Genomic DNA, 72089 nt, shown 5'->3' on the forward strand with positions numbered 1-72089 from the left:
CTTCTTATGCATAATAAATGGATGACTTGTTACCAACATTATTATAATAGTTTATAGCATATGAGTTTCCATGTTACACAACAAACACAAAAGAGAAGACTCGATAGCTTGAACTAAGAGAGAAGAGGGTGGGGAGGGGAGGGGAGGGGAGGAGAGAGAGAGAGAGAGAGAGAGAGAGCATGGACAACTACGATAACAATTACGAGAAAATTGAACAAACAACAGTCCATTATGATCACTACATCTTGCACAAGCTTACCATATCTAGAAATCCACCACATTGTCTAACCCTTCAAAAAAATTCACGCGCGCGCGCGCACACACACACACACTTTGCCTTAGATCCACCCCAACCGCACATACATGCAGGTCAATCCTGTTCATTGACAAACTCGCTCTCCCCTACCTCAAAATACAACTCAAAATCTATGAAACTGCCGCTTGCGATAGAGACTTCTCACTCCAGTGTCAAGAGGCCAAAATCAACAGATTTTCAGCAATAAGGACAAAATCTTGATTTGTAAATATATATATGCACATTGCCCGAAGCCACAAGAATTATCATGGCTAAAACGTGCAGGGAATACTTTTTAAATACAGGAGGAAGATCATAAGGAAAGAATTAACTATCAATTCTAGAAAAGCCCAGATCCACGGTAGGCAAATAACCAACAAAGCCTTTTGGAGCAAGACTACCAGATAACAAGACTGCGTAGCATTTAAGCTGCCACAATCACTTCTGTCATTTCCCTGCTGCTGCACCAGACAGTAACTTTGTAGGTCGCCTCTTTTGCTGTTGCCTTCTGATAAAACCCTTCTGGATTCTCAATTTGATTGCACTTTCCTACATGACAAATAAGCCTCAATTCAGAACTTACATCTTCAAGGATGTGATATACACAGCAGCATAAACGATCAGATTCATCTAAAAGTATGATATTAATGATAAAACTCTGAGAACAGCTTCCAGGAGCTAATTCATACAAAAGGTGAATCTTCTGATTACCATCACTATGATCATCCACTTTTAAGTTTTGAATTTATACCCTTAGCACTACACAACATGCTGTTTAAATTACAACGTATTACTTTAGTCTCACGTGCCAACAGTAATATTTCCTTCATTTATGACCTAAAAGAAAAATCGGCCACTTCAATCCTCCAAGAATTTAACAAAAAACAGCCACTTCAATATTCCAAGAATCTAGCTTTTACTTCCAAAATGTTATTTTCATAATTGGGTCCTTTCATAGGTTGTATTCAATCCCCCCAAACCCACCAACCCAATTTCCTCTCTCAGCCACTTCCACCTACCAAGACACTAGCTTTTACTTCGAAATGTTATTTTGATGATTCACTCTTTCTCTCTCTTTTGACATCCAGAGACACTGATGCCACCATACAGCAAGGCTTCACTCAGGCCTCCACCACAAATTTCTTCAGCTCCCAACAGCAGATGGAGCCAGTGCCTACCCAGGCACTGACTAGCCACACAGCATATGGGACACACTCAGCGGACCTGTCCCCGTGATTGATCCCAGGAGGTCCTGGCTACTCACCCACGGAGTATTCGGAGATCCGACAGCCTCCTCCTAGAGCCCCAGATGCCCCCGCCTTCAAAGAGATTGCATTTAGAACGCGTTTTTTATTATTGAGGACGTTTTGTACTTGGGAACGTTTCATAACATTTGAAACTCCAAAACCTTTTGTGTTTGGTTGTTTTTTCAAAAGTGTAAGTACTGAATGTATAAAATGTTTTTTACGTTTTTAATATTGCTCCCATGTTTTTATGTTCTTAGTATTCCATGGTGAGTTTCCATGGACAGTTTTGTATCACCCCAGTGCGATAGCTATGTTTATGTTTTCTTTCTGTTTTATTTTCCATTCCATGATGAGATATGCCATGGACATCATTGTATCACTTTGGTCTCATAGGCCCATTGGGTCTTTAGTAGATGCTTAATATATCTTTCTTTCTGTCTTTCTTTCTTTTTTTCTATGTCATGAATCTCTCTCTCTCTCTCTCTCTCTCTCTCTCTCTCTCAATTAATTTTTGCACCAAATTCATTGCGAAATTCTGATCGATACCGTACCACGTGCCAAGCTTATGCATTTCCAGTATTTTCTACTCAGTATCATCTCAGAGTCTTACAATTCTGTTCTTATAACAGTAAGACAATCAGTTTATTGTACTTTTTAGTCTCATTTAGTTGTTCTCTTTGATGAGACACCAACTTCAGATGTACTCTCAGTTTTGGTCTCATAGGCCATTATGGCCTCTTAGAGACGTTAATATATCATTTCATTTCTCTCTCTCTCTCTCTCTCTCTCTCTCTCTCTCTCTCACACATTTTTAAGACAGTACTTGAAGCAAGAGAGATGGAGAATAACACTGAATTATTGTTGGAAACCAAAGTTACAAACTGGTGGCGTCTACCCACCCATGCGCTCTCGGCAAGGAGCTTTGATGGCAATCTAGGTAGACTCTAGACAGAGGATGTCACGCACATACAAGGGTACACTATTGCAATGAAGATAGATCTCAACATCTACAAGATAAGACAAGCAAGATAGGAGCCACCACAGGACTCTATGTAGTCTCCTAGTGGCGGCAATGTACCACTCCCCTATTAATCGACCAACAAATCATGGTTGGCCATACCCTGATCTACCCTACCCCAAGTGGGTATATGGGTGCATGACTACATGGATACATGAGTACATGAATACATGGGTATACGAACCAATCCCGCAATCTGAGGACAAGGTGTCCTAGGAAGATATCCTTCTATCCTAGAGTGCGGTCCATTGACCCGTACTTGCATGCATCCTACTTGGAATGGTGTCAAGTAGGATGGCATGGTCATTGACCCGCACTTGCATGCATCCTTCTTGGCATGGTGCCAAGTCTACATAAGCTATCTCCTAACAATCCGGCCACACATGGCCAACATCCAGTGTCTAAACTGGGGACTGGTAAATTCCCGGGTGCTCAACACAACGGCAGCTCCTCCTACAGGGGACCTTACAAAATAGAGCAACCCATCACCCACACAATGGCAGTGACGAGGGTGGAGCATTGATTTCCAACAACTACATACATACATGTATATGTAAGTGTGTGTGTGTGTGTGTGTGTGTGTGTGTGTGTGTGTGTTGGAGGTGCTCGAACGTCGCGACCTGCTCGCCTGGCTCGGCTGGCTCCTTCGACCTGCTCGCATCCTGGTCTGCTCGCCCCTTGTGTGTGAGCACGTCTGGTAAGGCGCACCTGCTTCCTGGTCTGTGTCGGGCCTGCAGCCCTCTTCGCCACAATCTGAGGGTCCCTTCTGAGCGCATAGAAACAGTGTATTTTCATCGTCTATCTGCCCTATCTTCCTCTCTTCTGCGACCTGTCTGCGTGTGTAGGAGTGTGTGTGTGTGTGTGTGTGCGTGTGCGTGTGTGTTTGTGCCTCGCTTCAGGTCTGTTTTTTCCCTTCTGTATAAGTCACTTCAGGTCTCTGTTTTTCCCCTCCTTGTAAGATTGCATTCCAATAGTGCTGTCCCCCCTTTTTTTCCTGATCTGTGTCTTCCTGCTGAATCGAATAGTCTCGATGGCAGAATCAAGCAAGTAATATGTCAAGAGAGCTCTTTCTCCTGAACCTAAAAGACAATCAAGGGAATCTCTGCCCCCCATAGCTCCTTCATCTGAAGATGCTTCCTATGTGTTTGACATGTTGAATGAGGATTTTCAACAAAGTAGAAGAGAATGGATACTACCTGCTCCGGAACTCACTTACAAGATGAAGTTGCCTTCTCTTGTGCATCCTCTGAAGAAGCTCTCTCAAACTTCAGTCATCATCTTTTTTCCAGGTAAAATACCCTCGGCTAATGATGTGGGACAATGGGTGAATTCTCTCCTAGGTGGATGTTATGTAGAAGGAGTCTATTTTGCCTCCAGAGGATTTTATGAAGTTCATCTCTTGGATGCATTGACAAAACAAAAGATGCTGGAAATGTCCCCTTTATTTTTTGGTCGTCAAATAGTGCACATCATGCCCTGGTCTCCTAATAAGGATTATCAGAATCTCATCAAACATCACTGCCCTGTATGGGTTGAAGTCGTTGATTTCCCAGATTACATGAGAACAGAGCTTCCAGGCTTAGCGATGACATTGGGACAAGTGATCTGTCCCCCTCGTCCCACAGGTAACAAAAATCGTTTTTGCATCTTATGGGATACTGATAGACCAACCCCCTCTTCTATTGCAGTTGAGATTGAGGGTGTTAATTTGGGAAAGAAATATTTCACTTTGAAATGGGGCATTTTTGCTGGAGCTTGTTTCTCTTGTCACAAGTTCGGGCATCTAGCTTCGGAGTGTCCCTCAATCCTTCATCCGCCTCCTCCAGCTGCCATTCCTCCGCCATCTAATAAAGGAGGTCAAAAGACTTATGTGGAAAAGATTGAAGCTAAAGGAGCAAAGCCTTCAGTTCCTATAGGGAACCAAGCCAATTTAGCCCAAAACAAGGATAAAGGAAAAAGCAAGCTAGTGGAAAATAATTCATCTCCTCACGAGGGTTGGCAGAATGCAAAGAAGACGGTGCCTCTCAAACAAAGACCTCTCCAATCTCGCAATTGGGATGCTTCTGCTCCATCTCCTGGTCAACCTTCTACCTCTTCGGACAGCCCCATCTCAAAAGCATGGGTCAATGCAGTTAAGAAGGGTATTCCACTTTGTGAAGAAGATGATTTAGTCAGGGAATTGGATTTTGAGGGTCAGCAAGACCCTGTGGCAATGGCAGAGGCTTGATGCCTCCCTTTCTCTTTGAGGACTACTCATCTCTTGTACATATTTTCATGCGTACTTCTCTTAAATGTTTTTCTTATAATATACAGGGCCTCTGCAATCAGCATAAATGGAGGCTCCTATGGCATTATATAAACAATACTCATCCTGATGTTGTGTGTCTGCAAGAGCATAATCAGCATTCTTTTGCTGGCCAGCATGGGTTCTTTTCAGGCTATGTTATATTTTATGCAGGATCTGGACAATTCTCTGGGCTGTGCATTTTAGCCAGACATGATCTGCAGCCCTGTGTAGCATTTAATGATCCTTGTGGTCGATGGATGATTATCCAATGCATGATCAATGGAGAGATTTTTGAAATAAGCTCCTTGTATGCCTCTCAAATTTCAGCTTCCAGAGCTCGAATGTGGGACTCCATTAACCAATATCCTTGGTCTTCAAATGCTCTACTTTGTGGTGATTTTAATAATTCCCCTCACTGGAAGGACAATACCACACATAAATCCCATATGATTCCCTCTGAAATCCAGCGATGGGAACATATGATTTCTTCTCTTCATACTGCAGATTTATGGACAGCAACTCACCCTTCGGTTTTGGGATTCACTTATCATCATAATGCTTTTACAGAATTCTTACCGGGTCTAGGTATTTTTGTCGAGAGACGGTTTGTCTCGCAATGGTTCCTCCATGTGACCCTGGCCGTTTCTACAATCTTTAATCTAGCGAGTGCCATCTTGCTTCTCTCATTATAGCCAGTTACATCAAAGTATTCTTCAATTGCCTCAATCCACTTTTCCACTACTTCTCCTAACTGCTCTCCTTCACCCTTGAAGGGACCAGTGGCATTATTAATTTTTCTTGCTTAGTTCAAAATACTTAATGTCATAGAGAGAGAGAGAGATAGAGAGTCTGATCTCATAATACATGATAATATCTCCAATACTCTCATTGCAATGGAATATGCAAAATACTCTGCTCAAGATGTCTTGGTCATGCAGGTGGATGTGGCAAAGGCATTTGATACGGTGCAGTGGGATTATGTTTCTCAAATCATGTCTAAACTTGGTTTTGGGCCAAAGCTAGTTAATGTCATATATTGGCTTTACTCAGATTCCACTGCTCAATGCTTTATAGGGAAACATTTGTCTGAGTCTTGGACTCTGGAACGATCAGTTCGACAGGGATGCCCTCTCAGTGCTCTGTTCTATGCTATTGCTTCGCATCCTTTGCTTCTTTACATGGATCATCTGGTTGATACTAGACAGTTAGAGGGGCTTCAGATTTCTGGTTCACGGCCTTTCATTGCACAGGCTTATGCAGATGATTCATTCTTCATGCCAAAGAACAGTCCTTTGGAGCTTCGTCTATTGATGGATACTCTTTCAGATTTTGGGTTGGCAGCTGGTTTAAAAATTAATTTTTAGAAATCGAAACTCTTACCTCTCAAGCATTGTGACTGGCATGCTATTATTTATCCGGAAAACATAGTAAGACACTTGGGCTATCCCATTGGCTGGAAAATCAGAAATAAGCAACAAATATCTTGGGTGCTAAACAAAATTAAGGACAAATTAGAATATTGGAAGATCTCCACTTGGCCATTACCTGTACGGCTTCGAATTGTTCAGTCCATTGTTTTGGCTTATGTCCAATTCTACCTTCCTCTCTTACATTGGTCATCTCAAGATCTTTCTTCTTTTATGTCTCAAGCCATGGAGATTTTTTGGAAAACTAAGCTTCATAAAAAAGCTTTAAGGTTGCTCAAAATGGACCTGCTTTGCTCGCCAAAAATGCATGGTGGTTTGAATATTATAAACATCAAATTTCATGTGCTCGCAAGAAAGATCACTATGCTCAAAACCTTTTTTCAACAAGAGCAGCCTTGGTCTATCATGTTGGCAATTCTGTGTGGTCGGATGCGCACAAATGCTTATGGTCGCTGGTTGGTTGATCCATCGGAAGTAGTGCTTGGCAAATTTCAAGGTAAAATCCCTGGTTGTTCATTTTCTACTTCCTTGATTCAGGATTGGAAGAAAGTGCTCTCTCGCATCAAATGGTCTCCCCATCCTGCTTCTATAGCTTCCTCGCTTCGAATGGAAAGCATACATTGGAGTGCTGTTTTTTACTCTCCCCTTGCTGTACAACAACCAATCAGAGCTTACAATCTTATGAAATTGGGCATCCGGTTCATTGACGACGTAGTGGATACTACGGGGCAAATTCTTTCTTTTCCGGCAGCATGCCAACAATACAATCTTGGGATGCATCATAGATCTATATGGAAAGCTATTGCAGATCTCTTACATCCTTTCATTCCAATTCCAACATTGGATGTAAGAGACAGGCTTCAAGATTGGCATCTTCAGTCTTCAGGTTCAAGATTATCCTCTCAATCTTTGCATCTATTGACTTCTATACAGGCTTATCGATTGATATTACCTCCTCCATGGATTGCTCAACATGCTAATTCTCTTTGGCATCTAGATAAGTCTTTAGCTTGGTGGAAAGCAAAACTGACATTGATATGGAAGTTGAAAATGCCATTGAAACAGAGACTCTTTCTCTGGAGATGCATTGTCGGTATTTTTCCAGTGGGAGTGAAATTGGCTCAAAGAAGGATTGCCTCTCCTATTTGTCCAAGATGTCATCATATTACTGAGAGTGTTCCGCATTTATTGTAGTCTTGTTCATATTCCAGAAACCTTCTGGACAAGATCTCCTATTTTTTATCTCTCAGATTTCCTGCACACAGGTTCTACAAGTCTTTCTGGATGTTTGGCACCTTATCAGCTTCTTTGTCACAGTATTCTCTTTTCTTCCATTGGATCAGATACTGGGCCTTATGGACCCTTTGGCTACAGCGAAATCATACATATCTGAATTCACCCCTTCAGCACCCTTATGAGTTCTTCCGAGCCTCGTTGCGGCAGTCCTTATATGATGCCGTGCATGAGGGAGATTTGGATGTTTCTTGTGTTCAGCTTTTCTTTTACTGTTTCTGATGGATAGGGCATAGGCTCTTTTCTTGAGCACTGCCCTGATCTTGCATAGAACTTTTTTACTGCTGTTTTTAAGTTCTAGGGTTTGGACATCCTCCTGATGTCAAACCCTTTTGTACATTTATGATATAATGCAATTTCAACTAGTTTTACAAAAAAAAAAAGTGTGTGTGTGTGTGTGTATATATATATATATATATATACACACACACACACACACACTTACATATATATAGATCACTTTACTAGTCTCTCAGAGATTCTTTTGATCTTGGAGAGCTCTCTTTTCCGCAGCTCGAGGTGTTGTCCCTGTTTCTGATCTGAGTCATAGCTGTCCCAGTTTGGGACAACAATAAATGTACATTACTTTTATTAATGAAGCAGTGGTTTCACTTAAAAAAGTGTGTATAGGTATGTATGTATTTATGTAGCATGAAATAATCCCATTGTATATTATGGGCCACAACATCCATAATCAAGTGTAGAGCACATAAATTCAACCATCCGGATACACAACAGTTGTTAGGTTATGATCAAAAGAATATCTAGTGAGGTATGTAGCATCCTACCAGAAAAAGTTGCATCAGGTTTTAATTATATAACCAGTACATTTATATATCTTTAATTTCAAAACAAAACCAAACATAGGTGTACAGAAAGGTGTAAAAGCAGTACCATCAAATGACATTTCTCTTCAAATTTTTCAAGGAAACCGCTCACCCAGCGATCTGCATTCTCCACCCACTCACTATGATGCATACCAGCAGTCTTTGCAACAGTATTGAGCTGTAAAATCAAAGCTCACTTCAGTAACACAGCTATCACAATAAATCACTTCATTTGCAAAGGCAGTGTCTTAATATAACGGCAACCTGCTATATTCTCTCAACCATGACATTTAGACATCACCAGCTAGCACAAAAATTTCAACAGCAATTACATAAGAAGATGCATGACATCAAAAGCCAAAATTAACAAAACAAAGAAAGCAGATGTGAACCCAATCCTGTACGTGGATGCACAACCAAGCATTCATTGGCACCTCGATGCAAAATAATAAACTCGTTTGCATGCTGTCAAAACAATGTTTGCATGCTCTAAAGGCATCATTTGCATGCTAAGTTGCTAAAACTTCGAAGGCACTGACTTTACAACCTATTGACATGGGTCGCATGATGTTACATATCATGTTTGATAGAATTCCCTTGGGGATGGGTGCATATTTAGGGAATCGAGAGAGCTTAGCCAATGCTTGAGGTGGCCAATGTGACACGGAAAGGCCTTACCGGATGCCCTAAGGCATAAATTGAAAGAACCAAGGTGGAAGGCACGAAAGGGGTTTACACCTTGAGAGGTAATTGGCCACATGGCAAGCACTGGCAAGGGTGTATGTGGCCTAGCATATTAAAGAAGCCACAAATTTTGAGAGTACGAACTGGGACTTCAAGGAGAGTGTCGTGCATGAAGAAAACAAGGAAGAAGCCCTCTACATATTGTAGGATTTTCGCCCGTCAAAGTAGACCTGTTGTTATCATTTAATTGTTGTAAATAGGGTTATATACAGATTACTTGTGATTGGTAGAAGCAATTTATTACTCACAGTAGCTCGAAGAAACACCTTCCTCAAACGCGTTTAAATGGCTTAAAAACGTTTCATGAAAATCCCAGATATCTCATGCGAGGAGGGAGGGGGAGACATGTATAACTTGACAACTATGGATCAGTGTAAAAAACATACATTCTATCACATTAATCATGAATTGCCTGCTTTCAAACAGTGACAAGAACATTGACATGTATACATAATAAACTTAACAACTATGGTTCAGTGTAAAAAACGTACATTCTATCACATGAATCGTGCATTGCCTGCTTTCAAACAGTGACAAGAACATTGATAAAAAGAAGCGCCAAGGCAAAGGGCAAAGTTCAAAGTTCAAACACATGCAAAATATGTAGACAAAAGTGGCAATATGCTCCATACTGATAGATACATTTTTTTACCATAAAAACAATTTGCAATGAAATGCATTTCAAACACCTTGCTACATTTGAAACTTGTTTGCTAAGGTATGAAATGTGTTTCATTGCTACTATGTTAGTTACATTGGTGAACCTGACCCTACCCAGGAGTGTTTACAGGAAGAAGCAACATGCGATTTTCTACCTTGAGGGCACCACAATCACATGGGAAGAAGCAATCTCAAGGACACATGAAGAACAACACGCACGACAAACAACCAACAAATCTACTCACACTCTTTTAAAAAAAACCAAGTAGTAGCCCAGTTTCAGCCATTTAATTTTTTTGTGTGTTTTTTTAACACAATAATGGCTTTGAGGGAAACTGGTTCACTATCTGCATATGTTAAGGCGTATATATTTTACCAGAAACAGCACTCTGGTTTGTCCTGCACAAACTGCTGTAGTTTCTCGTTTGTCCTGCACAAACTGCTGTAGTTTCTGCAGCGGTACTGTAGTACTCTCAAATGTCACAACCAGTGACTTCAATATGCATACATACACCCAATGGCAACTGTTGACCTCTTTGTAGCACCCACAGTGTCTGCACACCCAATCTGTCTTCCTGCAGTTCTTAAAACAGAGTTCTACAGAGAATCGATGACTTACCCGCAGTGCTCGAAATCGCCTACTTTCTGAAAAACGTAGACTCTGATGGAGGCTCCTCCCGCCCCACCTCAGAGGGACTCTTCCGCAGCCCCCTCGCCCGCCCCCTGAGGGGTAATACAACTGATGATACACATGTTAGTCAAAGGTCGACCCATCCTATTGGTGAGGTTTCTAGAAGTGCTGTTGGGAGTTGGGACAACTCTAAGAGCCATTGTTTGAAGAAGATTGAAAACCATCATGAGCAAATCGATCACAAGTGCCAGAATTGAAGGAGTTCACACGATCTTGTGATGAAGAACATTGTGTACTGAAACAAATATCAAATATGCACTCGGCATACCGAATTCCAGCAAACAAGTCGATCGGGTAGTAATTCAAGACCCCTACAAGCAACATGGGGTTCACTCTCTCGATAAAGGCATGTAGCCCATCTTCTAGGGACAACGTAGAAATCTCCACCATCAAACTTGTGAGCTAGGAGATGTAAGAGGCCAATGATCTAGTTTGAGTCAAGTGCCATAAACGAAACCATGCTTGGTAATCAATCCATGTTGGCACTTACAAATCACATGCTCAAACTTTTCACCAAGTTTCCATCATGCACTCACCATTGCTACCATAAGAAGGCAATGTCTTTGGGTAATGATGAAGATAAGTACCTTTTTAGGTTCACGGTGTCGAAGTACAATCGAAGTTTGTACGACCATTGTTCTAAAACGTGCTTATTGGGTTGGCCATTGTAAGATTCAAGAGGTTAATTCAACTTTTTTTGTATTATTGGCTTACAAAAGACGATAAATAACGTTCAAATCATCAACATCTACCTCGGGGAGTATGTTGTTGGTGTCCAGTGCTAGAACTTCGATTGAGAGTACCGAGCCAATACAAGATGCATGAGATATGGTTGCCACCATTCAATTGGTTGTGCATGACATGGTAATGCAAATGAATGCATATGATGCCTTTAATGGCAAAGAAGAGAAAGGTGCACAAATCCATAGAAGAATGCAGCCAAGATTCCATTTATGAGGTGGTCTGCAGCAAGCAAAGTCAAAGGAAGTCGTTCCCTAGGAGTTGTGTGCTGAAAGGAGCATACCGATGGCTCTCAGTTCAGTTCCAAAGGTGGAGAATCATGCATGATCATTCTCAGCAGCAGGAGATGATAGTTGTGTTAAGGGAAAGGGATTGTACACATAGGGACAAAGTGGAACAGATGCATGGTTCTCAAACAGACTAGGAGTGGAATCAGAGGAGTGACAAGGTTTTCGGTCACAATATCAAAAGTCGAGCAATCAAAGTACAAAGTCAATAGTCCAAAGAGGAAGGATGACAAGTTCCAACCCATCATCAAGTTTAGCAGGAGGGGATGTCACATGCACACAAGTAGACATGGCTAATTGCATCGCTAATCCATCAGCATGGTCTACAGCATCATCATCAGAATCAGAATCAGCATGGTCTACAGCATCTATATCATCAGCCGCACCATTCGGAAGGTATGGGGCCTGCCAGCACGTAGCAAGGATCCATACAGCAGTCAGCTAAGGTCTCAACAGGTCTCAGCACGTGTGCAGTCAGCAAGCGCGGTATTAAAGAAAAATATTCATGTTTATTTGTCCAAGACAAACAGGCCGACAGGCTATCTACTGGCCGACTGCAAAAGGAGCCTAGGTCACCCCTATGGGGCTGACCATAGCCCTACATCATGTACAAGCATCAAGTTACCTTTTTGTACCATCTCTCTCCTCTGTCTTAATCTTGTGTTAATTAGCATCAATGTTCTTAATCATGCTTAGGGCTGTGGATCAGTACAGCAAGGCTTCCGCTCATGCAACAGTCAATAGGCAGTCTTTTGGTCAAACTTCAGTCCATTTTGGAAGACCAAAGGCCACAGTCAAAGACATCTTTTTGTACCATATCAATATAATGAAAATACAGTTCATCTCTCTCTTCTCTCTCTAGATCTATTCATTGCGTTAAGCATCATCAATTCCCCAATCAGTAGGCTTAGGGCTGGATCAAGTACAGCAAGGCTTCCGCATGCAACATTCATGCATCGAGGCTGTGAACAATTAAGGATGACACGAATTTAAGGCTGAGTGACCTAATATGTTGCCACTTTAAAAACTGACTGCAAAATTAGTTGCTGGTGCCTAAAATTGACGTGGACACTTGCAATAAAATAAAACCTTATTTAAGGCTTTAAAATACACGTGCTCTTTGATACATCATATGTATGTAGCCCCAAATCCTAGTTAGTTAATTGATTGTGTGTTTTTCTTTGACGCACAAATCACAATTCACTGCTTTGCAGAGGGCTCTCTTCTCTATTCACCTCCCAACCATGAATTGTCCTTGTACGATTTCTTTTATCATGAAGCCCACTGTTGGTAATTCCCAATTGGGCTCTAATCTCACGCTAGACTGAGTCCCTCCTTGCTTAGTGGCTGCCATGTGGCCAATGTCTTTTTCTTCGGCTTAATGAATGCAATCCTCTTCACATAAACTACCTCACCCACTAGCCTAGCCTTAGGACCCCCTGTCGCCCCATCAATAGATAAAAGGTGATGCTTAAAATCTAAAAGTATCTTGGAAACCTTCCACCCAAACTAAAGTGAATTAAACCATAGCAAGCCAAGGCAAGCTCATACCAACAAATCTGAATCTAAGTAGCCTAAGAAGTACAAGGTTAAACTCTGGAAGACATTCGCAACAGACCAAGAGATAGTTAATGATCAAGCCCAAAAACCTTCCCTATCTGACAAAGTAAAGCATAATATAATCCGTGATTGAAAGGCTGAGCTTCGAGACATTTAGTTGGAGCACGAATCTGTCACTATACTCTATTCCTAATCACACATCCAATTTAAGCTTGGACCATAAACCAGTAATTTGTTTACTCAAAAAATTAGTTTCTGCTAAAAATTCAAGACATCATCATGGTAAGACCTACATTTTCATGATAATCTGCTTTCAACAACATTTTGAAAATAGTGCCATCTATTCTCATACCTATCCTTTCAAGTCTATCTAGCTATGTACCACAAGCTGTCTACTAACCAGGATCGTGCTAGAAAAACCCATGTTTGAAAAGAAAACCAAAAAAAAAAAAAGCACTCAGAAGTTATGGTGTTTAATAGTGGAAAATTTACTACATCAAATTACCGTAGCATTAAATAGAAAGCCATGCCACAAAGAGTGTCAAAGAAAAAGGTAAAAATTACTGCAGCATAAAGAGAAAACTGCGCCACAAAGAGTGTCGGATGTACCTTTTGTCCAACAAGCTCCTGCTGCTCTTTAACCTTTTGACGTAGTTTTGTAATGCCCATATTTACTCGCAATTGCTTCTCCTGCAAAACAATTAGTTCACTGATTAACTAGCTAACTAACTAAATCTCTCTCCCTCTCTCTCTCTCTCTCTCTCTCTCTCTCTCTCTCGCGCACACACACACACACACACACACACACTTTTTTTTTGTAGAAGCTTTATTCTATTACTTCACTTTACAAAAAAAGAAGCCCTCCAAAGCAAGGCAAACTTCTTGAAGATCAGAAACATTGAGCAAACAAGTCTAACTGCAGCTGGTCCAGCTCATGTAGTCTATGGCAATCATATAAAGATTGGCGCAAAGACTCGCAGAAGTACGAGTACTTATCAATCTGTGTAGAGTGAAAATCAGATGATTGCGGCTAGTCCAAAGTGCCCAAAAAGCAAGGAAACTTGCATAATCAGCCAGTCTTTGTGATATCTTCCAAAGATCCAGAATGCTTGGAGAAATTTGCCAGCCAAAGGTACAGATAATCTAAGCAAGAAATCTTTGGTATCCAAATAAGACCAAAGTAAATGAGACATATAAATACCTAGATGAATCCAAGAACATGCCCAAATTCACCTTATAAGAAAGTGCAATTTATAACCTCATGGTAGTCATCCACAAGACAATAAACCATCAACTCCATCATGCATAGAATGGACTAGATACTACGACATCCCCACTAACGTCATCAGTGCCCAATAGTGGGTGTAGAACTTGGTATCAATATATGCTCCCACACACACACACACCCCATGCACACACACAACATACATTCATACAAAGGTCTGTGTACTGAGTTTCTGTCAGAGCTCCGGAGATACAGGGCGACTCAGCCATAATGAAGCCTAGCACCAAGGATCATAACAAATAGAAAGAATTATTACAACAAAAAGGTAGTCGATAGGGCATATGCACCACTAAAGATAGAAAGAATTAACACAATATCAACTAGCTACAACTTGGACGAAAACTTCACAATGTGAAATTTGCATGTCCGCTAATACAACATAAAGATATACCTAGATGAATCGAGAAACATGCCCAAATTCACATTATAAGAAAGTGCAATTTATAACCTCATGGTAGTCATCCACAAGACAATAAACCATCAACTCCATCATGCATAGTATGGACTAGATACTACTACATCCCCACTACCGTCATCAGTGCCCAATAGTGGGTGTAGAACTTGGTATCAATATATGCTCCCACACACACACACACACCCCACACGCACACTCAACATACATTTATACAAAGGTTTGTGTACTGTGTTTCTGTCAGGGCTCCGGAGATACAAGGCAGACTCAGCCATAATGAAGCCTAGCACCAAGGATCATAACAAATAGAAAGAATTATTACAACAAAAAGGTAGTTGATAGGGCATATGCACCACTAAAGATAGAAAGAATTAACACAATTTCAACTGGCTGCAACTTGGGCGAAAACTTCACAATGTGAAATTTGCATGTCCGCTAATACAGCATAAAGATATAGCTAGATAGTCTCATTGCGATTTGAGCATCTAACACAAGAAGCACAATTTATCCTTCGTTTGGCTAGAGTTTCACCAACAAGTAGCACTCCAACCAAGCATCGCCAAAGAAAAACTCTCTGCTTTAATGGCAACTTATTAGTCCACACCTGTTGGAGATTTTGTTTCCACCATTTGGTTTTCTTAACCATATTGCAAAGCCTATGAATGAGCAGTAATCCACCGCTCAGGAATTATCAATCTGTACATGCAGCAGCAATGAGCTGCAACATGGGTACTATGGAAAAACCAAGCTCATTTCTCTGCAACATCCAATCTGACAATCTGTTCTCTTGTAAGAGAGGTGGAATCACTTCAAATTGTTGCAATAAAGCTCTAATTTTCTACCAAACAACGTAATGCATGCCCAAATTCCATTTTCTTTGTGCCTGCAGGAATGTACGAATTCTGCCATCTAGAGAGACCACATCCTGGGTTAGACGTATCTTTTTAGCGGAAAGAAAATATACTTTCCAGGTCACCTGAACTACCAGAGGTTCCAGAAAAACTCTGCTCTAGTGAATGCTCCCCAATCTCAGTACGTTACCTACCTCTGAAGATCTTCCAGACCAATGCAAATACTGGAGGAATTTTTTCCAATCAACAATCACTCTAACAGTGAAAGGACAATCCGGTATCTTCCCTTGCAACTTACCACAAAGCAAATCCCAATGCATACATTGCCATCTGCCAAAAGAATCTATTGTGAGTGTAGTAAGCATAGGTGCAATCAAGACGGTCCAAGGCTGCTCATGGGCAAAGAAGGTGGACAACATAGTTGCTTTTCTTGCCAAAACATGATAATAAATATTCAATCCTCCATGAATCTCTGACAAACAAATCCATACATATCTCGAGAGCCGAAGATAGCTTTCTTCTGATGTCTGATTTTACATAGTACTTCATGGTTTGAGACATGAAAGCAGTGATATATTTCTTTGTCCATACCAATAGAGGCAATAAAAACTGCACATAAGCATCAAGATGGATTGTACTATCCTTAGTCACACATGTAAAGGCCAGGTAGGCAATTGCCAGTAATCCAATTTTTCTTTCATCTTTTGAAAGACCCAATCTATGTACTATCCTTAGTCACACATGTAAATGCCAGGTAGGCGATTGCCAGTGATCCAATTTTGCTTTATCTTCTGAAAGACCCAATTTGTGGCCCACATGTCAACTTTTAGTGTATGAGTGGGGACTTTAACATGATAAAGTCAACAAAGGATAGACTCAGAGGAGGCATGGCTACGGTCTCTAGCTCAGAGTACTTTGCTTGGGAGGAGTGATCCTAGCTCTTAGGGGACAAGACCCTTGGCATCTCCCAGAGCTTGGATGCAGCCCCGGGAGTCTGTGCTTCTCAAGGTCTGATAGGAGGAGCACCGGCCCCAATCTTTCCAGACTTGATAGATTCTATGTGGATGAGTGGGCTTGCGGTCGTGGGAGCATGATCAGTATTTTGGCACGCACTAATTTCTCCGATCACGCTCCACTTACTTTGTCTCTCAAGGATCCCTGGAAGGCAGGATAGACACTTGAGCACTCGGATCCCTGACAACCTCATCCAGGACCTCGAGATATGCAGTAGGATAGAGCAGATATGGGAGGGGCTGGATTTTCTCTCGCATGCACCTTGGATATAGGCCTAGGTGAGATTAGCAATTTACTGCAGGAGGCAACACAGAGCAGATTGGCTGGATTCTGTGAGCAAGAGAGGAGCATTCGCCGAGGCCTTGCTTCTCATCAGCGACTTCAGGAGAACTCCCCACATGGCCCATGGATTGAGGATCACTTGGCTGCCGCCCGTGCAAAGCTCAAATTCATTGAGGAGCGGAGGGTGGAGTACAGATATTGTGCCAAAGCTTCCTTTTGGATGCAGGCAGGAGATAGGATTACTAGGGATTTCTTTGAGATTGCCTACCCCCCATAGGCAGAGAGATGGTATCCACCGCTGGTTGCGAGGCCAGGATGGATTGTTGCTTCTGGTCGTCGGAGGCAAGGGAAGTGGAGTTTGCAAAGTCTTCATCAGTTTTCAACTTTGCAAGCCTCTTCCGACACTCTTTGATGTAGTGCCCTGGCTTGTGGCAGTAGTGACACTTTCGTTTCTTCTTCTTGGTGTCACCCTGTGACGAGTCCACTTTACCTTTGTCCCTGGAGAAGTAGGCTTGGTCTCCTCTATTTGCATCGCCCCTAGATCTGTTATTCCTTGTCTGCTCCTCTTGGAGAAGTATTCCAACCAGCTCCTCGAAGGATATAGGATTGCCTCCTCATCTCATAGAGAGATTTACAGACGTATGGAAACTCTGATAGGATCAGGTAAGAAGTTAAGAACGATGGTGACCAATTTTTTGTTATCAAATATTCAGCAACTTTTCTTTTAGGTCTGTTACTTTGGTAAGATGATATGCAATGGAATCACCTTCATTCATGGTCAAGTCGTCCAGCTCCTGCATCAAGTACATGACTCGTCCTTCACTATGGGACTGGGACGTGGTCTCGAAGACCACCTAGGCAACCCTTGCAGAGCTGCAAGATCGGATATGAGGTACAATTAAGCGCTTGACTGAAAGAGCAATCATGGCCATTGCTTGAGCAATCATGGCCATTGCTTGAGCATCATGGGCATCCCACCGTCTTTGATCTTCAGTGAGTCCGAGAGGCGGTGCAGTAATGCCTGACACAACTTGTGCCACAGTTTGAGTCGCTCTTGATTCCGAGGGCGTGTCAGGAGTTGGTGCTATAGGATGAGGCTCTTGCCCTGTAACAATCTCCCATAGCCCCTTGGCAACTAACAGATTCTTCAACATGAAACTCCATAATCAGGAGTTGGGACCATCAAGCCGATCTTCAATTGTCATGAAGGCACCAAACCCGGAAAATTCACTGGAAGCAGCTCTTTGCGACATCCTCACAGTGGTGCAAAATTTCCCAAAGCTACAGAGAGAATTAGGAACTGGAAACCCCGCCTTGATGTGAGCTCTTGGGAAAATACGAGAAAAAGAGAGTTCCGAGAGTGTGCACACAAGGCACCGGGATATGACGGGATGAAGGTGCGATCGCTGAAGTATAACAAAAACAGGGTGATACTTGAATGAGCTAACATGACTGCCCTCTTGCACCATATCTCTTTCTATTTGTTGCCGAGGCCATGAGCAGTTTTCTCTCAGCTTAGGAGACTAGGCATCAAGGATTGTGTCTCCCCATCCATGCACAAGAGGAGTCGCAGAGTTCACAGATGACATAGCAACATACTTATCAAGAGACGTGGGGAATCTGTAAGCCCAGCGGGGCGTGCAGTGACAAACTCAACCACATGTCCAAGAGATAAAATATAAAGAGAGAGAGGGAAGAGAGAAAAGGGAATGGGGATCTTGCACAGTACACCACATTTAGCGGAGAACAGGCCTCGCCCCTTTTAAGAATTTATTCAGGAACAATCCACGAGCATGCTGGCCAGGATCAATACAATCAATGAATACAAAACAAACAAATATGTCGATGTAGGATATCCAAGTCGATGTCAATGACGCACAAGATCTCTGATGTCGAGCACACCACGGGGATGACCCACAAGTATCTCTCACCAGGCTAGTACCAGATCCAATATCCAAATCCAATGGATCCCAAGTCCAATGAATCCAAATCCAAGTCAAAATCCCAGTCCAAAATCCAAGCTCCATGTCTAAGCTATGTGTTCCCTGTTCATGTCCAAGTTCTTCATGTCTATGTTCAAGTTCAAGCTTCCATGTCCAAGCTCTATGCTGAAGTTCCATGTCCAAGCTCTAAATCCACTCGTTCATCCCATGAATAATCTCCACAATTCCTATAGCCTTATTGATGATGAAAACCCTAGAGAAGCTCTTTTTGGCAAGAAAACTGATATAAAACTTGTTTTAATGGTTTTTGGGCGATCAAAACCTCCAAAAAGCAATTTTTAGGATTTTTTGAGCAGTTTTCAGGTTTTTGGAATTTATAGGGTTTCTGAAAATTTCCGTCCATACAGTCTATACAGTTGTATGGATCCGTACAGTCGCACGAAAAGATGGTGACGTGGCATTGCAGTTGTTGGAGGCGCTCTGAAATCAACGGATAGCGATGAAAAACTCCATGATTTGGTTCATAGATGATGATGAAGAAGATAATCTCCATGCTTGAACGAAGATGGCAACGAGATGAATAGGTTCTTCTTCAACTTGATGCTCAAGAGAAGCTCATGCTTCTCTATACTTGGGGAAGCCTTGCTTTTTGCCAAAAAGTAATGCTTTTGCTTTGTTTTTGTCTTTTTATTAAATATTATTAATAATAGACAAAGTTCTGGATTTGTGCTTTTACAACTTCAGGGCCTTGCTTTTTGGCCCTAGAGCTGCTTTTTGAAAAAGCAGCTTTTAGCTTTTTGGTCCGGCTTAGTCTCCTCTTTCCAATTGGTGCCCTTGGCTCGTGGTCAACCCTGTTTGACTTTTTGCTTTCTCTTGCTTTTTGACCAAGAATGATGCTTTTTCTTAATCAAACCTTATGGACCCTATCTCCATGTCTTCTTCCACCTGTCTAATGTCCGGGCATGGATTTTATTATGTGAAATAGAGCTATGAGGGCCAAATAGTTACAAAATCTTCAGAGATTTGCAGAGGCGATAGAGATCTTCTGTTGCGCATCAGGAGTGCAGATCAACTAGCACAAGTCATGTGGACTTTGGGTTGGCTCTCCGCTCGCCCCCACTTGGCATCCAATTGAGGCTTTCCAGTGGATCCCGAGGGACACTCCAGTCCGTTATCTTGGATGCCAAGTGAGCATTGATATCTTCTCAGAGTAGCAGTTAACCCTCTTCTTCTTCTATATTGGAGTTCAGCGAGGCTTTCCTTAGCCGGCCATGTGGCGGTGGTGAGCCAGGTTCTTCTTGCCACCGTGTGGTATATTACTTCCTGATGGGCCTTCTCACGAGCCTCCATTGGTCAGGTTCAGGGCTTGATCCGCAGCTTTCTGTGGGCTGGGAGCAACAGGAGGCCTACTCGAGCCAAGGTGGCCTAGAGAGTGATCATACAGCCGTGCCACAGAGAGGGACTGGGCATCATCGACCCCGCCATTCAAAGCCATGCCCTTCTGGGCAAGTTGATTGTTAGAGGACTTCTTCTAGGCGACGAGCCATGGAAGAAATTTCTCCCGGCCAGGATATCTACCCGTACAACGAGTTTGAGGTGGCCCTGGCCACAGAGCACTAGATGGATCTTCATGGAGATGCGGGCCCATGACTTAAGCCCACCTTTTGAGGACAGATTTGCAACTAGTCTATTACGAGCTTGGGATCGCCTCAGGCCGGCCCTCCAACAATCTATTTCGGTTGCCACCGAGGAGCGTCCTCGACAACCTTTGATTTGGAACCCCCTAATCCATTTACCCATTGGTCACATGATAGGGGCTCGCTCTCATGTATCCTGGGGAGCTTTGAGCACGGGCCCTACTAGGTCTTTTAAGAGATTGGCTTACATTCAGACAGCTCCCCCAGTGGTTCAAGAGAGGGACCTGTTTGGGATCCAAGGCAGCGACAGACTCAGCCTCAACATCGACTTTGTCATTACTCCGGAGTGGCTGGCCCCGATCCCTAACCCTATTTCCCCGCAATGGCTGGAAGTGTTCACCAGGCATGCTATTTTCCTGGCAGTTCATGGCGCCAATGAGAGCACCACCTTGCTGTCTTTTTGATTGGACCTCATGGCAAGTTACTGCGATCATAATCCCCCTTGGAGGACTTCAGGGGATGCATATTACAAAGGGTGAGGGTGATCGGATTCCATGCCATGCACGAGTGGCACATTGACCCACCTCCGACCAAGGTGGCCGGGAAGAGACTCTAGCATTTATGGATTTGGGAGAGCCGGCCCATCACATGCCTCCAGTGAGACCCGGGGGAGTGGACTTGGTGTGATCCTACACACAAGGAGACTCCGGGTATCCCATTTTTTGCATACACGGCACGGCTTGGCCGTAGGATCCGATGCCCAAAGATCAAGGGCACTCTAGCAGTAGCAACAAGACAGTGGCAATCTCAGGGCCTCACCGTGCACACTCTCAGATTTCTGAAAGAGGCTTTGAGACAGTTTTCAACCTCGAAAGGTCACTCCCTTTCTGTGGCTGCTAGCACATAGGAATTTGGCAGTTGGCACCATTGGAGATAGACAAGCAGTGTGTCCAAGATGTAGCCATCCCCAAGATTCTCAACAACATTGTCTTTTGGATTGTGCGAAGCCCCAGCAGGTTTGGCAACGGATTCTCCACATCTTCACTAGGGACAGGGCCTCTTCCCATACTATTACTTACATAGGGCACTATCGCTTGGGCCACTGAGGCCGAGGTGGTCATGGCTTATGAGTGGGAGGTAAGGGGCTAGCCCTTCAGGTCTCTCACCTTCGCATTTCGATAGTGCCATTCCCAGCCCCATCTACTGGTCACTGGACTCCTGGTCCGAGTCAAAGATGGGAGATTTGTAGTAGCAACATTGCCGCATGGCACATCTGGAGAGCTCGATGCAGCAAAGCCATCGAAGGCAACCACACCCCACCTACAGAGTCCATTAGGAGCATCTGGCGCTCGATATCATTCAAACCCTCCACGACCAACGGGGGAAGCTTTAGGGTGGTTCTGACTGTATACGGAAGCATCGGGAAGCCTTCCCAAGGTTCTGGCAACCTGGGGGGTGGTGAGCCCACTTGACAATCCAGACCGCATGTGGTTATTCGCTCGCTCACCCCTTGTACGAGATAATAGAAGGATCTTCTTTCCGGAAAAAAAAACCACTGGTGGCCCTGCCCTATTGAAGAAGATCTTTGCAAGGACAATACGGCAAGAAGACTCTTTGAAGCTTTGAAGGACTACATGGCACTCTTGCTCGCCATTTTGGAACAGCCCGGTTATCCTTGGCCCACATGACGTCACACGTGAATTCATGACAAGAGTCTCATGAAGTGAAGCCATGGACCCAAGTGGGCTTGGAGCAAGGATCAAGAAGGGAGCACCAAGGGATTCTTGGCCCAAGGGAAGATCCCTTGTGACAATCTTCTTTGGCAAATCTGTTTCTAATATTGATTTCATCATGCAACTGTATTTGAAAATCCGGCACTAAGTGCCCTCAAAGCTTGTATATCAAGAACTCCTTGCTAAATACATCATTGCAAGAAGGGGTACGGGATCGGCCCATTCCGATCCTAATTGTATTGATAGTAATTCGGTTCCAAGATCCTCACTCCTTAGTTTCTAGATCCAACACAAGGGAAAGAAAGGTGGCCTCAAAAAGACTTTATATTCGCAATAGAAATACAACATAAAATAGCTTGCAACAAACCACCTAATCCAAGCACTGAAAGAATGGGTACTATGCAATGATACCCACAAAGAACTGCTGCAAAAACTGAGACACTATGTATGGACAGCAAGCATAAAAAAAGAAAAGAAGATCACTACTGAATATCACCAGAAAAGGTTGTACATGACGTGGAGCAGCACGAGGGAGGTCCCATAGGTGTTGCCTATCATTGCAGAAGCTAAAACAAGATCTAAGAATGAGGCTAAGCCTAGCCACCTTTATATATGTGGGAGAGGAGCTGGTCGGCCAGTAGAAAATCTGAGGACTGGCTGACAATGCATAAAAATGCTGAAATGATGCCTAAAAATATGAAAAAAATATATAGTGCCTAGATGCATATGCAGGGCTTCATATGGAACCAGATACAAGTATGAATGTGCATGGGAAAGTCCATCTGGGGATGAAATAATTTCCAACACCTCCTCTTCAGCACCAGATGGGTGGACCAACTCCGCAACGCTGCAAAAAATCCTCCAAAGAGTCTAAAGGAACACCCTCCTCATAAAAGGCATAGAGCTCGCGAAGATATGGTACATTTGAATACCGAGAAGGTCTCCGGAAGAAGCCACAATAAGATCAAGAAGATATTGAAGACGAAACACCAGGATCAATTTGGATAGAGAAGCCCTCAGGAGATGGAACCATAGATGGCTCCGAAAAATGTGGTACCTCCTCTGCATCATCTACAAGTATCGGGACCGAAGTAGAATCCTCCTCTGAAGAAAAAGGAAATGAAACACCCACTGGAACAAAAGGATCATCAGTGATAGCAGAATTTGCCAGGGTCGAAGTAGGAACAGGCTCCAAGATAGTGGAAGATGCCTCCTGAATATGTGAAGATATCTCATCCACCTGCTTTGTAGAAGAACCACTATCCTCCTCTAAAAGAGAGGAGAGAAAATCTGCAATAATAGCATCAGCATGTAACAGCACAAGAGAAGGAAAATACTCATCCAAACGGATGAGAGGAACTAATACGGTCTCTGTCAAAAACTCCTAAAAATAATCCTCTTTTGCTGATAGGGCACTGACTTCTGAATCCCTGAGAATAGGTTATCTGTGAAAAGGACACCTGTGTACTGTGAGTAGGGGAAGAGAAGAGAATCCCCGAGAGGGGAGAATGGTGATCTCCAGAAGCCATCACCCCCAAGAGCCCAAACCTCCTTTAGAAAGACTAGAAGAGAGGGTTGGTGGGTGGCAGGGAACCAGAAAGAGAAGAGAATAGAATGACTCTCCAATGGTAAAGGCTGTAAAGCAGCTCTGTAGGAAGAAAAACACAGCACTTGAGGCAGTCCCGAGTGAAAAATGCAGCTCCACAAGAAAAAACGCAGGTTACTAATGGAAAACGCAGCAAGTGAGCAGCTCCTATATGCTGTAAACAGTCAACAGCAGCATGGGAAAAAGAACGCAGATACCTGTAGATGTTTCCTGCTCTAATACCACGAAAGAATGGGTACTATGCAATGATACCCACAAAGAACTGCTGCAAAAATGATGCCTAAAAATAGGCAAAAAAATATGTAGTGCCTAGATGCATATGCAAGGCTTCATATGGAGCCAGATACAAGCATGAATGTGCATGGGAAAGTCCATCTAAGGATGAAATAATTTCCAACAAGCACAACCTTTAGATAATGCTGAAATAGACAAGCAACAGAAAAGCAGGACAACGAATACTTGGTGCCAAAGCAATGAGAAACCAGTGATTGCTTAGTGCCAACCCCTACATCCAATTTGGTAAAGCACCACAACAAGGAAGCAACATCTTCAAAAGATTGACAAAATCTATCCCTAGAATAGAATTACCTTAACATAGCTCACGCCTAACTCTTTTCTGGAGTAACCACGAGCTAAATTCCGCATTACATATTCATTGTAGTCTTTCACTATACGCATAATGATGTCAGAAGTTGAAATGCCATCTGTCCGCTTCGTTTCTTTGAATTTACCAGCAGCCTTGACCTGGAAACCCTACTTCTCAGCAACACACTTTGCAGCAACACATGACCACAACTCCGAAAATTACCCCCGATAAAATGTGAACCACTTAAGTTCCAGATAGCAAAAAGATAAGACAAACTTACAAATTCATAAACATCTTTGCCAGCCCCACTGGTATCTGCATATCTATATACAAATGTCAGGAATAAGCACAAAGAATGAAAAGCTGACCACCGTCTGCATAATTTTAAACAAACATACTGTTGACTAGCTCTTGAAATCATAATGCAAAAGCTGAGCAGCCATTGCATTCTTGAGAGCTCTAGATTGAGTCTGTAATCAGCAGCCAACACATTTATGGAAATTCTATGGCATTTAGACTCGAAACAATTCTCTTTGTAATCATTTTGGTGTCCCTGCTTGTACAAACTTAGGTGATGTAAACCCAATGCTGAAGAATGTTTAGAAGTTGTAAGATTAACGCTCCTTTGTTGTCTTTACCTCTTCTGAGAACCTTTGTTGTCTTTACCTCTTCTGAGAACCTTTGTTGTTAGTTCTTCCATAACTTTGATGTATCCTTCTTAGACCTTTCTCTTTAAAGATGACTTAGGCCTGGGCTTAGGCCTTTCACATTATTTTCTTGGTGTCAATGGCCTAGCAGCTCACTCAATCGTAGCAGCATCTCTGGCAATTTAGAATCTCTTGCAGCATTCCCACAGTGCTCACTGGGAGGCAAATGCAAAATTTTATTTCTAACAGCCGGAAATCCCAACTTTTCCCAAGCAAACAATTGACATTACAAGTCACTATAGACCAGCTTTGATGCTCATCTTGTCATCATAAGCCAGAGTAGCATTTGCAAAGAGGCATGACAAGATCTCAAAGATAATGGATGTAACATGCCTGCGGAAGCTGATTAGATTAATGCTAAGCACAAGAGAGGTTATACCCGATCACGTACTCCAAATACACAACAATAGAGAAGACCATGTAGACCTAAACTACTATATATTGCTAAAACATGTTCAAATCATAAGCTCAGATTTATACTGTGCATGCTCTGCAAATCGGCTACATGCATTACCTAATTGATGTATTTGTTGTCCTCCTCTGAGGAACACTCAAGGAAGGTGCAATCCTGACCCTGAAAGCCCTATCTGCGGAAGTCTCTTGCACTACAAATCATGCTCACAAAATGATGCGTATGGCCCTCGACCTGCCCTTATATAGTGGACTGAGGGTTGGTCGGCTGCTAGGGTTGCAGCCAACTGTCCACGAGCCAATAAAGTGCACAAAAGCTGTCCACATTTGGCCCAGCCATGGGCACCTGGCTGCCTGTAGTCCAGTTTCCAAAAATTGGTTCACACTCACCCTCAGATCTTCCCCTTTAGGCATCTGCAGCAAAGAAATCAAGTGCATGGGCATCCCACTAAGGGCATGCACATGACATCCCCTCCAACTAAACTTGTAGAATTGGGGCCGATGATGCACATTTGCTCCACTCCCACGGGAATTTGTCACTCCCTACTCGTGGTCTTATGGAGTGCACACACATCACAGCTTGAAAAAACAACATACCCCATAACTCATGGATCTTTAATTGTAACAATCTGCGACTACAACTCTGAGTAAACTACCTGTCATAACTGACAGATCAGAGGAAGTTCTAAGCACATCACTCGATGTCATCAAACTCTAGGCTCTCCCCCAAATTCTCTCACTCTAGTACCTCTACCAAATCTGTCTCCATAGGAATGTGGCAACACTCGTCTCATCCTCCTCCATACTGGATTCAGAGAGACGCCTCGAGCTCCTCGGATAACTATTGGCCCTCTGATTAACACTAGACACAAGAGAGGTTAATGTACGATTGGCCCTCTGATTAACGCTAGACACAAGAGAGGTTAATGTACGATTCTCACACTTGCTATTTATGAGTGTTGCACTCTCACATTAAGCCCTAAGAAGAGGCCGCCTAGGTCAAAAGAGGGGAAAAGGTGCCCATGGTTCATAAGTGCCCAGTACCCACCTGGGTGTTCACACCCCATCATTAATGAGGGTGTGAACACACCAGGTTATAAAATTTGTCTAAGTCCACAATTTGGATTTGTGAGCTGAATTCTTGCCCATCTTGACAAGCTCTGACTGAAACCTCTTGTTGAGAACTCTCCTCCGAAAAGTCACTTACGCATTTTCATCCACCGATGCACTTGCTCCTGTGGATCACCAAACTCTTCGTGCACAATCCAAAGCAGTCAAAAGAACATTAAAAAATAAAAATAAAGAAAATTCAAGATATCGGCTATTCTCAAAACCATCAACTGCAACCTATATTCCCTTGTCCTTCCATAATGATGTATGTGCAAACAAACAGCCACCAACACCATGTCATACTCAAAATGTCGGTCCTCCCTATGGGCACCCTCCCGTGAAACATGATCAAGGAAATAAACTCTATGATACAAAGAAGGAAATAAACTCTGTGATACAAAGAAGTAAATGTTGCAGCCATTGCCTTTCCCAATTCCACAAAATCTACTGCCACCTTTGGTGAAGAGATATCAACTGTATGTCCTCCTTTGGTGCCACAGCGGCAGAAGAAACCACCAATAAAGGCAAAGATTGCACCAAACACCTTTAATTTCTTTGAAGAAATCTTCCACATACATGGTTGGATAACTTGTCCTCCTGCAATCTTGTACGAAAAATTACCCCTATGGGGAACTCCCAACGCTCTACTAGAACTTGGCATAATCTTGCACATCTTTCTCTCAATTACTCACTAGGTCTCAAGGTCAATCGCAATAAAAACCACACCTGTGAGAGTTTGGTTCAAGCCATCCACAAACCTGTCCACCTAGTCAATTGCAATAAAAACCACGTCCATGAGACTTTGGGGCTGATGTGCTTGAACAAACACGTGCTCGGAGAGGCTCAAGCCATCCACAAAACCTGTCCACCTAGTCCGATGGCCAAATAGACTTATGGAGCATTAGTAACAAATTCCTTCCCCTGCTTATGAGAGAAGTTTTCCCATTGCTTCTGCAACCAGCACCAGCAACAAAAAAGAGTGAACTCCTTCAAGACCGCCTGTCAGCAGTCGTCCCAATTTGCCACAGCACGATGCTACAAATGATCCTCCCACGAAATGTAGTACTTCTAAGGTTGTGAATATGATAACAGACAAGAATGAACACCGGAAATCTTGCACAGCACACCCACACACTAGCAAACTGCTTTAATAATATATTATGTACGACTTATGTAAGATGACTGCAAAGGTGATCAATTGCAGAAGTAGCCCAAGTTAATGGAAAGCGAGGAGGGAGGCATGCCTATTTCTTCGCCATTTTGTGCCCCTATTTTAGGGGTCAGCATGCTCGACCAGTCATCCAACCAGCCCACAACCTCACCTAGGCTGCCCGACCTGATCCTCTGCTGCCCGACCAGCACCAGTCTTGCTGCCTGACCAGCCTATCCTGCATACAACCAATTCTTGGCTTGCCCACACTGCTGACTCCCAGTGCCCAGAGTAGCCCGTCTCTGATGGGGTTGCACAGCCAAGGCTCCGCTAGCCTGCAGGTGTGTCACACCTTACCTTCATAGCATGTCGCTAGAGAGCATCAAGCTGACCTTGCATAAATTTATTTTTGTACCTTGTATCAAAATTTGCTTGATCTCGAGACTAGAGTCCCCAGCTATAATGGAGAGCATCTTGAAGCACTTTACTACTAACTCAATTACGTCCACAAATCAACCACAATTGAAACCTAAAAGTCAGCACCACCAACCCAATGCAGGGGATTGAACATGCACCCCCCCCCCGCCCCCAGGTATTCTATTACCATGAAGGTATTTGTAGTACAAGCTTAGAGTGATCAATAAACCACCACATTCCCACTACAACAGTATGACAAAAACAAGATCAAACAAACGTGTTGATGATGCAAGTTCACTGGAATCCTTGCAACTTAAATCACCAAACAAGAGAATCCCCATCATGGGCGTATCCAAACTCAAAGGGAATCCCTCCATGCAATACCTTGATGCAGGTTCACTGGAATCCTTGCAACTTAAATCACCAACAAGAGAATCCCCATCATGGGCGTATCCAAACTCAAAGGGAATCCCTCCATGCAATACCTTGGTTCTCCTCGAGCTCTAACTCAAGCCTTCACGGGGCTTAAGCAACCTCCTCTCAGCCTGGAAAGTTTGGTTCTCCAAAGCTTTGATTGACGTGTCACTTGAGCAACAACTCCCACGAAGCCCAAAGCCCAAAAGTTCAGCCTTCAAGTCTTCAAAAAGTATTCACGAAGCTCTCCAAATCCTTCAGGAGACTTCAACATAACCATAGGCAGCATAGACTGGCTCTCCAACGCACAAAAACACAGCCTCCCATGCTTGGACAGCAATAAGCATGTTCCCAACAAGTCAAAATGACCATACATCTACAAGAAAGAAGAGGAAAGACAGTTGTTTAGCCACCAAAGGAAAAGATGAGCACCATACAGCTCTCAGGCAGTCACCACGTGGCCATACAGTTCAAGGAGTAGCTAAAAATCTGAGCTTACAGTTCATGGGGCAGTTGGAAATGGTCATACACCTGGTGGGTCAACAGCCGATCGTACAATCTTTGAGCTCCCACACGCGCGCGCGCTTCATGCCTATGATATATGGTCTAATATGATGCATGACAGAGGATATAAGTTCCATCAAAATGCAGTCACACAATATTGGGCTAGGCTGGATAGATGGTACATGCTAAATGTTACACAATATGATGACTTAACATGCAAAATGTGGCTAGATCGCAGAATCTTACTCTCTGATCATGCACCTGTATGGCTTGGTTTATATTTTGGTATGCAAATGCGGGATGTATCATTGCCATATAAACGTATGCTTTTAGTGAACAATAGCTATTTGGCACATGAAGCTTATATGAGGATGGTTCGAGATGCTATCAGGCCCCTTCAATATCATGCAAATATTGACATGGATTTTGCATGGCATCAATTCGCTATCCACATGCAGACAGTGATCCAAGATTATGGTAAATGGCATATTGGTCGTGCTCAAATACAGATTAAACAAGCTAAGGAGTGCATGGTTTCATTACAAAATATTAGTCAAAACAGACCTCTGAATAATCAAGAGGCTATGCAACTTTGTGAAGCTAAATGTATAATCGTACAAAATGATGCTATAAAGGTACAAAAGTGGCAGGTACGATCAAGGCTGAAGCCCATTGAAGATAAAGGATGTTCATCAAAAGCCTTTTTTAAGAGTTTGCATCAAGATCGTAGGCAACACTCAATTCAGACAATTCGTACGTCAGATGGCAACTTGACAAGAAATAAAGCGCAGCTTCATGATGAATGTCTAGGTCACTTCAATCATGTGTTCGCTGCACCTGAGGCACTAGATAGACATGCATTAGCAACAAGGCAAAAGATGATTGATTTGGTACAGTCTATTGTTTCTGATGTTGATGCTGCCAATCTTGAAGCTCCCTTCACTTTGGAGGAATTAATAGCTGCAAAGTCTGCTTTGGGCAAATGGAAATCCCCAGGTTGGGATGGACTTACAGTTGAATTCTTCCATGCATTTTGGAAGACATCTTGCTTCGGATGATTAATAAAGCATGGGAGAATCAAGACATGCCACAAGCATGGAAAATAGGGTCGATTAAATTGTTCCCTAAAAGGGCTGTGTGTGAAAATTTCCAAGACTGGCGCCCTATCACCCTCATGTCAGTGGTTTACAAGTTGATATCCAAGATGCATATAAGTTGTCTGCTCATGTAATAACTTGTCCCCCAACTTAATGTAATGTGTACTTGCCATGTACATATTAGCCAACTTTTAATGTAATGTGTACTTGCCATGTGCAGCTACAAAGGGAGAGGAGCACTGAACAGCTCTCCAGCATCCACCAGATGGCCAACAATTTGTGGAATAGCAGAAAATCTAGACGTACAGTTAGTGAGGCAGCTGGAAATGATCAAGCAGCTTGTGGGACAGCAGCTGACCTGATTGTAGTCTTTTGGCTCCCAAACGGTGTGGCCATACAGCAGGTGCGTGTGAAGGCCAGGCTAATTGTAAAGCAACAAAGGATGTGGAGATGCGGTTTTCCCAAAAGGGTGGAGAAGAAGTGGTCGCCTCTTTAAGGTCACACTCGCAATGGAGAGGTGGCGTGTAGGGTGCCACGTGACTTTTCTTGGGCTGCCCATTACACACATGCATGTGCCAAGTGGTGGATCCGCCCACAAGAGTTGGTGGGCTGCTCACCCACTTGGATGAGATGTGTGTCCATGCCCTCAATAAAATATAGGGTGCCCAACTTATGAGTTGTCCACCATCATAAAAGCTTGTCCACCAAACTTTTAATGTAAATGTGTAGCTGCCATGCATGTACACATTAGCAATAAAATAACCATAATAATAATATAGACCTTAGAATTTACTTACCACCTTCAAACCAATGGAAACCACTTGTTAGGCCTAAAATGGGTTCAAGCACACACGCATGAGGGTTCCCAGAGTCCCTGACCCTGTGGACATTCACAGGCATTTAAAATCTAGGCAATGTCCACACAAGAAACATGCAAGTCATTTCTAGGCAAACATGCTTAATACTAATGCACTATCGATTAGATAATCTCCCATCTTCCAAGCTTGTACTTCATCAATACACAAGCCAGGTGTTTCTCTGGTGACAGCAGCAAGACTTGGAGTGTACGTACTGAACAACACCCAGAGTTTATACAGAAATAATTGGCTCACACCAGTCTTTTTTACAAAATTTCAAAATTTCAAAATGCCTCCTGTTGGAGCTGCAACCATGGTTGAAAACAGCTATTTCTCCTACTAGAATTGTAGCACTGCTCCTGTGCTACGAAGAAGAGAAGCATTATCTTCGATTTGGCACCCTAAGTGGGGGACTCTGGTACTACACCACTCCAAGCCTTGTCAAAGAACTCTCCGCACAACCCAAGAGGTTTTCACTTGTTGAGAACTAAGTATCTCCTAAAACCTCAATACATTTATCTGAAGCTGGGTTCATGTTTTAAACCCAAAAACATTCTTGCATCTACAACATCTAATGGATCCAGGGCCCTACTCACAGATACAAAATCAAAAAGAAAGCTGCCAGTTCTAAGTACAAAGCAGCTAAAAAACGGGACAGAGGAACCATAGAATGACAGCAAGATCCACCTCATTTCACTTTCAGCAAAGGAAGGCAGGCCCTTCAGGCCAAAACTTACGGTAAAGCATCATGTGCTACAAAATCAATTTGATGTTTATCCAAAAAATCTTGGGTGATAACCCAAGGAGCATCTGGGATAACTTCATCCACCCACCTGTCATTACATGGCAAAGCAAAAGGCTTAGAATTTAAAAAAGTTGCTCTACATGTTGTGCTAAACTAATTCACCAGCAGCACAGGCTTCAGCCTTGAAAACATCAATCGTTTGTTTAAACTATAAAAATGGCTCATTTGCTTTACCACAACAAGATAGCATCATCTTTATGCAATATTCTAGTCTGCCAGACAGCAAGGCAATGAACAGGGAAAAAACCAGGGGCGTTGGTAAGATTTCATGGGGAGGAAATAGGGGGTTTTGGGGTGTGGTCGTGATTCTGAAGTGGTGGTTTTGGGGAGGGGAGGGGAGGGGGGACAACCAACAGGTCACCTAGAAACAACCAAATAAAAATCATTGTTCAATTTTCAATGCAAGTGCTTAAAGAATTTCAAGGCACAAACCCTTTATAGTCTTTTGCTTGTGAACAGAGAAAAATCTGAATCACTACCAAAAACATCCATGAGCCCTACGAGCACCACACGACTACTGCGGTTGACTGAACTAGATGAAACCAGACTGTGAAAACAAGCAAACATAAAGTCTTTGAATAATGATCATAATTGTAGCCTTGCAAAGTTACAAAACGCAATTCTTTCTTCTTTAATAAACTGTAGGTCAAAAATGGTGGGTGAAGAAAAAGACAGCCTTTTTGCACTGCAACCCCATCCCTCTGATTCTCTCTCTCTCTCTCTCTCTCTCTCTCTCTCTCTCTCTCTCTCTCTCTCTCTCAACCCCTACTCACCAAAAAAAAAGCATCATAGAGTAAGACCTTTGCAATGTTCAGATGTCACCCAAAAAAAAAAAAGTCTCATAGGTATTTGCTGCCCAGCCCATGTGGGCAATCCATACTTGTTCATGGTGCCCTATATCTGCTGCCCAGTGCCTGCGGCCACCATTGAGCAATTTGTCCAAATTGCTCAAGTTGACACCTTGTCCAAAGTTTAGTGAACCAATTGAAGCTATTTCTCTAGCTGCTTAAACTAACACCACCATGCATGACTGTGAATCTCAAGCAACTTCAGGCCCACAAGGCAACATGCCAACCTCAGGGAGGGGTTTTCAGGTTCCTCTTCGTAGGTATTTGCTGCCCGGCACCTGTGGGCAATCTGTATGTTTATGATGCCCTATATCTGCTGCCCGGTGCCTGTGGCAGCCATTGAATGACCACCTCACACCTTGTCCAAAGTTTAGTGAGCCAAATGAAGCTACTCTCTAGCTGCCTAAACTAACATTACCATGCATGACTGTGAATCTCAAACACCTTCATGCCCACATGGGTGTTTGATTAACATGGTGGGTGGCTGTGCAGACAGTGAGGAACAAAAGTGATAAGGGAGAGAGAGAGGGAGAGAGAGAGAGAGTATTGCATGACTCAATGTTGGCTTCATTGGATTGATCTCTTACACCAACCTTATCTTTTGACCCAAATAAATCACTCACAAACATACTCATGACACATGTCACACTTATCTTATCCAGATATACGGGGTGTTCACACCTAAGCAGACATGTATACATGGATAAGTTTGCACACATTAGGCTCCGAATCCTAACAAACCCCCATTTGGAGCGAAGGTGAAGATGCCTGAAAAACCTTCAATAGTCCTCGTGGTTTGGACTCTAGACTACACCATGTGCTCAATGGAGACACAATGGCGCCAACACCTGAACTCTTATGTCAGGCCTGATATAAGAGTTTGACTACAAATGATAGCCTGCATCAGTTTGTCAGGATGACCCCCCCTTGACCTGCACAAGGGCATGTAGAAAAATGGAGCCTTTTATAAGATTCAAGGCTTATTACACATATAGAAGGAAGGACTTACACACACATCGTTTATTACAATCAATTTTGGGGAACCACCTAGGCATAGAACCCTTGACCCACATATATTGGCTTTTAGAAAGAGCCAATCATAATCTTCCTCTTTTAGAGAGATTATCCACGACAGTAGGCTACATGTTCCACTTCTGAGGCTTTTGCTTCTTAGACAACTTCTTCCTCTTGTGCCACCAAGTTTGCATGTACCTTCTCTTGCTCTTTGGCCATCTTTTTGAAGTATCTGTCCTCTTGTCCTCTGTATGTCCTAGCTTTATGCAGAAGTTACATCTAACAGTTCTTTTCCTATTCCCCTTTATGAACATGGCTCTATCTGACTCAAAGGATATCTCAGATTGCTCTTTGCGGCGGTCTTCCTCTACGAGAATTGCAATCATCTCATCATAGCTCATTTCCCAAGCTACCCTTCGTACAATCAAGGTTTCAGAGAATTTTGAAACCTCTTCTATACTTGACAAAAGCACAGCTTTCTTGTCATCCTGATCCACAGCAACTCCTAAGCCAGAGAGTTGTTATATTATGGAGCCTAGGTTGCTCAAATGTTCTCCCAAAGTTTCTCTTTCATTCATTTTTAATCAGAAGAATTTTTGCTTAAGAAAGTTGACTCTATAGAGATCGATCACAATGTTCATTTCATGTCATCATAGTTCATTCCATAGATCTGGCCACACACTTCAACACTCCACTAAGCCACTCCCCCCATCCCCCCCCCCCCAAAAAAAAAAAAAGCCAAAAATTACCTTGCTGTAAGCGGATGCATCACCCAACTGTAAAGAAATGTGCTTGCAGGCTAGATTGGCTCATGCCTTCCATGTAAGCTATTTCTAAACATAAAAGCTAAGTTTTTGAACTGCAAACAAAATAAAGCAAGAATTTGAAAGCTTTAAGAATTTGCCTAATGTTCTCGTCATGCCCAATGAGGTTTTCATGTCAAAATTTGTTCAAGTTTTAAAAGCTTCATATATTTTAAGACACAAATGAAAATCATCAGATGTAAAGTTTTCAGTAACATTGAAGGCAAGCATACTCACTTGCAATGCCGAAGAGATTCATAGCGTTCAGTGTCTGTCATCACTGTCTTTCCCTTGTACTTGTGTGTGATGGCATCGCTGCAGCAACCAACTAGCAGGTAGGTGTTTTGAAACCTGCGTACAAGCACACTAACATGAATACAGATGTGGCACGTTTGGGGGGAACTATACTACCCTTGCCATGTAAAACTGCACACAGGGACAGTAAATTCCTCGCAAATCTAAGCTGTTATCTCTCTCTCTCTCTCTCTCTCTCTCTCTCTCTTTGTGTGTGTGTGCGCGCGCGCGCGAGAAACGCCTAGATCGCGAGCACCATTGAATTCAAGAATGAAGGGCAGAAAACTGACGATTTTTTGGCCTGCTCGAGTGAGCGGGCGTGGCCAAAGTGGAAGAGATCGTAGATGCCGTCGGCATAGACGCGGACGGGCCTGTCTGGGAAGGGATTCTCCTCGCCGTCGGAAGGGTGCGGGGACGGGTGAGGGAGGTAGCGAGCCGGCTGGGGAGGAGGCGACGCCGACGCATACCCATCCTCATCGTCGTCGTCGTCGTCGTCGTCGTCGTCATCGTCCTCATCATCATCGTCAAAGAACACATCCTCCTCTTCCTCTTCATCGTGCTCTTGATCGTCTTCAGTGTCGACTGCCTGCTGCTGCGCGGCCTGCAACTCCTGCTGCTGCTGGCGACGACGGGTAGGGAGAGAGGGGGCATTCGCGCGTCTGCGTGGCTTGCGAGCCATGGTGTCCAGATCGGCGTCGCTAATTTCACCTATGGTGAGAGAGAGGGAGAAATCGCGCGCTGTGGTGCTAGAGAGGGAGAGAAATGGAGACAGAGAGAGAGAGAGAGTGTGTGTGTGTGTCAGTTCGCTGTGCCCGACAGAGAGAGGAGAGAGAAATAGAGACAGCGGGCCTTCTAGGCCCACCCATAATTCTGTTAGGTGCCAAAATGTGCATACCGCCAGCGCCATGTGAACATCCCTTACACCGACGCACCAAGAAATTCACTTAAAAATCTCCCTATGTAGATTCTCGCCTTTATTTTTTGCAAAACGTCGGTTTTAAGCTATTTTTACTCAATATCCTTGGGATCTTATAGATACGCTCGAAAAAAAAAACAAACAAACAAATTAACATGAAAAAATACATTATGTATATTCTACATCTACTTAATAATAACAATTAAAATCATTTTAAATTATTATATATCTGAAAAAAGATCGCCCCAAAAAAGCTTGTTGGCACAAATAAACAAGGAGTACGTCCTATGGATCTTCTCAAAGGACTCCCTATATTGAGAGAGAGAGAGAGAGAGAAGCGGCCTAGCCTAGAGAGAATAGGATACCAATAAATCTTTCTACTTATTGTGCCTCGAAAACTTCCCTAGCCACTTATTGTGCCTCGAAAACTTCCCTAGCCAACAACCTTAAGTGAACACAAAGGCCTTTACATGGCACTCTAAAAAGAAAGTTTTTTATTTTTGAAGTCCAAAGCCTCATACATAGTGTTAATTTGAAGACCAAGGTAGGGTTGAAAAATTTTAAGCCTACTCGATCCTTCATTATTGCTGCCAGGCTTTGATAAAGCCAACAAATCTTCCTATGTTGCCATGTCTGACAAGTGGGAATGCTTACTTCTCCCCCCAACACTGGCACAGGATGACTACGTGCTCTTTACTCCTCCTCCCTTCATTATTGCGCAAGGATAGGGCTCTAATATGTGTCCCAAATTTGTTTCTCAAGGTGCTTTAATTTAATGCCATAAAATCGCTTACAATTCATTAATTGTAACCGATTTTAGTGCCATAAAATCACTTACAATTCATTAAATCTAATGAAATCTTCCTTTTATTTTAAAAAAAACTACTTGTCTCCCCCTTAAGCTTGCCATGGCAGGGCTTGTGGGAGGCGAGATCTATAAGGATTGCATAGTTCCTTCACAAAGCTAGAAGCCCTCACCCTCCGATATCCAACTCATCTACTCGCCATCTCTAAATCTAAGATATAGTTCAACGCCGTAGACTAGCACCATCTCGAGTGGTGGATATTGCCTCCATTCCGTGTATACCAAATAGAGGAGGATGACACATAATCACTTGCCCCACCTTTCATTGCACACAATCACTTGCCACACCTTTCATACGCATGGTTTTTTCCTTTTCCCACTTTTTTTGTTTCCATGTTTATGATTTCCAATTTAAATGTGAACATATGTGACACTTTTGGGTCCACATTGTGTCTTTAGAAGACATTAATAAAATCTTTCTTCTTATTCTCTCTCTCTCTCTCTCTCTCTCTCTCTCTCTCTCTCTCTCTCTCTCTCTCTCTCTCTCTCTCGGGATTTGGACCACTCTCTAGGATCATAAATTTTCCAGACCAGACATGCCTTGGGATCTTTCTTCTGGAGCTCCGTAGACACAAGGAATCCTTACTACGGCCCAAATTAGTTACACCTACCTGAGCAGCACAGAGAGCTCTCACTGACTTCTTCTAAACGAGAGGCCCGAGAGGAGCAGATCCACCCATTCCCCCGGCTGAGAGGAGTGACATTAGACAGAGCCACCAAGCTACGCAAAGCCTGCTGCCCTGACATAGTGGCTACCGCCCATGCTCACCTCAAGAAGATCAGAGGCATCATTTCCCACCACTACAGGATTTTCTCCCGTCAGCTCAGCCTTACTACATTGGGTACCATGTTGCAGTGCCCTATGTGAGATATTTTTGGCCGATGCGAGAACTTGAGGCTCTTTGTTTTTTTCTGGATATTTTCTTTTAGTTTTACTGTCAGTACCATGATGATGTATTCCATGGACATGATGTAACATTTTGGTCTTATAGGTCATTTTGGCCTTTTGAAGACGTTAATACAACTCTCTCTCTCTCTCTCTCTCTCTCTCTCTCTCTCTCTCTCTCTCTCTCCCCTAATGGGTGTCAACCTTAACCCTAAAGGTGCAGTTAATGTTTCTTTTTTAAGAGGACATCTCCCAAAATTTGTAGCCAAATGTTCTCCCCCCATTTTTAATAGAATACCTCCCAAAATTTGTAAACAAAGGTTGCGACCTCCCCCCTTTTCAAGCACATTCCTCAATATTCTTTATGGCTTTTTTAAAAGAGAATAAAGACATATTTGCTTTTAAAAGTCATATTTTTTGTTATAATCCACCTCACTTACCCCCTATTGATCACTTTTTAGGCCAAAACTTTATTGAGGTTTTGGAAGTGAAAGGTTAAGACAAAGCTTTTAGGGTGGAAGAGAGAAGGGCGAAGAGGATTGAATGTTGGAGTGTATCCTTGTACACAAACTTGTACAAAATTTTACTTATAAAAAAGCTCAAAGATTACCTTGATGTGGAATGTGTTGTTACACCCTTGTTATAAGTTTGATACCAATGTTAATCAAAACTTGAAGCCCAAAATTTATTATACTTAGCTCAATTTCCTTATATCATGTTAACAACAGAAAATAGCTTTTCAAAAAATCCAAAGCAAGATTTTCACAATAAAGTATAAAATATTTACTCTAAACTTTTAGAGTTTGTTTTCATTCTCTCTCTTCCCACATATTACTTGAGTAGGTATTCTTTCAACCTAAGGTTTTAAACCTCGTTCACGTGCTCTTATACTTGAGCTTGCACACTTCAATAGTGAGAGCATCAATAAACATGGTAAAAAAAAAGATGGTGATCGATACTCCCATGTCTTGAGATCCATGAATAGGCGAAGGCAAATCTTTGATGAAAGGAGGAGTGTCCATGTCAACAGAAGTAAGGATGAATCATCCCTCTTTGAGAGCAGCTAAGTTGCACACTTATGTGAAGGGTTGGCTTGTGATTGTGGTTGAGGAAACTCTCGCTATAAAATAACTATTGAGATTCACCTGTAGTGCCATTTCAGCTTAAGATCAACTTCAACTTTATACACGGAGAGAGAGAGAGAGAGAGAGAGAGAGAGAGAGAGAGCCCTTGTTGTTGATATCTACTATGCGTCTCCTTTGAACTTGTAAATCCCCTATAGTGCACTTGCAATAAATTTAGCTCTAGATTTGAGCTGTCGGTGAGCATAACACATTTTTTTTGAAGTGGGTTTCGCTAACCTTTACATCCTCATAGTGGGTTCTCCTATTTTGCGTACAAAAGGCCCTCTCATAGGTGCTCATTCTCATAAAGTGGGCTCTTGTTTTTTGGTAACCTCTAGGCTATCTGCTTGTACTATGGGGATGCTTTTAAGCTTTACATCCCCATAGTGGGTTCTCTCGTTTTTCCTATAGAAGTCCCTCTCACGGGTGCATTATTCTCCTGAAATGGGTTCTTGTTTTCTAGTAGCCTCTAAGGCTTTGCTCATGCTCGAGGGATGCTTCTAAGCTTTACATCCCCAAACTCAATTATGTTGAATACTTTTCTTTTTCTTGAGTCATGACTCTCAATTCTCTTTGTTTGAGAAGAAAATCTATACGTTGGGCCCTTGATTTTTTTTGCAACATGGTACAATGGTATCTCGGGCCACCCAATCAACCATAGGGTGGACTTTGTAACAATTTTACATATGGAAAGATTGAGAATCTACTAGTGTTATTGTGTATACACCATGGGTTGAAAATTTAAATATGTTATGCGAGCTTTGAATTTTGTGCAAGGCTCTTTTGCTACTTGTTATCTTGCAATCAACATGGAATTATAGTTATTAACACGACAAGATTTTGTTGCACACCACTCTTTAAAGAAAAGCTAAAAGACACAAATTATCATCTTTGAGGTATCATCATAGAAAGTGATAAGGGAGAGGAAGCCACACCATGCCACATTGTATGGAAACTTAGCTCTCCATCCCAATAAAAGACCCCCATCTACAAACTCTAAACCGATTGGACACATCATTAATAAACACATAAACATCACTGTGTATGCGAGATACTATGTGACAATGACATCAATAAAAGGGTGATGTCATTTTACCTCCTCCCCATCAGGATACACATAACCAAAGTGAGACATCAACAAAATAGTGATGTCATTTTACCTCCTCCCCATCAGGATACACATAACCAAAGTGAGACATCAACAAAATAGTGATGTCATTTTACCTCCTCCCCATCATAGGATACACATAACCAAAGTTTAGAAGCATCGTATATGATCGATGGAGTGTAAACTCAGCCTTACTCATAGGTGCAAAGATGTAGTCAAAATGATGAGAAAGATAGACAGTGACATACCACCCCTCGTTCGTGGTGAAGTCATGGGTAAACTGTGACATCGCTTTAGATAGTGGGGGAAAATTATTCTACTATAGACATGATGTGTTACTATCTCTGAGCACCACTACCAAAAGCACCTGGGAAAATTTGCATAAACCAATTTGGCCATGGTAGGACACGGCTTGCCCTTATGAGAGAGGTCTTGGGCATTTACCATTTATAAAAAACCATCAATAACCGTACAAAGAACTCAAGACACCATACATCAAAGTTGATAACACACTTACTTCTTTGGTGCATCGGCCAACTGTATAATATCCTCCGTTAATTACATTCATGTAGGTGCTCCCCTTTACACCTATGATAGCAAATAAGGCAATTTCATCATATTGCACATCTAGATCTCAGCAGAATATGTAATCTCATGTAAATACATTAGAAAGGATTACAAATAAGGCAATTTCATCATATTGCACATCTATATCTTAGCAGAATATGTAATCTCATGTAAATACATTAGATATTGCACATCTATATCTCAGCAGAATATGTAATCTCATGTAAATACATTAGAAAGGATTACCAGTATTTCATTGACTAATGACAATTCCCTTATCAACTTGATAGTCGAGCCGTTGTTTGCTTCTTATTTCTCTGGACCTTGATGATTGGCCTTTTTCCATTGGTGGTGCTTGACCCTATAGATCACATATAGTAAAGTCTCATTCTCCTCATTTTGATTCTCAGATCCATCACCATTGTTAAAAGCATCTTCTTCAAATAGATTCTTGTTCGTCATTAAGTTTGTAGACCCAAAAGGCCATGATGTTAGTTATTTGTATGTAGACACATTTAAATATACAAAGCTAAGTACACATACCCTCATACCGTCCTTGCTCAATGGGATACCGCTTGCCCAATGGGTAGTCTAACCGCTTGCCTAATGGGTAGTCTAACCACCAAGGACACACATTGATCTCCCAAATAGTAATGTCTTTTTCAGTTCAATGGGATGCCACTTGCCTAGCACACATTGATCTCCCAAATGGTAATGTCTTTTTCAGTCCACCTTGATGGGTACATACTCCCCTCTTCGTCCATGTCTCTCCACTCCACCAACTCATTTGGCATCCTCCGCGGCACCACGTCGGCTATCAATGTACCATCTGTCAAGCTAAGAATGTAGTAAATACAAGATTAACAAGATAAGCTTACACAAAAGAATGTAGTGGATGAATGTATCACCTGTATATGAGACGCTTAGAAGGCTCTTGCATTTCAGATTGTTTATCAGCTTTCAATGTTGGCTTGATATCCTTCGAAAGATCAGGAAAGGCATTGAGGAGATGTCGCTACCTTTGCTATGTAGCAAATACCTCAAACTCAAATGGGAGATCCAAACCATCACTTCATAGGTGCACAATGATGGGATCCCCCATTTATGCATGTGTTGCCAATAGATCTCCTTCTTCACACATAGAGCTAAAATTCGGAAGCATCTCCAAACTTTTTTGTAGCAATCGTGTGTCCTTGGAATTTGTTGACATCATTTGGTGTAGAATATCTTTCTTTCTAAACACATTACAAGAAAATTATCACATTACTAGCATTTAAATATATCAAGTCAAGGGAATTAGATCTCACAATTGTGAACTTATTACCTGTTAGGATTAAGTTGAGAGGATGCCAGGATTTGAGCCTTGCTTTCTGCCATAGCTCCCTTTTGATTCCAATTATATCGAAAGATCGGCTGGAAGAAACCATCCTCATTGGCGAGATTGGCAATAGACACCATTTTATGTGCATGATCTGAAAAATTCCCCTCCACACTCTTGATAGCTTTCGTATAGCTAATCATGAACTCCTCTTGGCTCATATTCGAGCGATCAAGGTTAGTAGTAGCTTTCTTGACTGCACGAGGGAACTCTTGCATAACAACTCCAGGGTCATATATGCACATGCACATGTATCGTTATGGGCCTAGGCACATGGACCTTGGGTCACTTGAGCATAGATTTGGGGCATGGGAATATTGATTAGCGAGTGTGAAATGGTCAAGCATTATATAAGTGACCTTGGTCTAGGCTATTATACCCTTTTATCACCTTTTATCGTCATTTTGATATAATAGACATCTTATCTTCTTGGAGCTTATGCCCAAGCTTTTATGGCTGATTCATGGCAGTCATTCCATGTTTAGGTGCTACTCCCTAGGATGAGTGGGACATGTGTGACCCCTAGGTCCCTTGCACCTTCGTCACACGATCTACCATGACTAAGTTGGAATCATATCTTGTATTAATTGAAGGCAATGCAACAATGAAATCCATGCTTATGCACTCTCATTTAATTTGTGAAATATTTGAAGGATGTGGTATTTTTTTTATTTTATAACTTTTGAATTTGGGAAGTGCTAATCTCATCAAATGCATATCTCTACTTTTGTAAGGGACTAAACACTAGCTTTGGGTAACCCCATTTCAAAGAACTTCCCATTCCCATAAGGAAATCATGTTAAATCCACTCATAGTAGATAAATTTAATGGTGAAGGTGTCCATACATGGCAAGCAAAACTCAAGTTTGTTCTCATGAAAGAGAGCTAGGCTTTCGGGGATAGAAAGTAAAAGAAAAAAGATTATAAGGGTAAGATAAAAGATTTTGGATAGGAAGCGATGAGAGAGCTCTAGCCATCATTGCATTAGGGCTAGGTGATAGTTTCATCCATCATATTGCATCAGAAGATAACTTTAAAGGAGCATGGAATGAACTAGAGAGAAGCTATTTGGGGCCAATTTAAAAAAAACTCCAAAATAAGTCTACAAATTTAAATTTTGGGTTGGACTATTGGAAAAGAATTTGCTCAATGCTTCACTCTCGTGATGTTTCTAACAAGATGATGGATGTGCTCTATTTTGTAAGGCCCCCTTTATAAGGAGTAGTCGTTGTGTGTGTGTGGTGAGCACTAAGCCCGACAGCACAAGCAGTTCCCAGCTTAGCCATTGGATGGTGGCCAAGTGTGGCTTCATGGTTAGGAGATAGCTTATGTAGACTTGGCACTCTACTAAGTAAGATGCATTCTTATGTGGGCTATATGATCGCAAATTGAGGACACAGTGTTCTTGGGTTGCGAGGCTTGTTTGAGGGTCTAGACAATCTTAGATGGCTGTGGGAGATATTGTAGTTTAATATGGTCCCGGTCGGATGATGTGGTTGGTTGGTCATTTTAGTCCAAGTCATGGGTTAGTTGACGTAGCTTGCTACTACTACTAACCTACGTCCTTGCCGACCCTAGCAGGTATTATACATAGACTAGTTCAGTAGAGCTCATTGTGTTTAGGCACTCTTGTAAGCAAGACATCCTTCTTCTAGTGTTTGTTTAGATCACCATTAAAGCTCCTCATTTAGAGCACACGGGTGGGAGGACGCCATCAATTTGTGATCAATTTTTTGCACCACGGGTGGGAGGACGCCATCAATTTGTGATCAATTTTTTGCAACAAGCAGTAATATTATTTACTCTCCATTTCTATTGTGTGTGTTGATCTAACTTCCACTATCATATATTCTTACATGGTATCAGAGCATAGGCTCTAGGCAAAGCTTTCTTTTAGCAGATTGCTATTTGAAGGTGGATTTGGAGAGATGGCCTAACCTTTAAATAATGTAGTTACTCGTGCCCACCCTCCACCTTTTGGTGATGGGAGAAGTTAGATGGGACAAATTACACTCTTTTAAAGTTAAAGATTAGGTCTATTCTTGATTCATATGAGTTGTGGAAAATTGCAAACAATAGGGGTTGATGCAAAGCTGCATCTACGTTGGACCAATAGATTCGCTACTACAAACTATACCACCAGATCCTATTCTCACTTTGGCATGGAGGTAAAGGAATGTAGATACATTTTGGCCATCATCACCAACACTGCTTCAATGATGATCCTAATTCAGTCGGACAACTTCTTAGTATCACCATTGCCAAAAATAAAAGAAATGGTACTTGAATCTATGGCAAGGTTAGGAATTTGGCACCATTCTCGACTGCTACCAGGATAGACTCCTCCACAAGCTTAAAGGAGGCATACGAGCCCTTTTGATGACTGGTATTGGGATGCTCCATAGTCAACGATCCATGAACATTGGATACAGAGGAATTTTCTGATTTTATCTTCTATTATACCACAAACAACTCCAATTCTACTTTAGCATTATTCCTTGACTGCTTCTTCCAAGGCTTCAAAATACTATTCTTCTCATCTACTTCCTTTAATCTACATACCTTGACCATATGACCAAGCTTATCATAGTATTGGAAAGGGGGGCCATGGAGTTAGAATTCAACTCAATTTTAAGAAACCACACTGGGATCTTGTGGATCTCCTTGCAAAATGGAAGGTTATTGGCGCTAAGTGAGTTTGGAAGGCCAAGCATAAGTTTGATGATACTTTGGATAAGTATAAGAGGCAAGGCTTGTTGGTGAAGGGTTTTGCACAGATCAAAGGGTTTGACTTTTAGGAGACATTTATTTGTCCCCACAGCTAGATTGAACACTATTTGTGTATTTCTTGCCTTGGCCACTCATAAGAAGTGACCAATATTGTAAATGGATGTCAAGTTAACATTTTTTAATGGCCATCTCAAGGAGGAGGCTTATGTGGTGTAGCCACCTGGGTTTGAGATACCCAGTTTAGAAAACAAAGTGTATAGACTTTCGAAGGCTGTATGATCTAAAATAGGCCCCTCATGCATGCTACTAGGGTGCTTTCTTTGTAAGTATTGGTCTTTTTAAGATGTAAATTTATATATTTTCTCTAAGTAGGGCAGGTGCATGATCATTGTCCTATATGTAAATGACCTCATTATGATGGGGATTCGGCAGACACATGAGATAACGAGTTCAGAGTTTGATATTCAATAGACCTTGGGCTTATGAATTTCTATTTGGAGATGGAGGTCTAGTAAGAGTCAGATGGAGGTCTAGTAAGAATCAGATGGAATCTTCATTTCTCAGTAAAAATATATAGGAGAAATTTTGAAGGCATTTGGCAAGTCAATGGTTACACCCATGGAGGTTAATATGAAGCTTTCTATCAAAGATGCTTCTCCATTGGTGGGTATGTTCCTACGCAATACATGGCTTGACACCAGTTTTGCAGCAGTCGGTGTCCTTAGTAGGTTCTTAAATTAAACCCGAGAAAACCACTAGAAGGTAGGGATTATACAAGTGTTGAAATCATTAAAGGAACCATTAGATATGGCATCACTTATTACAAATCGAGCAATTCCTTGACGACTGGACTTTGTGACTCAAATTGGGTAGGAGATTATGATAGCGAGAAATCTATTTATAGATACTATTCTCTTATCGGGTTTGGAATTACATCATGGATCAGTATGAGAAGCAGCCCTATATTGGCACTCTTCTATAAGGCTGAGTACAAGTGCTGAGCATGAAGTAGTTTGGTTGAGGAAGTAGTTTGGCTGAGGAAGATCTTAAGAGAAATGGGTGTTGCTTAAAAGGGAGCAACAATGTTGTTGTGTGATAATCAGACTTGCATGGCTATTGCCAAGAACCTGATGTTTGATGCTCGCACTAAAAGCAAATTGAGATACAATATCATTATGTGCGTGAACTAATTATGGATAGAGAGGTGGAGTTTGTCTACTGCTTGTGGTGATGACACAGAATTGTGCAGACATTTTCACAAAGGATACGGAGAGAGATTTATTGGAGTACCATCTCCATGGACTCAGCATTGGATCGAAGAGGTAATTCACCTCTACAGGTGGACATTGAGGGGGGGATGTTGGAAAAGCACTTGCTCAATGCTCCTCATTATGTTTATGTAGGTGTTCTATTTTGTAAGGCCCCCCTTTATGAGGAGTGTGTTGAGATGTCAAGCTCAACACAAGCTAACACTTATTGTATGCCTGGGTGACCATTTCCACCACTTACATCACTGACGTGTTTGGTAGGATGCTGACATGATACATCTTCGCCAGTGATTCTACAACTAGACTACACCACCTACTAGTCCACCACTGAGTTATGGCATACCTATCTTGCTAGCTCGCTCACTTAATGTGTTCACATTATGGACCGCATGTACATAGTAATTTCGTACTTATGTTATATTTCCATTATCTTTTGGTAGAGCCCTTTTGTTGAGAAGAAGAAGAACAATTTTCAGCCTCTCATCTTGTGTGTGCTCTTCTAGCATTTGTGTGAGTGTGTGTGTGTGTGTGTGTGTGTGTGTGTGTGCTTGCAATATCTCAAGCTCTCTTCTTCCCTGCATCTTTTTAGAGTGGTCATTGGTGATGAGCACTGGGCACCTGTTGTGACAACTCCTAGTTTAGACATTGGATGGTGGCCAAAAGTGTGGCTAGATGGTTAGGAGATGGCTTATGTAGACTTAGCACTCTACCACGTAGGATGTATGCTTGTGCGGGCTATGTGACTGCATTAGTGTTGAGTGCTACAGATAACAAACCGAGGACACATTGTTCTCGGGTTAGGGGCTTGTTTGAGGGTTCAAACGGTCTTAGATGGTCATAGGAGTTGTTATAGTCTAATATGGTCCTAGTCAGATGATGTGGTCGGTTGGTCATTTTAGACCAAGCGTCGGTTGGCCGACTTGGTTGACCTATGCCCCTATCAACCTTGGGTACTATATATAGACTAGTTTGGTAGCCTTAGTTCATCATCAAGTTCATTATGTTCAAGCACTCTTGTAAGCTAGACATCCTCTGTCTCCCTAGAGTCTATCTAGATCACCATCAAAGATCCTTACCTAGAGCACACATGGGTGGGGGAAGATGCCATTAGAGTCTATCTAGATTGTTATCAAAGCTCCTTACCCAGAGGGTGGGGGCAGAAGCCATCAGTTTGTAAATAAGTTTTTGCAAGTAGTGATATTGTTTACTCTCTCCGATTGTAGACAATCCTGAGTTCCAACAATCCGTTTGAACAATCAACAGACGATTAGATTTGAGCTCTCTGATCGTAAATAATTTAGCTTTACAATGATCTGATTCAGGCTCCCTAATTGTAAACAACCTAACATTCCAATGATCTGATGATTCCAACATCAGACGATTTGACACAGGCTCTCAGATCACAAACAATCTAGCATTTTAATGATTCGATGATCTGATTCAGGCTCCCTAATTGTAAACAACCCAACATTCCAATGATCTGATGCATCAGACGATTTGACACAGGCTCTCAGATCACAAACAATCTAGCATTTTAATGATTTAATGATCCAACAATCCGACGATCCTAGTATACGATCCGAATTAGGCTCTGAGATCATTGTCGTAGATGATCTAGCATTCCAATGATCCAATGATCTGGCATGCAACAATTCACGTCCATATAACAATTTGATGATCTAACATCCACCAACTTTCTACAATCTAGCGTTCCAATGATCCGACGATCTAGCAAACGATATGCATCCATCAACGATCCCGATGTTTAGGCTTTGAGATCGCAAGCAATCTTAAATCAATGATGCGATGATCTAGTGTTCTGATTCTGTTCAGGTTCTCAGGTCATAGACCCTTGTCACTCTCATTAACTTGCAACAACTAAGAGGAAGGAGAGCTTCTTTTTCAACATTGACTTATTCTTCACATGTGATTGATAAAAGTTTTGACATGCGTTTATGTACTTCATTACAAGAGAACCACATCTCTACTCCCTTGTATTACATATTTTTTTCGTCATTCGAATCTTGTATGATGCAAGAGTAGGCTTGAAAACCGGAGAAGAGGTGCCAAGTCAGAGAGTTTAATTGAATCTTCCTTGCCATGAGTGCATGGTAAAGTGGTAGGGAAGAGGATTAGGTACCCTAGCGAGACGAGGCATTGAAAGAGATGCATGGCATGGACATTACCACTTGAAGTCATTGGTTACATGATACTTGCCTTGCCAATCATTATGGACAAGGAATGCTGATAATGTCAATTGCAATGCAAAAGACATGGTTGGAACATGACGCAAGGTTGTGTATGATGCCTTGGGATCCAATGTTGATGCTCACATGTGAGGTGATTATGGATGAGAAGGACTATCGATCTATGCATTTTGGTGGGTTTATGTGAAAATTTTGGTCAAAATTGGTAATTTATGGTAATTTTTAAAGAAATTACTAAACCTTAATTCAATAAAAAAACCCTAAGGGTTGTTTTAAAAATGCTTATGTATTTTAATAACACTATCTTGGGGCTTTCTAACAAGCCATAGCACACTCGATTTGGAGTTCATTGTTGTAACTTGAAAAGTGTTAAATTTGCAGCAATGTGATGAGCTATGGTGGATCAAATGCTAGAATCAACATCATTAACAAAGAGATTAGATGATAATTAAGACATGATTAGTGAGCAATTAACTGATAGCTTAATGTAGGCATGGATAATAAAAAACCAGCAAATTCTCATTAGGCCAATGCCTCAATTTATAGGGTTTACATCTAAGCATCCAATCCCACGATTTCTCCTTGATTCACTCCACCTCTTTTGCTTGATTCTCTCCACCTCTCCCAGAATATCTCCACACCTCCTAAATCTACTCATGCTACCCTTTATTCTCTCCCAATAGATGCTTCTCACCTTTTCACAGGTTTTCTCACATTTACAGATTCTGTTTTACAGCCTCTAGCCAAGGGCTTGTTCCTGCACACACCCTATTCACTTGTATATTTCAACACCTCCCCTCAAGTGAATAATCCTAGCACACTTGGACCCTATACCAAGTTTCCCTCTTACTTGGTAGCCCGCGACCAGTGCCTCAAGTCCCTAAACTCATAGTCCTTGACACACTCTCTCTCTATGTGTCCAAGGCTACTACAAGTGCCCGTGACCTTGACTAAAGTGCTCACACATACATCTACCACATGGCCTACATCATCGGTGGCTCATAGGTGGTTTTACTTTGCTGGGGCAGGTTACATTGGGTTGTGGGGTTTCACTCTCTCTCTCTCTCTCTCTCTCTCTCTCTCTCTCAGAAAAGATGATCTGACTCCACTTCCTTAGGAGCCTCCATGAAGTTTGCTGATGTCGTTCCTTCTCCACTGGGTTTGCTGTAGCAGTCTCTTGCCATGTGTCTTGGCTTTCCACAGTTGTGGTAAGTGAAGGTCCTTCCTCCTACTCTGCCTCTTCCTCGTCCTCGTCCTCGTCCTCGAGAGAGAATCCTCCTCGGGTGAAGAATGCTTTTTCTCTTCTTACTGTTAAGTCGAGCCATTTCTTCTCTTTGCCTCTGGTCTCTTGCTCTAGTAGAGCTCCTTCTATCTCGTGTAGCTTCAATTCAGGTACATTCTTTAGTGTTGCTACAATGTTTTCATATTCACCTTTGTCCACACTCTTCATCAGAAGCACTGCTAGTGCCTCATCATCTTCTACCTTTTTGCCAATAGCTGTTATTGGTTAATGCTTTTATATCTGTTCAAGTGTGTGATTAAAGGTTCACTTTCCTTCATATCCAATTTGTAAAATTACATTAACAGATTTATCTTTAAGTTTTTAGCTTGTGTGCCAAATAATTTATTTTCATCCCATGCATCTTTTTCCCACTGTATCCCTCTGATGTGATGAATGATTTCATCATTTAAACTGAGTGCGATAAGTGTCCCAATGCTTTTTCATTCCTGATCTTCCATTCATTTTCTCCTCTCACCTTTGGGCATTCATCTCTTCCCTCAACTAGCCCCCACAGATTTTTCCTCATGAGCAGATACATGTTTTTTGTCTACCATGTGTAAAACTGCTCCCCATTACATTTGGCTATCTCTTGTGCTGTACTCATGATGATGTGAAGGGGGTCTTATCTCTTGATCCAATTTCAAGATTCAAGTACAGTGTCTACCCTTTTATAACTCAATCTGGTGTTTGGGTGATGATTACAACAGATTCATCAGCATAATTTTACCAAAAATTACATTAAACCAAAGGTAACAAATATGTATGGAATCGTTGGAGTATCAAACCATCTCCAAATTGTAATATGAAGTTATAGGGATCTGTATAAGATACCTAGTGGTTAATTTAAATCCTCAATTGCACCAAAATACAATGATTAGCATTGATTAATCACTGATTAGCAAATTAATCCTCTATTTTGTGTGCAAAAAACAGAGTATGTGGGAGTCCAGATCTGAGGCCTTAGAGTTCAAATGAGCTCAAATCCTTTCAAGGCCATCAATAGCAATTAGTCTAGTAGAGGATTAAGCCAAGAAACACAAGATTTGACCAAACATTGAATGCTTAATCTCTGTTTTACCAAAGTCACCTGTAGATTTGATGAAGAGCTTAGATCTCACTGCTGTAGACTTGATCAAATCAAAATCTGTCTTCACCAGCTTGTAGAGCACCCTTGAAAACCCCTAGGGCCAAGAGAAATTAGAGCAATTTGATTTGGAGCAGTAGAAATATCAAATTTTCTTCAAAAAAAAAGTGCCTACAGAATCGCGAATTTCGTGAGCTATAGAGGGTGGTTTGCTGCGCCGATTTGCTTGGTTGGACTTGCCCTAATGTTGCTCCTGGAGGGAGATTAAGCCCCTCCACTGGCTCGGGGTGTAGAGGGCTACTTGAAAACAACTAAAAAAGTGATTATTTCTTAATCATCTACTAATCCTAATTAGTTAGATAATGGGCTCATAAATTTGATGGATTCTAGGCTAGAGCTCTGATACCATGTTAAATTTGCAGCAATGTGATGAGCTATGGATAATGTAGGCATGGATAATCAAAAACCAACAAATTCTCATTAGGTCGATGCCTCAATTTATAGGGTTTACATCCAAGCATCCAATCACACTGATTTCTCCTTGATTCACTCCACCTCTTTTGCTTGATTCTCTCCACCTCTCCCAGAATATCTCCACACCTCCTAAATCTCCTCATGTTACCCTTTATTCTCTCCTAGTAGATGCTTCTCACCTTTTCACAGGTTCTCTCACATTTACAGATTCTCTCTAGCCAAGGGCTTGTTCCTATTCACTTGTATATTTCAACAAAAAGTGGGCCTAGTAATGAACATCTTGTTATTTTTGGAAAATGATTACATAATTTGAAGGTACATCCTATGAGCTTCCTATTTAGCCAAAGAGAACTTCATTTGGATGGTCAACCACCACTAGTTGACTTTCTAAAGAAGTTAAAATAGAGTTGGTTACCGTTAAGATTGAAGTAAAATGGCATACACTTTGGGAAAATAGAGATAATATGCTTTCCACCATGAAGCTAAATAAATCCTAAATTCGATAGTATTTTAGTGTTCAACCAATAGGAATAAGTTTTCAGCCATGCCAAGGGGAAGACCAAAGAGGTTTTTGAAAGTGTTACAAGACGCCAATGTGGAACTTAACAATATGAATGTAATTGATAAAGAGAATGTTGCTTAAGTGCATTTGGGCGATGTTAGTCATAGTACTATGGAACAAGTGCATGACATGAATGAGAATGTGGATACGCATGTGGGGATGAGTAGTACAAACCTCCAATGAGCATGCAAATCAATTAATGGTAATGATGATGAGTTCTATGATGGAAGGCATGATGGATAATTTTAATAAGAAACAAGAGAAGTTAATTAAAGGAATGATGAGCAAAAATGTCTTCCCTTAGAAATGAGATTAAGAGTGAAGTTATGCATCATGGTGGCAAATCATGGTGGCAAATCATCTCTTGGTGCAACTCATGGTGTAAATCTAATGCATGGGGAGTGGGTTCTTCTTCTAGGGTGTATGAAGAAACAACATCACTATCACGGTAGCTTGTGGGCATTTCGATTGGCAATGTAAATGAGGATGGCCATGCCAAATAAGGAGAATCATCCACCACCATCATGAACTATGGGAGGAAATTATTACCAACAAACACCTTCTTCATTATAGAATCAAGGAAAAGGAAAACATGTAATTATGATTTCACATGCTTTGATTTCACTTGGAATGATAAGGATGCTCTTGGAAAAGAGGGATGTATTCAAAGGGGTCAAAGACAGAGTAGTTCTTACCAAGTTCAAAGGAGAGAGAAGTTAAAATGAGAGGTTTGAAGAATGGATCAACAAATTGGACATGTATTTTCAACTCAATCCAAGGAGTGAAAGGGCCAAAGTTTGTTTTGCCACTCTTCACCTTTGAAGGATATGCTCACACTTGGTTGAGACACATTTCTTCTCATGATTATGAGGTTACTATTTGGATAGCTTTTAAATAAGATATGAGGGAGACACATTTCTTCTCATGATTATGAGGTTACTAACTTGGACAAATTTTAAAGAAGATATGAGGGAGATTTTTACATTAGAATTGCACAACAATAAGGTCAATGGTGCTTGAAATGACTTGGAACAAAGGGAAACTAGTGTTAAGGAGTACTCACACTATTTTCTCAAGCTTGCTTTACATGTAGAAGGGGTAGTGAAAAGTACCATGATCAAGTATATTAAGGGCTTAAAGCCTAGCATTGATGCCAATGTGAATGCGTAAAGACCTCTTTCGCTTAAGGAATCTATGATGTTGGCCAAGATTTATGAGGAGCTCGATTGGAAATACAAAGGTACTCAAAAGAGTAATTCTTTTCCTACGTCATATGTGAAGACTCTATATGGTTCAACAATGGGACCTATATTTTGAGATACGTTACGGTCTATGGAGGAAGAGATGTAAAACCAAATTTCAGATTTTGGTGATGGTGGGAAGTCTTCAAGTGGTTCGACCAAAAGCATTGTGATTAAGGAGGATTGCATTAATATGCTTAAGAGCAAAGGCTTTGGAAATACTTCTTCTAGGGGTCCAAATGGTGATGGTGGGTAAGCCTTCAAGTGGGTTGACCAAGACCAATGTGACTAAGGAGGATCACATTAATAAACTTAAGAGAAAAGGCTTATGTTTCAAATGTGGGGAGAAATGGAGAAAGGATCACTATAAAGCATGTAAGGCAAAGAAGTTATCTCTAAGCATGATTTTCATAGAACAAGATGATGAAGGACTCAACGATGATGTTGAAAGTTTTGTGGATTGCAATGAGCATGAGGATGATGATCATGAACATGTGCTTAGTGGGGAGATTTCTTTCGATCCTTGTGGTAAATTTATGATGGGGATTATGATGATGGATTACCCATTATCATGTTTGTTACGGATTCATTAAGGTGTAATGTGTTAGTATTGACTCAATGCCCACCTCTTAGCATGTATCTCACATCGAGTTTCTTTTTGATCCATGTGGTATATTTATGATGGGGATTATGATGATGCACTACCCATTATTTGTTACAGATTTATCAAGGCAATGTGTTAGTATTCACTTAATGCCCGCCTCTGAGCATGTTTTCACATCGATATTTGGTGCACATTTGTAAAGGCCCCCATTACGAGCAGAAGCCATTGGTGCACGTGTCTTTAGTGGGAACCTTCGTTTAGATGATGATGGGGTTGTTATTGTGAACATTTATGGTTAGGAGATGGTCAAGGGTTTGAGTGTTAGCTAGGGCCTGGGGCAGAGCCTTGGTTACTAGAGTCCCACCGGGCCAGGGGCCTCCCTGGTAGGGGTCTAGACACAGGAGCCCCCATAAAAGTTTATTATTAGTAGGTAGTTGGTTGGCCGCATTTTGAGGGCGATAATCATGTCTATGTTGTGTAACCGCCCATGTTGTATATGCACCTACCACACCACCTGTAACACAATATATGGACATAATTATGACAAGCTAAGGCAATGTGTTAGTATTCACTCAATGCCCACCTCTCAGCATGTATCTCACATTGATATTTGGTGCACATTTGTAAAGGCCACCATTATGAGGAGAAGTCATTGGTGCACGTGTCTTTGGTGGGAACCTTGGCTTAGATGCCGATGGGGTCGTTATTGTGACCATTGATGGTTAGGATATGGTCATGGGTTTGAGTGTTAGCTAGGGCTTGGGATAGAGCCTTGGCTACTGGGGTTGTAGCGCCAAGGGCCTCCCTGGTAGGGGTCTAGAGATGGGAGTCCCCGAATAGGTTTATTATTAGTAGTCGGTTGGTTAGCCGCGTTTTGAGGGCGATAATCATGTCTATGTTGCATAACTACCCATGTTGTATATGCACCTACCACACCACTTGTAACACTATATATGGACATAATTATCACAAGCTAAGGCTACACCCACATTGCTTCCATCTAAAGTCTGTCTAGATTGCCATCTAAGGTCTACTTGAGAGCGTATGTTTAGACAACACCATCACATTATGCCTATCTCAAATTTTCAAATTCTCACCAATCTCTATTGTACTTTGTTTTGCTATATCTATCTTTTTGTTGTGCTATATTCTTATACGGTATCAAAGATTAGGTGCTTTTAGCAGAAATAGTGTATAAAGTCTAGTCTTTCTTTGCATAGAATACTAGGAGTGATGGCATCTATCTCGTTTGACTATTGCTACTACACTAGTCCTATGCATTCGTCCACACCAACCTTCATAGAAGGCAAGCCTGATGGGACAAACTTCACTCTCTCAAAATTCAAAATCAATGCCATTCTATACTCTTATGAGCTTTTAGCAGAAATAGTGCATAAAGTCTAGCCTTTCTTTGTATAGAATACTAGGAGTGATGGCTTCTATCTCGTCTAACTACTACTGTACTGCTGCCTACTATATTAGTCATATGCATTTGTCCACACAAGCCTTCATAGAATGCAAGCTTGATGGGATAAACTATACTCTCTGAAAATTCAAAATCAATGCCATTATAGACTCTTACAAGCTTCTATTTTTTTTAAAAATGGAAACGGATATAGAACCAGTGGGAACTTGTAGGAAACACCACTAGGGCTGCAGCTCTACGGTGGTTGGAAGAGAAACATGGCTATGATGTTTGAGTAGGTGACAATGAGATAGAGAGAGAGAAAAGATTGAAAGGTAGAGAGAAAGTGAAAGAACACGACTCAAATGGATAGATTGATTGATGGATAATATGAAGTACAAGCTTTTCTCTATAGAGAGAAAGTGAAAGAACACGACTCAAATGGATAGATTGATTGATGGATAATAGATTGATTGATGGATAATATGAAGTACAAGCTTTTCTCTATATAGGCCTTTCCACATACCAAACCCTTTGACCCAGCCATAAGAGATGGTTCACACACACATTAACACACAACCATATAGATGAGTGTGTACACCCTTTTTATGGATGTTCATACACACACATATGGATACACAAATACATAATTGCACATATTCCAACACCCCCCTTAATTGTGAGTTGGGGCACAGATACATTATGCACATAGGCAATACCTCGATTCCAACACTCCCCCTCAAGGGATTGCCACACTCTAGTCAATGCTTAATCTTAGGCCCATAGCCTAGTTTCTCATGCTAGTAGGTGGTTCCCAAGGGTAGAAACAAACAAGGAATAGGTTGCACACTCATAACATAGACAAGACCTTGTTCATATAACAAACAAACACATATAAATCTTGAGAGAGTTTCTCCTCCTTGATCATAAATGATCCCACAAAATTAAAGCGATGGAAATATTATACCAATGTCGATGAAGATGTAACCGTCTTTTTACGGCGATGATTCCAAGCCATGAATACTTGGGGTTCACATATTGGTGATGATCTCGTTGATGAAGCATATGTCCACCACGTGAATGTGAATGCTTGAAGAAGATTAACCATGCAACCCCAACATATAGTAGTCGGAGCACTCATGTGAAAGGTTTTTTTTTTAACTTTTATTAAAACCTGATCCAAACTAAATTTGTATATATATTTTTAAGACCTTATCCTCTTTAACGTGGCAGGAAAGGTGGTGGAAGCTGTGGCGCAGATGCAAGTGTGCGTGATGGACCTGCACAGGCGGAGCAGCAACAGTCGCATGGGCAGAAGCCCCCCCGGGAAGTTGGTTGCAGGCGACGTTGTGAAGAAGAAGCCGGTAGACGCGTTTGAGGCTTGAGCTGCAAACACTGCTACGTTGAATTGGTGGGCTCCTCATGCTGGTCCACAAGAATAAGGTGAAGGCTGAGAGGTGGCGGCTTACAAGGTTCTCAACTTTAGCGCTGCCCAGAACACGGAGCCAGGTGCGGGAGATGTATCTGGTACAGATGATGGTGTGGACGACCAAGCTGAGCGAAGGAGAGGCTTGCAAGGTGTAGCGTGGGTTTTGGCTGAGAGATTATGCCAGTGTATGGATAGACGCGGCTCGAGCGAGTCGGTGACGGAGAAGGCTTCTCCACAGACGCCGTTTATCTTGCCCCCTTGGGCGGAGACCCGGAATAGGCGAGATTGGAGACTACAGTAGAACGGTGCTCAGCAGGCGCTGATTTTAGAGGCGTCGGCACAGCTTTAATGGCGGTTGTAGATATCAATACAATCATCAGCAGCAGGTTCAGACGGGTGGAGTGCCGCGTAGAGACTGCCAGTGTCGTCGCTATGAAAAACGTGATCTTTGTTGGAGCAAACTGAGCGTTGACTGATTGTTGTTGGGAAGCACGTGTTGTGGGCAGTCGGCTTGCTTGAGAAGCACGGGCAGTGATGCTGCGGGCCTTGTAGGCTCACACAGGGTTACACCAAGGTGGGTCTAGAGCTACGGGAAGAAGCTGGAGTCAGTGTCGTAGGAGGCGCAGATCGGCAGCTTGAGCCAACGAGGCAGCCTTGGTCAATGGGGCACTTATCGGAGATTATGCACCAGAATGGATTCACAGCCATACCAAGCTCTGATACCACTTGTAGGAAACAAAGCTAGGGCTAGCTGCAGCTACGGTGGCTGGAAGAGAAACATGACTATGAAGGTGACAGTGAGATAGAGAGAGAAAGAAAAGATTGAAAGGTAAGAGAGAAAGTGACAGAACACGACTCAAATGGATAGACTAAATAGATTGATTGATTGATAATATAAAGTACAAGCTTTTCTCTATATAGGCCTTTCCACATACCAAACCCTTTGACCCTTATTAAATGCACACTTATCCACCCATAATAGATGGTTCACATATACATAAACACGCAACCATATAAATGAGTGTGTACACCCTTTTTATGGATACACAAACACATAATTGCACATATTCCAACACCCCCCTCAATTGTGAGTTGGGGCACACATACATGCACATAGGCAATACCTTTATTCCAACAGAACCCCTGCTGACCCCAATAACATTGCAAACACACTTCCACTAGATGCTACATTTCTTTGGGTATAGAAGAGGTGCAATGTTGATGCAGTTCATTAGGAATTTTTTGGACCCAAAGGGGGCCTCTTGGATTAACTTTTGATTAGGAATGGAACAATAGGAAGAGGGCTGGGTGTACATTTTTGACTTCTTTGACCCTAGGGGGCCTAGGTTTTGGTTTGCTAATGGGGCCTAATTACTACTCTTGTTCCCCTACCTCTTGGGCCCAAACTTAGAGGTCCCCCACCTAGAATCGCGCAGATGAAAAACCCTAAAAATTAATTTTTTTTTTCCCAAAAGTGTGTTTTCCTTCTCAAACTTCCTCCCAACATACTCTAGATTTGGAAAGCTCCTTTTGAACCTCTTTCTTCCTCTTCTAAGCTCTCTATTGCTGCAGAAACTCCATACCTCTCAAATTCTCCCTCCTTGTCAAGCTCCCTCTCCCTCTTTCTTCCTTTTCTAGCTCTCCATTGCTGCAGAAACTCCATACCTCTCAAATTCTCCCTCCTTGTCAAGCTCCCTCTCCCTGTTTCTTCCTTTTCTAAGCTCTCCATTGCTGCAGAAACTCCATCCCTCTCAAGCTCTCCCTCCTTCTCAAGCTCCCTCCCTCTCAATCTCCCTCCCTCTCTCTCTCTCTTAAGCTCCCTCCCTCTCCATTGCTGCAGAAACTCTATCCCTCTTTAGTCTACTCTAGGTTCAGGAAGCCTATTCTCAAACTCTAACCCTCTTTTAAGCTTTCCATTGCTGCACTGATGAAAACCCTGAACTTTCTCTCCTCTCCACTCTTCTGTTGTAAAACAAGCTTTTCTTTTCCCTTCTTCTCTTTTCTTACCACCATGGCCTCTTCCAGTAATGTGAGAAGACCTAGGGAGAAGGTGGAAGAGCTTGTGCTGCATAACACAAGAGATGAGAATGGAGTTTGGGCTCCAACAAGATTTAGGGTTGGGGCTTGGGTCTACATGCAGGCAAGCTCTAAGGGACCACATCGAGTGCGTCAACTGGGAAATATGCTACATCATTGGAAGGGGCGGCTACAAGGCTTCAAGCATACTAAGAAGGAAGGACTGGTTGCCATAGTGCAACATGTGTATACCCTTGGAGACCTGTACATTCAAGGCCAACGACCAAGGTTTCCTTCAAATTGTCAGTGTAACATAAACATGGCTTTAACAACATGCTAATTAATATTAGATTTTTTGTTTCAAATTTTCTTATGATTCTCCATTTTCTTATGTCTCTGTGCAGATATTTTTTTCTCTAATTATGTTAAGAAACAACCACTCCAAAGCCTCACTGGAGTTTTCTATGTTATGCATGCATCCATTGGAGAGGCAATGTTTGTATCTCAAAGCCCAAGTGATCTTGTACAGAACAATATCTTTTTCTTTTCTCACTCATATTTTGTAGATAAAAAACCAGGTTTATTTAGCAAGCTAGAAGAGATCCCCAATCCCCCTCTTAACAATCCCGAATGGCCCAAACCTGATGCTTGGACCATCTTATGCTTAAAGTTTAAGATAGTAAGTGATATCAAGACATCACTCAAGTCAGTAGGGCTAAATTGGTTTTGTCCTTTACATGTTTTTGTGCACATGTTCAATTCCATGCCAATGCACCCAAACAAAAATAATGTATATTTGTAAGGAGGTACGGTCTGACCTCATTCAAGGATTACTAGGAGAGGGTTGGGAGGTTAATGAGGGGTCACATCAAGGTGATGTGTACAAGTGCAATGTAGTAGATTCTACAGTATCTTTCAGGTTTCTGAAGGCACGCTCTATTTTGTACATGCGTCTGCACTACCAAAGATGGATGCAAAAGTACGAGACATGGATCCCACTTCAAGCCTCAGAAGAAGAAATTATGCCTATTGAGGTAGCTATGATGATGTAAAATGGATGGATTGAGTGAGTGGCAGTAGCAAGCAAGCATTGAAGCCTAACAGACCTGCGTCAACACTAGTCTTTAGCATCATGGGCTTTGACAATGTGGAAGAGTCAAGTTTTAAGATGAGAAGAAAGGTATATCTGATTCCACTGCATGTCTAGAGTTAACCCTTACACTTTTTGGTTATTGTGCCACTTTCTATATTTTTACAGATTGGGAAGCGTAAGGAGGGGACAACCATGGTCTCAAAATCATGGCAAATGGGGAACCTTGAATTTTCAGCAGGCAAGGTGCATAGCCCTACCAACACATAGTAGGCATGTGGAAGAGCTTGAAGATGAACTGAGTATATTTGATGCACGACGTGAGGGGCAAGAGTTTCAGGATCGAGGTGAAGGCAATGACAAGCTTTCAAGTCAACAAGGAGATGGAGATCAACATGAAGTAAATGTCACAAGAGGGGCAAAAAATGAAGACATTATAACAATTTTAGATTAGATGACATGCTTGTAATTTTGTAGCAGGCTCTTTTTTAACCAATCTTTATTTAATTAAAATCTTAATATTTTTACAAACTGTAATTTTTTTATCTAGCGGTCTAGTGTGAAAAGGCCAAACTTTACATTTTAACTATAAATAGCCAAAGGTGCCTTCTTTCTCATTTTCATGCGATAGAAACCAAGCACGAGCTCACACTATCTCTTTGCATTCACATGGCTACCCACTTTGACAACTTCTGTGAATTCCTCTCCACCACCCCGTGGGCGGGCAAGAGTGAGCTCTTTGTCATGTTCTCTCGTGAAGTCGACTTTGAAAAGTCGCTCGCCCTTGCGTCCTAACATTAATTATGAGACGCAAATTGCATACATGGAGCAATACTTGGCTCCCCACTCCATCTCCTTTCCCCACCATTGCCCCAATGATCGATAGGTGCCTGTTGATGAGCTGCTTAAGTACATTCAACAATATGCCCGCCCCTACATCCAGCGCCTTGAACGCTTCATCGACATCTGCATCCTTGTAGGAGCTTACTATACCTTCAATAAGCAGGAGGTGAAGAGGTTGGGGAAGAGCAATTTAGGAACTAGGTTTCTCTTGTGAGTCGCCACTTTTGCGTTCCTCATAGAGCGACGATGAGGATTCGGATGAGGAGGTAGAGATGCCTGCATTGCAGTTGGGAGGGTATTTGAGGGATGACAAGGAAGTGAAGGCAGTAGGAAACGAGTGCTGGTGTAGAAGAGCAGCTTGCATCAGAGCACTTTTCAGAGGGTGCACAATCTGTAGTAGCTGAACAACCCACTGTAGTAGAAGATGCGGGCCCATCTTCCCCACACGAGGAGAGCAAGGTGCTGCCAGAGCTTGAGATCAATCTCTTGAGCACCATTGTGGTGGAAGGTGAAGAATACTTATTTCTTCATGACCTTGAAAAGACAGCTGGCTTGAGAATGGATGAATGCTTAGGCATTATATGCATGCGATGTGAGGTGGACCTTGATACATCCAACCTCGGTCCTCACCTAGATAGTGCTATATTAAAACCCTTGGAGAATCTATCATCGCAGAGACAGTTGCTTTGGTCAAGGAAACTGTGGTTGAGACTACGGAGCAAGCCCTAGTTCTAGAGGAGGAATTCACAACCTTACAAGACAAGCTAGAGGCTGAAAAGGATACCCTTGCTGCTGGAGTAATGGAGGAGACCAAAGCACCAAAAAAGGATGAGGCTAAGTCCTCGATTGACCTCTTCGCCCCCACCAGCACTTTGGCAAAAGAAGATATTGAGCAAGAGGTAATATTCGACCTTTTACAACCTAGAAACATTTGTAATTATGTATAGGAAAATATTTTGATTTTTCCTTTGATTGTAGAGGGTGGTTGAAATTGACACATTTGCTGGGAGAGGCGGCGACAGTAGAGACCAGGCCAAGGTCCATGGACATGATGCTGTGTTGGCGTCGCACTATCTTGGTCGACTTCGTGTGGATGGCATCGCCATTATCCACAGGGACTACACCCCTCAATCTGCCTTCACTCTCTTCTTTTTGAAAGCCCTCTCTAAGGTGCTCTGTGTAGCCTCTATGGCACAGAGCACCAAATGTATAGTTCTGATTAAAAAATCCCTTGCCTTCGATGTTTTTGGTTCTGGATTTTAGGAGTAAGCTTCTTGCTCGTATAGGTATAGCCAAAAGCATAGGCATAGAGGATCCTCAAGAAATAGCCCAATCACTCCTTGAGCACACTCTGCCCAATAACAAGAGAAGGAAGCTCAATATTGTAAGAAAGCTTTTGTAAAGATGATGTATCATTTCTTATTATGAATACAATACAATTTTTGCAAACTTATTTTCATCAAGTATATCATTGTTTTTTCTAGTTTATACCATCAATGTTTTTGTGAATGCATCAGAAATGACCCTGGGAGAGCCTGGGGGAGTAGTGCCAGAACAGTGCGAATTTTCAGCCTGCGCCGCTGTAGAGCCCAAATTCGCACTGTTTTGGCACAGCTTCCCTAGCCCTTCAGGAGCAATTCTGATGCATTGGATGATAAATAATATATTTTTACACATGATTAAAGGTATTTTTATCTTGTAAATTACTGTTTCTGATGCATTGGATGATAAATAATGTATTTTTACACATGATTAAGGGTATTTTTATCTTGTAAATTACTGTTTCTCATAATCAATGTACTCAAATTGATTATAAATGCATCAAAAATGATTCTGAGTGGCTGGGAGAGCAGTGCCAGAATAGTGCAAATTTTGAGCCTGCACCGCTACTGTAGAGCCCAAATTCGCACTGTTCTGGCATAGCTTCCCCAGCCCTCTAGGAGCAATTCTGATGCATTGGATGACAAATAATGTATTTTTATACATGATTAAAGGTATTTTTATTTTATAAATTACTATTTTTATAATTATTATAAATGCATTAGAAAATGATCCTGAGTGGCTGGGGGAGCAGTGCCAGAATAGTGCGAATTTTGAGCCTGCACCACCACTGCAGAGCCTAAATTCGCACTGTTCAGGCATAGCTTCTGATGCATTGGATGACAAACAATGTAATTTTACACATGATTAAAGCTGTTTTTATCTTATAAACTATTATTTCTCACAATTAGTGTACTCAACTTCATTATAAATGCATCAGAAATGATCCTGAGTGGCTGGGGGAGTAGTGCCATAATAGTGCGAATTTTAAGCTTGCAAATTTGCACTGTTTTGGCATAGCTTTCCTAGTCCTCCCCCAGGAGCAATTCTGATGCATTATTGGATGATAAACACTATATTTTTACACATGATTAAAGGTGTTTTTATCTTATAGACTAATATTTCTCACAATTAGTGTGCTTAACTTCATTAAATGCATCAAAAATGATCCTGAGTGGCTGGGAGAGCAGTGCCAGAACAGTGTGAATTTTGAGCCTTCACCGCTGTTGCTGCAGAGCCTAAATTCGCACTATTTTGGCATAGCTTCCCTAGTCCTCCAGGAGCAATTTTGATGCAGTGGATGACAAACAATGTAATTTTACACATGATTAAAGCTGTTTTTATCTTACAAACTATTGTTTCTCACAATTAGTGTACTTAACTTTATTATAAATGCATCAGAAATGATCATGCGTGGCTGGGGGAGCAGTGCTAGAACAGTGCGAATTTTGAGCCTACACCGTCGCTCTGTGCAGAGCCTAAATTCGCACTGTTCTGGCATAGCTTCCCTAGTCCTCCAGGAGCAATTCTGATTAAACACTATATTTTTACACATAATTAAAGGTGTTTTTATCTTATAAACTACTATTTCTCATAAGTAGTGTGCTTAACTTCATTATAAATGCATCAGAAATGATTCTGAGTGGCTGGGGGAGCAGTGCCAGAACAGTGCGAATTTTGAGCCTGCACCGCCGCTGCAGAGCCTAAATTCGCACTGTTCTGGCATAGCTTTCCGAGTCCTCCAGGAGCAATTCTGATGCATTGGATGATAAACAATATATTTTTACACATGATTAAAGGTGTTTTTATCTTATAAACTATTGTTTCTCACAATTAGTGTACTCAACTTCATTATAAATGCATCGAAAATCATCTTGAGTGGCTAGGGAAGAATTGCCAGAATAGTGTGAATTTTGAGCTTACATCGCCGTTGCAGAGGCCAAATTCGCATTGTTCTGGCACAGCTTCCTTAGTCCTCCAGGAGTATTTCTGATGCCTTGGGTGACAAACTGGCACATAATAGACACTCCATGCTAAACAACATGATGACACTGAGACATTGTAAGAGAAACTTAAAATTTTAATTATCAAAAGGTTACAAATGAAAGCCAGATAGGCTTGTTACAAAGGGGGGTTTGAAACAAAAGAGTTGCTTCAAAAAAAAGGTTAACATCTAAGATCTCTAGATCGTGTCTCACTCGCCTCGAATGCGCCAAGCTAGTTGCATGTCCTTTTGGCAGATATGGTAATCCTCTTTGCATGTATTGTAAGGAGGTTGGTGTCTTCAAAAAGCCCAACAAGGTAAGCCTCAGAGGCTTCTTGCAATGCTTCAAGGGCAATCCCCTGCACACGGAACTCTGTTCTATATCGTTGGGAGAATCTCCTTCATTGTGCGAGCAAAAGGGGCTCTTCTTATCAGCAACTCAGTGTTCCTCTAATAAAACTTGATTTCTTGTAGAGCCCTATGCCCTTGGCCCATCCTTCTCCTTGGAGCTCTCTGTGTTGTGTTAGTGCGTTAGCGAGGTTGGGACTTCCTTGGCTTGAAGAGCTTGACCTTTCTATGCTTGAGCGCACTTGTGTAGGAACCTCCTCTTGGTCTCTCTCATAGTCTGAATCCTCCTCCTCCTGTTGCTGTGGTTGTATCAAGTTCCTCCCGGGTAGGTAGGGGACCCTGTCTGGTAGTAGGGATGGTGCTGCGCAATGTAGGAATGTTTTCACCAACCCAGTCGAGCTGCTCATCATTGGCCTCTCTGTCTTGATCTTTGGGGTGGTTGCATTGAGGGGTCTTCTTCACACGCTTGCTCCCACTAGAAGGGCCTACATGTGTGTGCGCTGGTGTTGCTGTGGGAGGAGGGTTGGACTCTGGTGATCCCATTGGGCATGTCCTAGAATCCAAGGGGTCACTCTCTTCCGTGGTGTCGCCAGTATGTGGTCGTTGGGTGCCTTGCACTGTGTTTTGTGAAGGCATGGTAACACGTGCGGTGTTCTTGGTGCGTGCCATATCCATGTACGACTATGCTAATGTGGTGATGTGCTGATGTCCTTACGTGGGTGTCTACGTAGATCTTGAGCTCAAGCTCTCTAAAAAAGTGAAATGAAAATGAAGTAAGAGAAGGAACTATTAATAGTTTTTTAAAGGGAAAAAAAAAACCTAACTAAACTTATTTTCTTAGCCTTATTACATCTAGATTTATGCTGGTGTGTGCACAACCCAACGTCTCCCTTGTCTCCTCATTCGTGCACGCCAAGCTCCATGCCTATGGGGAGCATTGGTCTACAACCATTCAAGCCGAGCACGACTTTTTGCAGCCTTGCGCGCCTCTTGCGCAAGCTTAGATTGTTGGGCCCTCTCCCTAACCAATACCCTTCCAAAGGTTGTGTGATAAAACCAATTGAACATCTCTTGTAGATAGTTTGTACGTGTTCCTCCTACAGAAGCTCCACCTCCATGTCTTGCATTTTTGAAATAAACCCCTCTTGCTTTATAATGTGATTTCTCCATCCCTTGGGTACTCCACATGTCGAGTGATCCATACTTGTTCATGAAATATGCACCATGCACATAAACTATGTGCTGTACACATAACAATAGAATTTAATTAGAAAAAGTCAAGGTTAAAACACCAGTTTATTTTTTTACTGTACAATTTACCATATAGTGTGTTACTTTACTCTCTCCCCAAGCACCTACCACACTTTTGGTGAATTCTATGATATGTTATTGTAATGATGCTCATTCTTGGGCAGTTGTGCTACTTTGATTCATAATGCGGACCATGTTATTGAAGTTTATCCAAAGCTGTTTGCGCATATTTACAAGAGCTGGCATTGGACAAATATCTACATTTGTGATGATTGCACACAGGTCTCTCCAGAGTCCCCAAGTCTTCTTTGAATTCTCTATGTTTGCTGGCTTCTCCAAAAATCTCCTTGCCTTTGATCCAGTCATGGAGACCTTTTGAGCAACCTCGTATGACATACCAGAGGCATACCAGAGGCCTGCTTATTCACTCCAATTTTCACGTTTCCGCCATGGCAGCCCAGAGAATTCAAAAGATGCTCTAATTTACCAAGGGCTGTAACTTTCCTCTCTTGTGTGGGCATTGTGAATGCATAATCAATATGGCACTTAAGCAATCGATCAAAGATTCTCATGAATGCATGAAGTGTGCAAAAGTGAATATTCTTTAGTGGAAAATTAATGATGGGGCTCCAATTTGAATTCCTGTTTGGTTCTCCTAGCATATCATGAGACATGACACCTTCCACCCATCTTGTATTTGGTTGTTCCTCATCTTCAGTTGACTCGGTTGGATCTACTGCATCTTCTTTGTTGCTTCTTCCCTTTCTTGGGACCTTTTGAGGCATCCTTCCCAACAGAACCAACCTTCTGTATACCTTTTCCATTTGTCTTTTTCTACCTAGGAATATCAATATGAGCATTGCAGTATGGACAAGGCCATCTTGATGTCGCGCCTTGAGCACAACCCATCATGCATTTAATTGTCTTCAAATCTCCCCCAAGATGCCAATCCACCTTGAACTTTCCTATGTTTTCTACATCTAAAAGTTGACCATCAATTTGCTTTTTGATTACATATGTTATCCACGGAGTCCTTTCAAACATCCATGTCAATACCTCATGTGTCTCCTTCGGTACCTCGAATAATGCACCAAGCCACCAGACCTCTTTCTCAGATTGCACACTAAAACTTGGTTTGGTAGTCTTTTCCCATGCACAAATCATGGCCTCATTCATGAGCGTAATGCTCATACATTCTAGCTTCCGACCTTTCACAATTTGGCACTCATCTAGCTTGAGCACAAATGAAAGTGTGCTCCCCAAAACTTTAAATAAACGGTAATTTACAATATTCAAAACAAAATAATCATCTTCATTTTCAACTGAAAAACATGAATAGTACCAATTGCAAGTTCTCACCTTCTGGTGAAAGACCATAGAACTTCACCATAGCTTGTTGTAGTCTCTCAATATGAACAAAGATGTTATTGTAAACATCATAGTGAAATTTTATACTTGTTGTCTTGATTTTCTTTCTGCTCGACCCTATGTCTAATGTTAGTGTGTCCTCAACATGATAAAATTGTCCTATAGCTCGCTGCACATCATCATTATTGATATGCTTGACATTGTGAATCACCTTGAGTGTAGGAAATAAAGTACCAGTGATTCTTTGTCTTAGAAATGCATCTTTTACAACCTGACGGATTGCTTGGTACCCTTTCATGCTGATTCCAGTCGCATCACAAGCATGTTGAATTAATGAAGAATCGATGGAGGTGGTAATCTCGCTCACTACATTGTTGACAACAGCTTGGCGTATTTTAGGATGATGAGGGTCAGTAATAATTGAGAGAATATCCTTGGTATTCAGAATGGCTTTGACCAAATCCTTCCATCCCTCTTCATTAGAACCACACCTCTTGTAGAAAATTCCTGGCAGAACACAAATCATGACTATTTTGTTTAAATCACTGAGTGCATAATGAAAGTTTATGTTTTACTTACTTTATTGTACGAATCCTTTTCTTTCGTGCTCCACCTTTAAACGCAAGAGATTCTATACCAGCCAATGTCTTTTTGCGTTCACGAGCACTATTTGACGTTGCTTTGAGTCGTTTGATAAGTTCCTCTAGCCTTTAAATCTTTGCATCCTTCTCCACATTCTCTGCGAGGATCTCTTTCATTTTATCTGATGATGTTTTAAGTCCTTCTTGACATTGTAAAAGGCTGAATTGTGATGCTTGCAATTGAGATTGGAGAATATGGGTTTGCCAAGCTCCACTTGTAGTCAATCTTCTGTAGTATCCTAACAAGCCAAGCTCTCCTTCCCCAACAAATTGCATAAAAGATGATAAATTATCGAAAGGAGGGTTTGCTCTTAATGGAGGGTCAACTGGATAGGGATGCCTATCAACCCAAAGATCTACATTTTTCTCCTTAGCTATCCTACGAGCTTGGACAGATTGTGCATCAATAGGATGGGTTTTTTTTAGAGCTGCCATACTCTTCAGGAATACGAATGTGTAAATCAACCTTCCGTTTTCTAGCTTCACAAGGGGCTATACACACAGCTTGCAAAGGCTCCATAGCTAAGCAGAGGAAGAAGCTAAAGCAGAGAGAGAGAGAGAGAGAGAGAGAGAGAGAGAGAGAGAGAGAGAGAGAGAGAGAGAGAGAGAGAGAGAGAGAGGGAGTGAGTGAGAGAGACTGTTAAAACTTTGCTGTTTGCAGGTTTAACAAAAATCCGTTTTTCTAAGTAGAAAATGATATTTTTGATATACAAATATACTAACATGGAGTTTTTCATCAATAAATTACATTTATGAGAAAAATAATAAAATAATAATTTTTGGGGTCCCCACAATTTCGGGATCTGATAGTTAGTTATGTTTATGGGGTTGTGGGGACCTGACAGTTAGTTATGGATGTACTGGCTCCTGACAGGCTTCTGACGTGACCCTTGAATTACAAGCTTTTTGGAGGGAAAAAATTATTTTCATTATACATATTGGTTGGGTGGTGTTTTTTCCACCTCAAAATGTAAAATAATAAAAAAAAATTCACTTTTTGGAGCCCACCTAAATACGAGAATGTTTTGCTGATGTGGAAGGGAGATATGGTGGGAGTTAATGAGAAAGGAGATTTCAAACTGATAAGAAAGATTCAATTTATAGAGAGTGAAGATAAAAAATTCAAAAAGTAAGAAAGTATGAGAAAAGTCAAAAAGTAAGAGAGAGAGTATGAGAATATTCTTTTTAAAAAGTGAAACCAGGAGGGTATGGCTCATGTGGCAAGGTAAAAAATAGGGGTCATCATAGCCTTTGTCTCCCTTAAGCCCAGCTTTTTAAGCTCTAATTCCTTAAAATTAGGAATCCTTAGGAGGCCCTTTTTGGGTCCAAAAAATTCCTAATGTTGTGCCATCATCACTAGCATATGTGATTCTGTTCTTACTCCGATTCAACACAGAATTAAGGCATCAGAGGTGCAATACTGATGTAGTTTGTGCCATCATCACCAACATACACGATCCTATTCTTACTTTGATTCAACATAGAACTAAGGCATCAGAGGCATCGACTAGTATTAACCACAATGGTTAACACTACTACTATTTTTTGATTAAACGTGCGGTTACACTTCATGTAACACATTTTTATGTAAAACCATGCTAAGCACTTCGTGAGAAAAGATATGGGATGATCGAGCTTATGATATGTGTAATGCCAACCACCACGAGTTAGAAAGCCTAGGCCCATACATAGAGCTAGATAACTAGTTTTGGGCCCCCAACACCAGCCATTGTAAAAAGTGAGCTCTTGTATGTAAGTGACTTGAAGAAATATGAAAGGATACAATCCTATCAACACATTTGAGTCTTCTTGTTCTTCTCTCTTGCTCTCTCGTGTGGTGATGGTGGTGAGCTTGTTTGCTTGTGCATGCTTGCTTGCTTGATTGTGTGTGTGTGTGTGTGTGTGTGTGTGTGTGCTTGTAGGTTATGCTTTCTATCTTCTCTCCATTCCCTTCTCCTCTATCTCTCCCTCTCTCACCATCCTTGCACACATGAAGTCATTGAGGTAGAGGTTGAGCTTTCCATAGCTCCTTCCCTCCTTGCTCTCTACCTAGCACATAGAAGCTCCACTTAGGTGACATAAGTTTTGGTGAACATTTTTGGCATCGCTACTTTAGGGATAGCACTTAGCTTAGGGTCCTCCACGATTTCTTCCTAAGCTAGAGACTTATCTTGCACAGATAGAATGCAAATCCAATGGTTGTATTAGCTTTGTATGAGTTGCTTATTTGATGCTTGTTCTTTTTTATTTTTCTTTGATTAATGGAGTTTGAAATGGAGCTAGAGGAGCAATAGGAGCTTCAGAGGCTATACTTGATTAATGGATTTTGAAATGGAGCTAGAGGAGCAATAGGAGCTTCAGAGGCTATATTGAATGCGGGGAAGCGAAAAGTAGGTGCTCTAATTTTGCCATTGACTTTTGATTTTTCTTCAAGTAGATAAGAAATTGCACATTAGCTTAATTGCATCATTAATCTTAGGATATTAGATTAAACTACGCATTTCTTGCATTATTCAGTAGCTTAGGACTAGTCCAACATGATCTAGCAACTTGGGGAGCTATACTGACTACCGTCTCGACGGGAGATTCATTTCAAGAACCTAGACCATAACTAGGCCTAGATAGAGAACCAGCTAATCTAAGCCTAAAAGCTTCATCCCAAGGGGAGAGACTCCACCCATAATAGCCCAACCAACACACCGCACCCATGTGCAGTAATTACCCACCTCGAGGGGTATACCTCGGATACTATATGGATCCCTATAGGTGTGCATACTAGCCCATCGTTTAGACATGATCCACACATGGGATATTACCCTCTAGGTTTTGCTTCCTGCCTACTATACCTCCACCTGCACTAGCTCTAGTTGCTACACGATTGACCCCTGAAATGTTGAGACTAGAAGTGTAAATAGGGAGGGGGTAGCTTTGAGAATTGTACCACCGATACCCATGCACCCGATGTCAATGCCGAGACTAGAGAGGAATAAATTAGCCCACATCTCCAAACTTATTACCAAATTTGATGGATCAAGGGATCCCATTCCTCATTTGGAGATGTTCAATCAGATCTATAAAGCATTCAGCCATGTAGAATATTAGGTTAAGGGGAGTGCTTTTGGCCTCACTTGATGGAAAATTGGGTCAGTGGTTTCGATCACTAAAAATAGAAGACAAGGCCGCCTTTGATGCCTTGAAAGAAACCTTCAAAGTAGTGCATTCAAGAAAGGGAACCTGATGGAGTCCTATTGAACAGTTGCATAATGTGAGGCAAAAGGAAGGAGAATCCATCCGGGACTAACATGAACCGAGTGAGGTATCTTCACTCTAGCTATAAATGATAGGGACAAGTTCTTTTGAGATGAGAAAGGCTGATCGGTCGATTCTTAGAGGGACTCGATGATGTGGCCTTACATAACTCCCTATATGCTCTGGGACACATTTCCTTTGAGCAGTGCTGTTAAAGTGCCATGGAATTTGAAAACAATTTCAAGGGAATTCATTCCCGAGAATTGCATGAAGGTACTTCAGAATATTCCTTTGAAACCATAAGCACGAAACCTGATAAGGAAAAGGGAAGGAACCCTCTTCAAGGCAATAGGTAGAGAAGTTAGCAGCTGCATTGATGCAACAATGAAGAATAGGTGAAAACCATGACCAAGCCAGCCAACCTCATCTATACCTAAAGAGAGAATTGGTGTCATGACCAATTTGCCAAGAAAACCACACTAGTATGGAATGTCCATATCTAAGACCTAGAAAAACTCTCTATTTCTCTTACTGCCACAGAGATGGGAAAACCACGAAACATCAAACTACTACCACCAAAGAGCTGCTCAAGCTATGCCTTTAAAACACAAGCCTTACTGCCTAATTTGAGACAACCACCATTGGCCTTACTAGCACTTGCACATCACAATGCACCTCAACCTAGCCACGAAGTGGCCTAGCAAGGTATTCTCATGGTACCCAATGTACCCTTGCCACCACCAGCCCTTCCGCCACCCCACCAATCCTTCTGCCACAACCTCCCTTACCACAAGTGACCCTAGTTCACTAGTTGACCCCCTGACAAATTTTTTTTGAAGAAGGTGATGAGGAGGAGGTAACTAACAATATGATTTTCAAGCCACCTGAATCAAGTAGCCCACCCCAATAAATCCAAAGTCATTATAAGGAGGAGGCGGCTAACAATATGGTTTTCAAGCCACCTAAACCGAGTAGCCCACCTTGATAAATCCTAAGTTGTTATGTGATGGAGGATGAGCACATGTACCACATATACCTATAGCAACCATAACACCACGAGGGCGAGACTTAAATAGTGTGTCTAAATGACCACCGATGCAATGTTATCACTGTGCAGGACCTCATCAAGCAGCTGAGTGTTCGATCAAGAAAGGGATACCAGTAAGTCCTCATGTGAGTACCCTTACCTTGACTCCCTTATGCATAGGTTATGGGATAGACCACATGTATAAGGATTGCCCACCATCCAGAATTAGTACACTCGGGAAAGGAAATGAAGTTAAACCAAGCACCAACATTAAATTGTTGAGTGTGGGATGGCTTCTTCCACATAATGCCTCTTAACGTAGTCACATGAATGCAGAGTAGGAGGAGAGCTACTGCTCATGCCACCGCTAAAGCATCAGCAAATTAAGGGTCTTATCGTCTAGAGAGGTTCCTGAGCAAGCACAAGTGACCACATGCATCTGAAAGAAAAGGGCCACAAACATTGGTAAGAGAGATAGCCATGTCACTATATAAAGTGGATCATCCGATGAGGAGACAACTACAAACCATCCACCCCTCAGAAAAGGGAGCATATAGATCCTGATTGTCTGCCCAAGAAGTTGACTAAATACCCAAACCCGGTCAAGGAGAAGAGTAGGCCAAAGGCTGCTTATTAAGAGTTAGTCAAAGAATGCCAAGCTCAATTGGAGGAGGAACCTTAGGTAGTTCACACTGAAGGAAGTCATTTGATATCTAGCATGAAACCAACTGAAGAAATCCACGAGCTAGATAGGGTAGTTAACTGTCAGGTATTCTTTAGGGATCTTACTCAAGATATTGAACAAGAACCATTAACATCTCTACATTAGGTGTATCCGGTTACACTGCTTATCTTAAGAATGTGAGGGAGGTCTTCCCAAGGAAATTTGACACTAATGTCCATATCCCTACACCATACATGTTAAGAAGCTTAGGCATGAACAGGGATTATCGGATTCACGAGTC

At 41.9% G+C, this 72089-nt stretch overlaps 1 protein-coding gene across 2 annotated transcripts; it reads right to left on the reverse strand.

The window, feature by feature from the left end:
- Positions 1-500: 500 nt before the first annotated feature.
- LOC147631342 (choline-phosphate cytidylyltransferase 2-like) lies at positions 501-35622 on the reverse strand. Of its 2 annotated transcripts, XM_086809743.1 has the most exons (8): positions 35148-35622; positions 34801-34914; positions 31831-31926; positions 24707-24749; positions 24429-24584; positions 13687-13767; positions 8462-8572; positions 501-844 (listed from the first exon to the last, which is right to left on the reverse strand). In XM_086809743.1, exons 1-8 carry the CDS (start codon positions 35534-35536, stop codon positions 743-745), a joined length of 1092 nt encoding a protein of 363 aa, XP_086665869.1. In that variant the 5' UTR covers positions 35537-35622; the 3' UTR covers positions 501-742. The 2 variants fall into 2 exon arrangements, with proteins under 2 accessions (XP_086665869.1, XP_086665870.1); XM_086809744.1 differs by lacking the exon at positions 31831-31926 and having other exon boundaries at positions 35148-35617.
- Between the last annotated feature and the right edge of the window lie 36467 nt (positions 35623-72089).

The sequence above is a fragment of the Cibotium barometz genome, chromosome 15, assembly GCF_041138505.1.
Source record: "Cibotium barometz isolate CiBa-2024 chromosome 15, ASM4113850v1, whole genome shotgun sequence".
NCBI classification, from domain to species: Eukaryota; Viridiplantae; Streptophyta; class Polypodiopsida; order Cyatheales; family Cibotiaceae; genus Cibotium; species Cibotium barometz.

What these genes read in the sequence shown, in the direction of transcription:
- LOC147631342 (XM_086809743.1), bottom strand. Translation starts at nt 35,536, where the DNA reads ATGGCTCGCAAGCCACGCAGACGCGCGAATGCCCCCTCTCTCCCTACC. An exon ending in CTCGAGCAGGCCAAAAAATC is followed by an intron (nt 34,915 to 35,147) that starts GTCAGTTTTCTG and finishes GCTTGTACGCAG; the next exon opens with GTTTCAAAACACCTACCTGC. An exon ending in AGGAGCTTGTTGGACAAAAG is followed by an intron (nt 8,573 to 13,686) that starts GTACATCCGACA and finishes TTGATTTTACAG; the next exon opens with CTCAATACTGTTGCAAAGAC.